Consider the following 72,089-nt stretch of genomic DNA (forward strand, 5'->3'; position numbering starts at 1 on the left):
ATTACTATAACTTTGTAGTATATCTTGAAATCCAAGAAACTGATACCTCCAGCTTTGTTCTCCTTTCTCAAGATTGTTTTGCATGCTACACTTCTTATAAAAGTATTCTGAGGTCATCCATTCTGCTTGGTTTGATGCTGGTAGGGTTTCTCTTTTTCTTTTTTCTTTTTTTTTCCTTATCTGAGATTTTCATATAATAACCAGTTTATTTTCTTTCTTTAAATGGTCCTCAAAAGGCCTGTGGCTTGGCATGCCAAGGGATGTAGATGATCAGTTGTGCCCTAGGAGCAATAACCACATGGCCCAGGGTCAAGCTGTGGTAACTTTATAGGGACTTCCACCTGCTCAGCCCCAACTATAAGACAATTCCTGACATTGGAGATGTGAAAGAAAATGGGAGGGGAGGGGCATCTTAAAATCCATAAAATATGGCATATTGTCTCCTGTTTGTACTTTTACAATTTCTGATTTTGCAAATGGCCAAGCTGCCGCAGGGAACAAAAATGAGGTCCTAAGGTGGCAGAGACTGACCTGGCCAGCCCTGTACTGCACAGGCTATGCGTTACTGGATCAGTATGAATGGAGAAAGCAGGGGTGAGTCAGGGAAGCTGCTGCTTCTCCCTACATTGCCTTCATCACCCACAGGGAGGGGGCCCAAAGCCAAGGAGGACCTCCTGGAACTGAGACAGGGGAGGGGAAAAGAAAGCTGAACGATGCCACAGCTGCTGAACCATGACCAAAATATGGGGGAGAAGGCTGGAGGCAAATGTGCATGGTACACCGTGACATTTGGAGTCCTAGGTGACATAGAAGCTTAAGGATCCAACCTTGCTCAAACTGATTTTACATGATGATTTTATCTACTAATCAACCCAGAGATGCAGAGAATGAAATAGGGCAATACTATAGAAAATGCTTGAGAGAAATCTCTCTTATGGTTGAGATAACCTGATATTTCCATTGATTCATTCATTCATTCATTCATTCGTTCAACAATTATGTACTGAGTATTATGTATCAAATCCTCTTCTGAACACAGAATAAATAAGGAAAAAAAACCCACAAATACCATTTTTATAGCACATGCATTCAAATAGAAGAGAGAGAACAGACAGTAAATAAATAAATATATAATATGTCAGCTGTTGATAAGAAGTCAAAAGTAGAGAGGGACAGAAACTATATTGATTGTGATGGTGCTGGTGCTGGCTGTGTGTGCAGTTAGGGGAGATTACTCTGATAAGACATTGGCAGATCCTTGAGTGGATTCAGAGAACAAGACGGGTACATTTAAGAAGAGGAAACAAGTACAACGCCCCAAGAAAGGCACGCACTTGCTGTACTCTGTTAAACACTAAGGAGGCTGGTGAGCGGAGGCAGAGACAGCTGAGTGAAGAGGTAGGAGATGCATTGAGAAGGAAGTTGAGTGTTAAATTTTGTAAGACTAAATTTTGTATTGAGTGAAGTGGGGAGCCATTGGAGATCTTAGAGCAGAGAAATAACAAGGTCTGACTTTTGTCTTAAACGGATTGCTTTAACTGCTGAGTGGAAAATAAACTAGAACAGAGCAAAGATGGAATCCAGAAGACCAGATAGAAGACTATTACAATAACTCATAGAAGACGGTGTTTTGGACCACAGTGGGAGTAACTGAAATGTGGAGAACTGGTCAGATTTAGAATATATTTTGAAGATAGAATCCACAGCTTCTACCAAAGAATTAAACGTGGGCAGTGAAAGAAAGAGATGAATCAAGAATGACTCTACAGTTTCCTGTTTGAGCTATTGCAAGACCAGCAGAGCTCGAGAAGAATAAGAGCTTGGTTTTGAACATGTTGGGTTTAACTCATCTAGGTAGATCTGGAAAGCAGGCAGTGGAAGAAAGCTCAAAATCCAGGTCTGGACTGGAGGTGGAGATGTGGAGTCATTAGGAGATAGATGGTAGAAGAGGGACAGTCACCAAGGACTCAGTGTAGACAGAGGAGAAGTCTGAGGTTGGGTCCTGGAGCACATTCATACTCAGAGATCAGGGAAATGAGAATAAACCCCAAGTGGAGGGGCTTGTCCTCACTCATAAGGGATTGGAGTAAGGGTTCCACCCAGGTAAACTTAGTGGGATTCTGTGGGTCTTCTTTCCTTACCGATTTTTCTTTTCAAGATTTATTTGAGAGAGAGAGAGAGAGAGCAGGAGCACACACATGCAGGGGGAAGAGACAGAAGGAGAGGGAGAGAATCTCAATCAGATTCCCCACTGAGCATGGAGCCTGACGTGGGGCTCGACTCCATAACCCTGAGCTCATGACCTGAGCCAAGATTCATACGCTTAACCACTTAGCCAACTAGACACACACCCAGTTTGTTTTTCATTCTTTTTTTAAAATATTTTATTCATTTATTTATTTGACACAGAGAGAAAAGAGAGAGAGAGATCACAAGTAGGCAGAGAGGCAGGCAGAGGAAGAGGGAGAAGCAGGTTTCCTGCTGAGCAGAGAGCCTGATGCGAGAGCCCGAGACCCTGAGACCATGATCTGAGCTGAAGCCACCCAGGTGCCCTCAATTTACTTTTCTCAGAGAAGTCATCAGAATGGTCGGTCATCAGCTGTATCTGATGGAAGGTGTTCAATTCTCACTCTGAACAAAATGGCTGTACATTAGAATCACTGGGAGAATTTTAAAAGCACACTTATATCCAGACCCCAATTGGATATTAATCTAATTGGTTCTACACCAATTAGATCAGGTCATTTGGAGGTGGGCACTCCTGTGTTTTAAAGTCTTCCAGGTGATTCAAAAGTGTGGCCAGTGCTGAGAAGCCCTGGCTTAAGGTTGGAGGAAAGAAGATGTGAAATAGTCAAAATATTTCACGAGAAGAATGGAGATTCTGTCGGTCAGAGAAACATACTTGGATTTGTGGCTGAGAATTTAATGTAAAAGGGGCGCCTGGTAGGCTCAGTGGGTTAAGCCGCTGCCTTCGGCTCAGGTCATGATCTCAGGGTCCTGGGATCCAGTCCCACATTGGGCTCTCTGCTCAGCAGGGCGCCTGCTTCCCTTCCACTTTCTGTGATCTCTTCCCTTCCTCTCTCCTACTGTGATCTCTCTCTGTCAAATAAATAAATAAAATCTTAAAAAAAAAAAGAATTTAATGTGAAAGCTTCCAGCATTGTTGCTTTTCTCACCAACCACCTTCAGCTGCCAGGGGCAGACATAGGGTGGACAGAAGGTTGGGTTTTTACCAGGGTGGGGTTTTATCAGGTATGTATGATGTATGATGGAGGTGAGAGTATGGTACAGGGATTATAGTTATGGGAGTGGACTCTGTGCCAGCTGCGGAGGCCTGTGAGAATTTGGGGTAAGGATCAAAAACCACAGAAAATGAAATAGGGGGACGCCTGGATGGCTCAGTTGGTTAAGCAGCTGCCTTCGGCTCAGGCCATGATCCCAGCGTCCTGGGATCAAGTCCCACATCAGGCTCCTTGCTCGGCAGGGAGCCTGCTTCTCCCTCAGTCTCTGCCTGCCACTCTGTCTGCCTGTGCTCGCTCTTGCTCCCTCTCTCTCTCTGACAAATAAATAAAATCTTTAAAAAAAAAAGATTCTCTTCAAAAAAAGAAAATGAAATAGGTAAATGGATTCTTCTGAGTGACTTAGATAATACTTCTTGAAATAATTTAGTGCAGCCAGACCCCTGCAAAGCAGCACAAACAACTCTGATGAGTGCTTCAATCTACCACTTCTTCCCAGGGCTTCAATCAATTGCTTTCAACAAGTGAACATTGAGATATTTAGAGCAAAGGAAAAAAAATAAATATTGGAAGTTCGCATTTTTTTTAAGATTTTATTTATTTATTTGACAGAGACACAATGAGATAGGGAATACAAGCAGTGGGAGAGGGAGAAGCTGGTTTTTCCTCTGAGAAGGGAGCCCGATGCAGGGCTGGATTCTCAGGCCCCTGGGATCATGACCTGAGCCAAAGAGCAGATGCTTAACAATTGAGCTACCCAGGCTCCCCTGGAAGTTAGCTTTTTACATTCTTGGAAAATGGGATTTTGTACATTTATGTCCTTTTTCTGTCCCCTTGTGGATATTTTCCCTCTTGAAACACACCCAACCCCTGCTCCACAGTTGTCCAGTAAAAGAAAGGGATCTGAGTGCCATCCCCAAAGTTCACTTGCGTTTAAAGGAGAAACAATCCTGGGAAGCTGTTTTACACAAAAGAGTAGATTGCTCAGTTGTAGAAACTCAGGTATTATAAGAAAACGGGAGAGATATTCGTTACTAGAATGGGGACTTGCTCAGCGTTTCTAAATTCACATTGGTAGATTGTTGAACTGTTGTAGGCTGAGTGTTAAAATCACATCTTTCCCTCCGTTTTCTTACAGAGACAATGATGGTTCTTCCAAGATTGTCTGTGAAAGGCTAGGCACCTGCAAAACCACACATTTGACCTGAGCCATCACCCAAGTAGAATGTAATCCGCTCTCAGATCATAGGAGAAAAAAGAGAGAGAGAGAATCCCAAGAAGAAACACTCACGTCAGGATTTTCATCAAATTTAGTGCACGTCTCACCATTTATCTTCATTTGCAGTAATTTTTAAAATAAACACTAATGTCGAATTGCCCTGCGTTACAACAAGCAACTCAATTATCAGAAAATCACGAGTCTCCAACGTTTGTTCTAATTACTAAAGCAGAAGAGTGGACAGAGTTTAGAAAAATTTCAACAAGGCTTAAACAAGAGAGATTTTCCACTTTTTTCTAATCAGGTCAACATAGATACCACTTTCCCTACAACCTTGTAGGCAGTTGGTATTTTTTAGAGATATCATTTGGTTCTTTATAGAAGGCTTAAAGTTGGAGGTCCATAAAAATGATAATCAACTTTTATGTGTGCCTTCTATAGGCCAGGAACTGTGCTAAATGAACAGTATCTAATTTAATCCTCCTAACAAGCCCTGTGAAGTCAATACTACTGACTATTCTCACTCCAAGGGGGGGCAAAGCAGATGCTTCGAGAGTTGAACTCAGTTTTCCAAGTTCATACAGCTCGTATATGATGGAATCAGGACTTGAGCTTAGTCTAATGCCAGGTTGGACCCTCAGTGGCAGCTACTGTAGTTTTTTTGACCTTCACCTGCTACCCTCCCCCACCCCCGCCCCCATCTCATTCCCATTTAGGGATAATCAGCCATACCTAAATGACAGTGGCCAGGCAGGAAGGGTGGCTACTGGGTTTAATTATTTATATCCAGGGGGAAGAGCCGCCTCGCCCCATACGTTCTGCTTCAGCTCTTGCCCTGCCAGGGGAGTAGCCATCCTTCAAACCATCAGTGTTAATTGCTGGTGAGGGATGAATTAGGCGGCAGGGGTCACACACAGTTTACTAGTCATGCATATTTCTTTCAGAATACCTAAGTACCATTCCCTTGGAGATGAGAAGAAATGATGGGAGGGATGTTAAAAGGGACTCCCAGAAATATTTCTGGACCAGTCATGATCACTAGCCCTTATGATACTCTTGGAGTCATTTTACTGGTTCTTGAAATGAGTGCACTTGCCCTAGGATGGCTTGGCCCCTCCCAGTAATCAGAAGCACCCAGGATGGGTCAAAGATTACTTTATTTGCTATAATTCTGCAAGTTGAATGTAGCTCTCAGCCATTTCCTGTGAATGCTATTATGGGGCAGGCACAGGGGGATGACTATGGGACAGAAACATATCAGGTGAGAGGGATCCTATGCTTTTGTATGAAGGAGAAGCCCATTCTCCTTGGTGATGGGAGTTTTCCTTCTGCTCTGACTCCTGCCCAGCCTGGATCAGTGGGGTGCCTCCTCCTTTGGGCGACAGGTCTCTTTCTTTCTAAATCTTCTTTTTTTGGGACAAAAAGCAAGACTACCCTTCTTTTCATCTTTCAGCTTTTTCATCCTGGCCAACGACACTCAAACACCCTCGCCCCCAATTTGGGCTGCTAGACTATGCCAAGAGGCCACATACTGGATATATTACCTCAGGCCCAGTGTTTGGACTTCACTGAACCTTAATTGTAACATCTGAGAAGGGTTGGGGACGCGGATGTTGTGAGGATTCATTAAGACAATGTTATATTTTTATCACGGAGTCAAGAAAGATCTCTTGTTAGGAATGTGTTCAATCTTACCAGGATAGAGGGCAAAATAGCATTTTACATATATTTTTTTAATAAAGTATTTCTTTTTAAAAAATTATTTATTTGACAGAGAGACAGAGCAGGAATACAAGCAGGGGAGTGGGAGAGGGAGAAGAAGTCTTCCTGCTGAGCAGGGAGCCCAATGTGGGCCTCCATCCCAAGACGCTAAGATTATGATCTGAGTGGAAAAACGACGCTTTAAGGACTGAGCCACCCAGGTTCCCTGCAACAGAGCATTTTTTTTAAAAGATTTTATTTATTAATTTGACCGACAGAGATCACAAGTAGGCAGAGAAGCAGGCAGAGAGAGAGGGAGAAGCAGGCTCCCCGCTGAGCAGAGAGCCCGATGAGGGGCTCCATCCCAGGACCCTGGGATCATGACCTGAGCTGAAGGCAGAGGCGTTAACCCACCGAGCCACCAGGCACCCCGGAAAACAGCCTTTTAAACAATATTTTTATTTTTATTTTATACATATATATGTAAACAGAGAATTGAATGTATACATATAAATATAACTTGTAAACACATTTGATATATATTTATGTTTATCCTAGGACGCAACACTGCCCTCCTGAGCAGCGCAAGAGGGTGGGTTTTTACAAAGAATCACCAAACAGCTTGACCCAACTGAACGGCCTGCCTTGCGCTGCTGCTTAAGAGAAAGCCTTGAGTTGGGAAAGGTTTGACAAATACTGAGAAAAAACAGTCAATTAATATGTTAAAAACACTACCCAACCACAGTATGAACCATTTAGACATATGGCTTTAATTTTGACTTTAGTCTCCAAAGCCTAGGGGTCCCTGGGGAAAGGGGGCAGAGGGAGAGAAAGGACCAGCTTCTCTGTGGGCCAGGTTTCTGGGGTTGCTCCCAGCCCTGCCCCCAGAGGGAATGCCCCCATCCAGGGCTTTGCTCCCAGAAGGGCCCCTCCCCCAGAAAGCCCCTTCCCAAATGGCCCTGACCTTTGGCCACACCCTCAGAGGTCCCATTATCCACCCCCAACCCCCTCACACCCCCCTACCCTGCCAAGCACCGCCCTCAGAAGGGTTCTAAGGTGAAGTCAGTGTGCTTCTCTCTCAATGTCTAGGAATTACTCAGTTTTATTTTTGACTTTGTGTTTTTTGAGCGAAGTGGGTGGTGTAAGGACCTACTTTATATTTTTATATTTTAGCCAGAGGCTTCCATTGAGGTTACACAATAACCTTGTTGTTTAACCCTTAAGCTGTCCCTGCTCCCCTTCTCCCAGGGGACTTACTTAAAAACAAGTCCCGGAAATCAACCTCAGGTAACAAAGCCCAAATACAAGGGTGGGTCAGGCCAGGTAAGACATCTGATCAGTGGAGGGCTGCATACTGTCTCCCTAGCTACCAAGGAGTATGGGTCCCGCCCTTTGTGAGTCTTTTGGGCGAAAATCCTAACCAAGGTGATAGGCTAGGTCAAATATCTACTAAAAGGTAAGTTGTAATTCAATTGGTCACCTAGCATCACTGTGCAGCTTTCTCTGTGTGTTACAATTTCATTGGCCACCTGTGCATGACCAGGCCCAACCACATGGCCTATGTCCTTAAAAGCTAGTCTGTAAAGGAGAGAGGGGTTGACTTCTCTGTAAGAAAAGCGGCCCTGGCTGGTCAGTTTGATTCTTGATGCTTGGTGCAAAATAAAGCTTTGTTTGACCTTCGCTTTGTATCAGTCTCACTCTTTTAATCATGGACCCATTATTGGGGCGTAACAGGTGGGATAGTGGAGCACGTACATAGTGGAGGGGACAGCCCACTGTGGGTATCCACCATTCCTTGCCTGTACTGCTCATTTGCATGTACTGCTCGCCCTGCCCGGTGAGCACAGCATGGAAATGGACTCCTCGTGAGTGGTGGTCAACGAGACTCGCTGACCACGTGATGTCTATGACCGAGTCAACCGGAGCTCACCTTCCCTACAGACCAGAGCTTGCTCTGAGCACCGGCAGGAGGCGGTGGCCTCTTGTGAGCAGCCCAGAACCCTGTCTTGTCCTTTCTCACTCATGTCACCTCCCTGTGTTAGCCAAGCCTTGGAAGTGGTGACTTAGGAGGGAAGGGAAAGAAAGGCAGCCCCTGGCTCCTGATCCTGTCAAGTTCCGTACTCATCAGGAAGCCGAGGGCAGCAGGGTTGGTGGAACAGGTGTGAGTCCCCAGGTGAGGTAAAGATGGCAGAGCTGGTCTTGTGCAGGATTTCTACGGTTCTGATAAGAAGAGGGCACGTGGGTGTGCCCCAGCTGTGGAATCCCTGCGTGAATTATTTAACACTGACATTGCACCCTGCGAAGATGAATGGCATAAATCATGCCCATAATCACATTATAAAATTTTTATTTGCTTGGAATGACATTAAATGCAAATAGAAAACAGCAGCCATGCCCCTTCAGAAGACAGATGATGGAGGAAATGAGCTTTCTATTTTAGTACCTTTAACAAACACTTCCTCCCTGTTTTTGCCCAAAGGGCCCTATATCTTCATTTTGCATGGGGCTTGTAAATTATGTAGCCAGCCCTGGGGACAGCTGTGCAGTGTCTCAATGACCCAGTGCAGGGAATGGCAGGAGCCTCCCTCCTTGATACAGTAGTATTACACAAGCCCCTGAAGCTGAAACAGAACTTCAGGATAAAGTCTGGGGGGGAGGTCCTCAAATTTCTGAGTCATGGGCTGTCGTAAACAAAATAACAGCCGGGTGGCTTAGGCAACATACAATTTATTTTCTCATGGTTCTGGGCGCTGGAAGTCCAAGATCAAGGTGGCAGTAGGGTTCGATTCTTCAAACGTCTCTCCTTGGCTTGCAGATAGCTGTGTTCTCCACTCTGTCTTCAAACGATTGTCCTTCAGTCTGTACTGTCTGTGTCCTAATCTCTTCTTCCTGTAAGCACACCAGTCCTGTTGGCTTGGTGCCCACCCCCAGTGAGCTCGTTTTCCCTTTATCACCTCTTTAAAAATCCTGTCTCTGAATATTGCCACATTCTGAGATGCTGGGTGTTAGGACGTCAACGTAGGAATCTGGGGGCATCCAACTAAGCCCATAACAATAGTCAAAACTGGATCCGAAACTGAAATTTAGACACATTTTAAAATGCTAAAAGTGGGGCGCCTGGGTGGCTCAGTGGGTTAAGCCGCTGCCTTCGGCTCAGGTCATGATCTCGGGGTCCCGGGATCGAGTCCCGCATCAGGCTCTCTGCTCAGCAGGGAGCCTGCTTCCCTCTCTCTCTCTCTCTGCCTGCCTCTCCATCTACTTGTGATTTCTCTCTGACAATAAATAAATAAAATCTTTAAAAAAAAATAAAATGCTAAAAGTGTATATATATAATTTTTGTGGTAGGCCTGAGATGGTTGGTAGGCTGAGATGTATTTGTAACCTTTGAGGGAAACATCCTTTGGAATGATCAAAGAGAGCTTCTATGTAATTCCATACATCCACAAGTAAACCCCAGAGCTTTTTAATTTGGAATTTGGCTGTTTTGTGCTTGGTGGTAACCAAAACCAGCCTAGGGCTTTTCTTTTGTTTTGGCAGAAAAGTAGGAGGCCGAGGACTTGAGCATTTAGACATCTTGCTGCTCTTTGGTTTAATCATACTCTACTGAGTTGCCCGAAACTAATTAAGCTCTTGGCTCTGTAGAGGAGAGATGATGTTCATTACATGTCATTGGCCACAATGTTCCTTTTTTAAATTGTTGTTAACATTTGTGTTATTTTTCAGTATAAGAGACAAGCTTTATCTTAGTTTGGGCTGATGTAACAAGAGCACCATAAACTAGGTGCTTTAAAGACATACTTATTTCTCTCAATTCTGGAAGCTGGGAAGTCTACGATCAAGACCCTGGAAGATTCCGTGTCTGTTCAAGTGCCCACTTCCTGGGTCACAGATGACCATCTTCTCCCTATAACCTCCAAGGTGGAGGAGGCGAGGGATCTCTTTGGGGTCTCTCTTATGGAGACACTAATCTCGCCCATGAGGACTCCACCCTCATGACCTAAACATCTCCCAAGGACCCCATCTCCTAGTTATGTCCCTTTGGACATTGAGTTTTCAACTTATGAATCCTGGAGGGATACACTGTCTACAGTGAGCTTCGTCAAATATCTTTTATGTTCAAGGCACTGTTTTTTGGCAAAATTAATCATTTCCTACACATCCTTTGAAGCAAGAGTATTTCTGCACTTTGCCTTCCTTTAGAACCTTTCTCTAGAGAGGATCCTAAAAAGTTCAGAAAAGATGCAGAAGAAACCTGCTGGTTAGCTCGTTTTTCACAGTAGAGCAGAATTCATTTTGAAGTAGGTTAATCTTAGAAATCCAGGCAAAGACACTTCGCTTGAAAATCATCTCAAATGATCAGTTAGTTTTGTTAGTATGAGTAATAGTAACTATAAGATCAATAGAACAACTTTTTGTTCTACTGTGGGCCTACTGTGTGCTGGGTACCTCGGAGCACCTGAGTCGAACCATCTCGTGATCTTTTCAACAGCCCACTGAGGGTCACACTGTCTTCTCCTCCACGTTATGGATGAGCCTTAAGTCGGGACCAGAAATGACACAACTTTCCCAAAGCCATATTGCTACTGAGGGGCCAGCTGGGATCTACGCCCACTCTGGTGCCAGAGCCTGTGATTGCAAACGTGGGCTGCACTAGCTGTTCAGAACAAAGGACTGTTCATGGAGGTGACACAGCTACCCGTGAGACCCACCACCCTTTTCCCTAAGGTCATCCCGGTACAGCCTGCAGTGATGGCCCGAGTTAAGCATTTGAACTTGGTGCTGCAGAGGGCGTGTTTTAGGGACAAGATTGGTGTTAAGAGGGTCTAATGAAGCCCAGAGGGAATGGAAGGAAACAGGACTTGGGGAAATATCTGGGTCCCTGGAGCAGTGATCTCCTTTTATTACTGTGCACCTCTCTTTCACAAAAATAAATAAATACATAAATACATACATACATACATACAAAAAATATTTGCGGACATAGCACAAATTTAAGCAAATTTTTGATAAATTATAAACTCTACTACTCTACTAAATTATTATAAAAGGCATGCAAAAGCTAAGCAGTTAAATGGATGACATGAAATATGAATAAAACTTATAATATTTTCTTCCAGCCCCTTACTGGACTATTTGTCAAACTCCCTTTGGAGAAGACTTTTTAAAGATTTGTTTATTTATTTATTGAGAGAGAGAGAGACAACACGTGTGTGCACATGTGAGTAGGGGGGTGGGGCAAAGGGAAAAGGAGAGAAGCAGACTCCCCATTGAGCACAGAGGCCTCACTAAGGGCTCAATCCCATGACCCTGAGATCATGACTTGAGCCAAAATTTTGAGTCAGACATTTAATCAACTGAGACACCCAGGTGCCCTGGAGAAGACTTTTTAAGAAAGAGATAGGACACTGGATTTATAGCAATAATTCCTTGAATTAATCTTTAAAAGTGGGAAGATAGAAATGGTTTTTTAAATTTTTTTTAAAGATTTTTTTTATTTATTCATAAGAGATGGGAGGCAGAGGCAGAAGCAGGTTTCCCGCAGAGCAGGAAGTCCAGAGTGGGACTTGATCCCAGGACCTGGGATCAGGACCCTAGCTGGAGATAGACGCTGGAGATACTGATAAACCAAACTTTAGGGAAAAATACTGAACTTTACTGGGAAGATGAAGCAGAACAACAGCATATGGCAGCAACATGAGTTTTAGATAGTTGTTGGTCACCCAGAAGGCTTAAGGTGGAGAGAAAAACAAAAGGCTGTAGTGACCCAAAATTGTCCGAGTTGTGTAATTTGACCCAGAAACTTCTGGGTGACATAAAGATTTGTTTATTTATTACACGGACAGCGCCATGTGGGGACAGAGCGAGGGGGAATGAGAATTCCATACAAACGTGTGAGTGGCTCTTCTCCCATCTCCAGGGGGGAAGAGATTGGGTTTACTCCAGTAAGCATGGTGATGAGTTGGTGAGGTAGGTTGACTAGATGTCTGGACACCTGAAAAAGCCAGCTAAGGGGGCTTCCTGGCCATCTTGTCAGTGTCTTATTGAAAGCTTGTCATGTGCAAGACTTCCTTTTAACAGGTTGCCAGGTGAATTGATGTACAAATCAGACTACCGGCCGCCATGTGTCATTGCTCAGGTGGTCCATGACACAGTGCCCTGCAACTAAGGGGATGCACTTAGCATTACAGACATCGTTCTGTCTTTGTTATTTTGAAATTTAGAAAATATCTTATTAATTTGTTCACCCCAAAGAGGCAATTTATTGCTTACTATGACAGTCTTTTGGTAGAGGACACAAAACTGCTTTCTTTGTTATGAAAATCAATGTGTTACACCAATTTTCTGAAAGATAGAAATGAATTGCCTCCTTCCAGCTGGGTCAGGACATAAGTGTACCCTATGTATTGGTTTTTCAATAGATTCCATTTACAGATTGTACATGTCTCTCAATACAGAAGACATTTGCTCACATTTATGTGTAGAACATTCCCGAACCTGGTCCAGATTGCGGATGAAACCGTCACTCTAACTGGCAAGGCATAACGAAGAAGAGTTTTCCTGTAAACAATATGTGGTCATGGAAGGAATCAGCACTGCAATTCGTGGCTGATTCCAAAGGCTCTAAGAGGTGGTAGATGCACAGGCAAAGTGGTGACTTTTGCAGAGGAAGCAGGCTGGGGAGAGATAGCAAAACAGAAGTTTGAGAGGGCCCTAAAATCTCCTCCTGTGGGATTATTGGCCATTGAGCTTGAGAAAGGCTATGGTGAAAACTTGAAAGAGCATCAGATCAAACCCTTGGCCACTGGAGGTTGAAACTGACATGAGCAGCACTATCTCTATTCTTGACCCAAGGCCACAGGATGACAAGCTTTGCTTTTTCAATGTGGTCTCAAGTCTCTATACTGCCCTACAAAGAAAATAATACAAATAAATGCTGAGAGTGTAAAGTGTAAGCAGAGCTCCCCTTGGCCATTTCCTAAGTTTTGTCCACTCCGAAGTGAGTATCACTTTGGTGAGTGCATTGCAGGAAATGGCCTTAATGATCAATGGCAGACCTCCACTCCAGAGTGACATAAAAAGCAATCTGCACCTCCTTCCTGATTTGTCTGTAATGAAACTTGCTTTCCTCAGGTCCCAGCATTCGAGGCAGATAAATATGTTCCCTTTCGTTGGCTCTTACTCATACTTCAGCAAGATTTCCCATGTGCTTTCCTTGGCTGGCTGGGAAACTGGACCACAATTTATGGGATCTTAGGGGACAGGCGCGTAGAATTCCAGTGGGATCCCGGAACAGAACCTAATTGGAGATTAGAGACCATTGCGGTGCAAAGCTTTTCTTTGAGATCGAAAGAGGTGCATGTTATGCAAATATTAGCAAGTGTAAGTTCACACTGTCTATTGAAAATTTATAGACTCATTATGGTCAAGAAGGCTGGAAGATAAGTAGATTTTGGGAAAGATTCAGGTAAATTCAGGGAGGTGGCAAATTACCCCAGGGAAAGTAGAATGGCTAAAGAGTATGGCCCAAACTTTTTAAAAAAAATTTATTCACTTATTTGACACAGAGAGAGCCAGAAAGCACAAGTGGGGGGAATGGCAGAGGGAGAAGGGGAAGCACGCTCCCCGCTGAGCAGGGAGGCAAATGTGTGGGACTCGATCCCAGGACCCTGGGATCATGACCTGAGCTGAAGGCAGACACTTAACTGACTGAGCCACCCAGGCACCCCCTGGCTCCAACTTCCAAAGATGGTGTATGAGATACCTTTGGTGGGAAGGAATGAAGATCAGCAACTGTCCTTGATTCTGCTTCTCAGAAAGGCATTGTGATGTGGTGCCCAGGACTTTGGAGACAGACACATGCTTGGTGCCCTCCGGCTCTGCCGCAAAAGCAACACCTTCCAGAGGGCAGCTGCAGGCACCGGGTGGCGTCACACAGGGTCAGACCCGGGAGGCACTCAGCCACGTACCCATTCCACCATCCTGCTGGGTTTGGAAGAGCGCTATCTAAGTCCATGCTGCCTAAGGACCATCCAGAGTGACATGTCCCATGGGGCATGCCGGCATTCCTTTACCCCTTCAGGTTATTGGCAGCAAGGCTGGAAATTTTTTTAATTGCCTGGGAAAATGATAGCAAACAGCTCGAAAAAGGAGTTTCAGAACGCAGACTTCATACTATGTTTTGAGTACATTTCATTCATTTGGCAGGTACTGACAGGGTGCTTAAGTGCCAGGTGCTGCTGCATTAGAAACAGACTTGAGAAGTTAACAGGAGGGGGCTCCAGCCCTCAACCAGCACAAAGTTGATCAATGATGCATGTGACAGACAGAGCACTGTGACGGGGAGTACTAGGTGCTGTCATAAGAAGGGTATGCCTGGAGTTAAAGGAATACTCAGGGGGAGCCAGCACCAACACTCGGGGAGAGCTGTGGGAAATATGATGGATGCAGATGGCTCCAGGGGAAACCAGAGAACTGCTCAGATCCCTGCTTCTTAACAGCTCCAAGTGCCCGCCGCTTCAGAGTGGGGGCTGGGCGAGCAGGGAGCTGGGGTGGGCACAGCGATGCCTAAGTTCCGACCTCAAGCCCCTGCGCTATTTCACCTGTCCCTTTAGGAGTACAATGACATAGGATGTCACCAACGGAGGATCTACCCCTGCATCCTGGTACTGGGAAAGCACGCGAGGGCTGCGGAGCTGAAAGCAAGAGTTGGTAGTTCCAGTAGTGTGTGCAGGGTTTTAAAAAACTATATACCGGAAAATATCCGGTCTTATTTGCATGTGTTTGTATCATGCACAATTTTTAACTGCAATCCTCCTTTTACCTTCTTCCCTGTTGTTAAGACTCTCCTCTCCTCACCGCTGCCTTTGTCCCTATAATACCTGTTGACAGCCTGGTGCTCATCTATGAGCTCATTCGCCTCTATCCACGCACGCATGGGGCTCTGTCACTGTTTAACAAATATGGGCTCATTTTATCTACCTCTTGATCTAGTGCTTCCCAGTTAATAATCCCTCCTGCATAGCGTCCTTCTGTTTTTATCTTCATTTTTATAAAGAATGGCTGCTCACCTTTTATCAGGTGCCTTTATTTTTTTATCAAATGCATTTATTGCTATGGTCTTAAGAGTTTTTTCACAGTTAATTTAGTGATGAGGTAAATCTTATTGATTTTCTGGTCTTGAGCTCCCTTTATTTTCCTGGAATGAATCCAAGTTGGTCTCAGGATATAGTCCTTTGATAGATGCCTGACTTCTGTTATTTGCTAACATTAGTTCAGTTTCTGTTAACTAATCTGTCCTAAGCCAGATTTGTTAATAGCTTCCCCGTTCCTCCCTCTCAGGTTTGGGTATTAAAATTGTGCTCAGCTTCATCAAGTGAATTGACTTATTATTGTTTAATTGCCTGTTGCCATTTAACAGTAGAATGACAGTTATCCAGCTGCAAACCTGTCTGATCTTGGAACTCATCTTCTTAATTTTCCATTCTTGAATCATTTGGATGATTTTGTTTTCCTAGGAAATCATCGTTTCTTCTAGGTTATCAAATTGATTAGTATAAAGTGCCTTGCAGTTTAGTGATTCTTTTATATTATGCATTTGCTTTTATATCTCTGTTCCCAATCCTTATCTGTTTTGCAACTCTCTCCCTCTCTCTGTCCCCTCCTCCCTGAAACCCCCCTTTCCCCATTCCTCTTCCCTCTCCCCACCTCTTCCCACACCCCATCTTCCCCCTCTCTTATCCTTAATAGGGCATGTGAAGTTTTTTTTATTATTATTATTTCATTAGTCTTTCATAGAAACAACTTTGAGTTTATTTGCCCCTGAAATTTTTTTTAGTTTAAAAATTTATCTTTATTATAACTACTTCCTTTCTTTGGATTGAGCTGCCCTTTTCTGATGGGTTTAAATGAGTACTTTCTTTTATTTAAAAAAATGTTTGAAATTGAAGACATTTGACACTAAAGTCTCCTTAGAGTATAACTTCTGGTGTCTTCTGTAAGTTTTGGTATGAAATTGTCTCCTTTCCATTGCTTTCAAGATTTTCTTCAGTCGTCTTATGATTTCTTCTTTGACTGAAGACTGTATTTCTTAACTTGTATGTAGTTTCAATTTTTTGTTACCAGGTTATCTAATTCTGATTCTACCGGATTGTGATCAAAGAACTGTTCTTTAAATCTTTAATTTGGAAGGCTTGTAAAGGTTTCCTTTGTTGCCTAGTATGCAATTAATCTTTACAAATATGGCTTTCCTTAGGTGTAAGAAAGAAATGTTTTCCGAGGGAAATAAGGATGTCTATTTTCTTTTTTTTTTTTAAAGATTTTATTTATTTATTTGACAGACAGAGATCACAAGTAGGCAGAGAGGCAGGCAGAGAGTGAGAGAGAGGAGAAAGCAGGCTCCCCACGGAGCAGAGAGACCGATGTGGGGCTCGATCCTAGGACCCTGGGATCATGACCTGAGCCGAAGGCAGAGGCTTTAACCCACTGAGCCACCCAGGCGCCCCAGGATGTCTATTTTCTGTGTGTCCTTGTTTTTCCCTCCTTCTAGTAGATACTCCCTTTTGAAAAGCTAAAATTTTACCTTGTTATTGCATTTTTAGAGTCTTCAGGTATTATGTTGTTAGATGTATACCTGCTTATACCTTTTACATCTTCTTTCCAAACACTGCCTTTAAAAATGTCCCTCTTCATCTTAGTACCTATAATTTTAGACCCAACTTGTCTGCGATAAATTTTGCCATTCCGGCTTTCTCTTTTGCATGGTATCTCCTCACCTGATACATTCTCAATCCCTTTTGCATTTTAAGTATGTTTCTTGAACAGCGTGGATCTGTAACCTCCTGATAGGCGCTTTAATAGAAAAAGTCAGTCTGTACACATTTAAATTAATGATAAACAGTTATAATTTTATTCCTCCCATCTTATTTTGTTTTTATTTTCCCCATTTTGATGTTTTTAATCAAGTTCATTCTTTTTGTACTTGATAAATAGAGAAGTTCTTTGCATTTTTCGATGACAGCTTAATTGAGATATAATTCACAGGCCATACCACTCACCATCTAATGTGGACAATTTAATGGCTTTCACTATATTTAACTATACTATACTGAACTACCTACACATTTTCATCATCCTCAAAAGAAAACTTTAGCCATCACCACCAGTCTTAGGCAACCGCTCATCTACTTTCGGTCTCTGTAGATTTAGCTATTCTGGAAATTCCATATAAATCAAATTATGCAATACGTGGTCTTCTGTGACTGACTTCTCTCAATCAGCAGAATGTTTTCAAGGCTCCTCTGTGTCGTGGCACATATCAACATTCTATTCCTTTTCAAGGCTGAATAATATTCCACAGGCTGGATGGATCACATTTTATTTATCTCTTCATCAGTTGATGAACATCAGGGTTGTTCTCACCTTTTCGCTATTACGAATAAACCCTAAACCTTCATGCACAAGTTTTTGTGTGGGCATAGTTTTTTTCTTGGCTCTATACACAGGAGTGATATTGGTGTGTCATATGGCAACTCTGTGTTCTGCATTTTGAGGAGCTACTAAACCATTTCTATTGTGGCTGCGCCATTTTCCAAGCCCACCAGCAATTTACAGGTTCCAGCTCTTCACATCCTTCCAACACCTGCTTTTGGGGTTTTTGATAGTAGCCATCCACGTGGGTGGGAGGTGTTATCTCACCATGGTTTTGATTTGCATTTCCCGAATGATTAGTGATGTTGAGCATATTTTCACGTGCTTATTGTCCCATATATTTTATATATACCTTATATGTATCTTTAAATATATATTATATATTTCATATTTTATTTATATTTAAATACATATTTAAGAATGTAAATATATTTACATAAATATGTTTATATAAATATATGATCATGTAAAATATATTTATATATACATTTATATATTAATGTATACATTTGAATATTAGAGAAATGTATATTCAAGTTCTTTGCTCATTTTTTAAGAGATTTTATTTATTTATTTGAGAGAGATTTATTGAGAGAGATCACAAGCAGGCAGAGAGGCAGGCAGAGAGAGAGGAAGAAGCAGGCTCCCTGCTGAGCAGAAAGCACGGGGCTCGATCCCAGGACTCTGAGTTCAAGACCTGAGTGGAAGGCAGCAGCTTAACCCGCTGAGCCACCCAGGCGCCCCTCTTTGCTCATTTCTTAACTTGGTTGTCTTTTTATTTGAGTTGTAAGAATTCTTCACACAGTCTGAATGCATGTTCCTTATATATGACCTGCAAATATTTTCTCCCATTTAGTGGCTTGTCTTTTGACTTTGTCAATGGGGTCCTTGGAAGCACAAAACTGGAATATTTTGGTTGAGTCCCATTTATTTGTTTATTATTTTTTTTAAGTTGCTTGTACTTTGGTGTTTGGCTGAGGAGCCGTTGTTAGATTCAAGACCATTAACATTTACCTTTGTGTTTTCTTCTGAAAACTTTATCATTTTACTTTATTTTTATTTTTTAAAAGATTTTATTTATTTGAGAAAGAGACAATGAGAGAGAGCATGAGCGAGGAGAAGGTCAGAGGGAGAAGCAAGCTCTGTGGAGCTTGGAGCCTGATGCAGGACTCAATCCGGGAACTCTGGGATCATGACCTGAGCAGAAGGCAGCCGTCCAACCAACTGAGCTACCGAGGCATCCCGAACTTTATCATTTTAATGCTTACACTTATGTCTTTGATGCATTTGGGGTTATTTTCTCTGTATGGTGTGAGGCAGGACTCCTGTTTCATTATTTGCATGTGGCTGCTTGGGAGTAAAATACTGTTCTTACCCCCATTGAATTGTTTGGCAGTCTTGTCAAACATTAGTTGACTGTAATTTATTTTCCTTTTTTTTTTTTCCCCATTGAGGCATTTCACGTGCCATGTATATTATATTTCTAGGAAAAAGGAATCCCAGGATTTTCCCTCCTGCCTGGATTCTTCCTTCTTCATGGTGCATGATGCCAGAAGAATTTTTCCATGCAGTGAAACCAAACTGAGGGGATGGAAATCTTCTGCCACTTTTCTAGATCTTTCAGTTATACAAGTCTAGGGCTGGTCATGCCACACTTGTTTAACTTGCCCGTGAGGTTCACAGCAGTTTTCCCAGCTCTGTGGTCATCAATAATTTCAAATTTGCCAATGTACTCATGCTTCGTCATCACAGTGAGGAAACGGGACGATGACTTTGGTGCAGAGCCTCCTAAGAACCTGGCCTTCGCCCCCCCTTTCAGCAGTGTTAATGTTCTTGAGGGCATCTGTGGGACATTTGTTCACACTGTTACTGCGGCACGGAAAGATGGCAGAAAAAGCTTTTTTCCCTTTTATTAATATTTGGTCTTGTTCTCCTTCCCTTTCTCATAACCAAATGCGTATTTCCCCTTCGTCATTTGAAAACTGCATACTGTTCTCCAGCTGTTTTCCCCAGACGAAACCTTGTGTATCAAGAATCCTTATTTCACGGTTATTATACACAATCTTAAAGATTTATGACTGTCCGCTTATTTTACACATGCATACACACGAAGCACTAAATACGGACTTTATCTGAATGGCTAAATGTTGGCCAAGACAGAAGCCAGTTGTAGTGGGAACTGATAGGATAAAGATATAGTCTGAAGTTTTGTTCTTTAAAAAAAGCCTTCATGGGGCGCCTGGGTGGCTCAGTGGGTTAAGCCGCTACCTTCGGCTCAGGTCATGATCTCAGGGTCCTGGGATCAAGTCCCATGTCGGGCTCTCTGCTCAGCGGGGAGCCTGCTTCCTCCTCTCTCTCTCTCTCTGCCTGCCTCTCTGCCTACTTGTGATCTCTCTGTCAAATAAATAGGTAAAATCTTTTAAAAAAAAACAAAAAAAGCCTTCATGGGGCGCCTGGGTGGCTCAGTGGGCTAAAGCCTATTGCCTTCAGCCCAGGTCATGATCCCAGGGTCCTGGGATCAAGTCCTGCATCGGATTCTCTGTTCAGTGGGGAGCCTGCTTCCCCCTCTCTGCCTGCCTCTCTGCATACTTGTGATCTCTGTCTTTCAAATAAATAAAATCTTTAAAAAAAAAGGCCTTCATATTTTATTAAAAATTTTAGGTCAGACAGGACAGCCAGGGATCAGCGGCACATGAGGAGGTGACAGGTGGTCACTAAACTGAGCTCAGGTGCATACACAGCATTTTACGTCACCTTGAGATGGCTCCTCTTGTGACCTCTCGAAGAAGGTGGCAGTGGTGAGGAACAAACTCCAGGAGCTTATTAGCATACATGATCTTCAGGCCGTCTGGATGAGACTCAACGATCTGCTCTACAATCACCTAGCAGAAGGAAGAGCGTTTTATTTTTATTTATTTATTTGTTTGTTTGTTTGTGTTTTTGTTTGTTTTTAAAGCACCTAAAAGAGAAGTATGAACTATACACTACAGAGAAAAGAATCGTGTAAACCTTAAAAATGCACTTCGTCCTTCCTCCTCCCCACTCAGTATGCTTTCTAAACAGGAGGTAAGTAACAATGGCATAAAAATCTAGGTCCCGGGATTTGGGAATACTACTCCAACCCTAGGGGACACAGAGGCTGAGGGACAGAGACTGGCCTGAAGCTAAAACATCACACACACTCATCTGCTTCCCTTCTGAGCTTAAAAGCAAAATACTGTATCTGCAGACAACAGCTCTGTATCATCTTCACCCTGGCCTTATCCTCTACCGTCTCCAGAACAGGGAAAGGGCTGAGATGGAAAGTGATGGAAGAAAACACATCTTATTTTGCTTTAGTATTTAATTTTTTTTGGTGAGGCTGAGTTGCAGGAGGTGAATGACAAGCATACAAACTTAAAATGCAAACGTGGCCACAGTTCATTTAATGACACGGAAACGTAAAGTACTTCCCTAATTTAGCATATTAGATTCAGTTCAATGAAAAGGGCATAAATTAAATAACTAAAATATTTTCATTTAGTGACAAAGAATAATGTGATCTTTTTCACCCCCACAGAGAGAGCTATGAACTATAATAGGATACATACAAAGAACTGACAGATCATTTACTTTTAGTAGTCTTAATGAAGCTGAGAAGGTTACTGAAATTAATCCTTCAATTTCACTTCTATCACTGGGATACTGTCTCGTTTTAAAACTGGAAGCCTTTCATCCTGAAATCATGGTGGGTAGCTTTATACTTACCAGACAGAAAGAACACTCGCACTGGCAGGTGACTGGAAGAAAGCCCTCAAATGCTGAGACTGGATTCATGACTTCTGTCAGCTTGAACTAGATGAAACCGACGCTCTCTAAGTTGGAAGCTGCTGATTGCTGGCGGCCTCACATGGTGCAGCCCATACTCCGGCCGCTCAGAGGCAGGATACACTGACTCCCTGTATTTTACTGTATCCTTATAGGTCAAGAACACTGGGTAACCAAGTTCTGGACTTAAGGTACTACCCCGCTAACTCGCCCTTCAAAGCCCTTTATCTTTGAATATTCCCTCCCTCCCACCTTCCTAGCCTGGCAAACTCCCCCATGGTCTTCAAGACTTAGGCCACATCAATTCTGCGAATACGCTGTCCCTCACAGAATTTCCCTGCGCACAGAGCTGTCTTCCAGCTCCTCCAGTGGGCACGGGCGCCTTGGTGGGGTCACGCTTTTCGGCAACTTCATTAACGTATAACTTATGGAAATGGAAATTGACCTGAAAATGTTCTGATCCGTACCTTCTTCCTAGGCAAGTCCCTCACCCCTACTAAATTAAGATGATCCCTGAGTTATGGCATCACTGGAAGAGACCAGAGCGCATGCCTGATTCCTGCCATGCTGATGGGCACCAAGCGGGACCAACCTTTTCTTACAACCAGAAGAGCAGGAACTAAGAGCATCTTCAAGGAAGAGCCCTGAGCTCTCTCGCACCCAGTCAAGAAACGAAGCCAGATTAGATGCTCTGTGTTTGTGGAATGAGGTGCATGGGGGCACAAACCTCATCCATGTATGGTTTCACCAGTACTTGACCGACTAACGCCTCTGCATCCCGTGTCTTGTCAATTGTAGCGTAAGTCTGGAGGCAGTGCCGTATGATGTCCACATTGGAAGTCTGAAGCCCTTCTAGCAGCAGGCCTCCCAGGGACTGCTGCAGCATGGCCGTAATGTGGGCTATACACTGCAAGAACAGAGAGACCAGGAAAGAAGGTCCAGGTACCACAGTTTCTAAAAGCTCAAATATATGTGTATAATTTATATACATATGTGTTATATATATAAAGCGAGCCTCTAATTCTACCAGAATATATGTAAGATTAAAATCCCAACATTTCCTAGAGAATAACAATGAATCTCTTCTCCCCATGATTGCTTTCTTTCTTTTTTTTTAAAGGTTTTTATTTATTTATTTGTCGAGAGAGAGCACAAGCACACAAGGAGACACAGGCAGAAAGAGAAGCAGGCTTCCTGCCAAGCAAGGAGCCCAAGGTGGGACTCAATCCCAGGACCCTGGGATCATGACCTAAGCCAGAGGCAGTGGCTTAACTGACTGAGCCACTGAGGTGTCCCCTCCCTATGATTTCTTTGAAAGTAAGTTGGCTTCATCAAAGTGAAGTTTAGACAATTACGGAATGACAAAAAGTTATTTGCCTCTTAAGCTACGGAGTAAATCTGACAAACGTGCATTTAAACCCAGTCAAGGGCTTTGGATAAATGAACTCTGACTACATCATATGATGTGTCAAGTTACATGAAATTCAGAATTAATTTTACTTGCATAGTTTGGAGACTACGCTTGTGTCTTTACACAAAATCTATCTAGTGTGACATAATGGAAGCAGGGTCCCAAGCAGGAGACACTGAAAAAAAAAAAAATTCAAAGCTAGCTTCAAAATCCTGTAGAGTAGCAATTATCAGGGGCAATGCTAGGTCAAACCAAAATCATTCAGGAAATTCGCAAACAGCAAATTGAAAATCGAAACCAACACTTGCTGGTCTTACTTTGTCCAGAAGAGGCATGCCTTTGCTCTGAACAGCATGAAAGTGTAACTGGTTAAATTCTGTGGCAATTCTCTCCAAAATCTGTCTAGTCCAGAGAGGGCTAGTAGAGACAATTAGAGAAATGTAATTCCCAAAGTTAAAAACCTGCCACCCCCACCGCCCCACATGCCTTACAGCGCTCAGGCACCTGCACCTGAACGCCATCAATTTTCATGACAAACTGTCTGTGCAGCAGGCCCCAGTGCAAGGGGTGAGGAGCGGGGAGGTTGTAGAAGCCACTGACGCAGCCTGGCCCAGGCCACAGGGCCCAGGCAAGGGGATGGAGCTATTTTAGGTCAGTGTGGGTACAACTGCATGATTCCTCCACGTTCCTCGGGCTCTCCCATTCGTGCCCTTCTTCTCCCTTCTTCTCCCATTCTCTAACCCCCTCCTCTCTCTTGCCCTGTCCTACCGTTCATACCCGAAGCCCCCTCTTCTTCTCTGCCTGCCTCATTCTCCCTCCCAAGTACCTCCCCACTACCAACTACTGCTGTCTCCTCAATCAGCTAAAACTGACCGCCTAGCAGCAACCTGGGAAATCGCTCAGAGCAGCGGACTCCAAGTTTAAATTTACCCAACGGCAGAAAGAGCAAGCTCGGTGCTCCGGGAGCTGGTGAGAAATCACTCACAGTGCATCTGCCATCAAGTGGACTGGATACACTTCCCTCTTGCCCCCCACATTAGAAAGCGTCAACCCCATTCAAAAGGAAGTCGAACAGTGAAAGAAAAAAAAAACACACAACAAAGGCCCCAAAGCCCCTGCTGGGCTCTATGAGGCATCCCACATCTGAGGATGGGCAGTCAGGTAGTGAGGAAACACACTGTAAGAAAACCCAAAATCTCTGGAGACCTGCCATGGTGTGCCCCGTCCCAGAGCATCAGAACTGGTGTGGAGGGAAGGCAAGCGCTTGGCAGGAACAGTGCCGAAGCCTAATCCCAACCTCTACTGACTGATCCCATGCGCATTTCCTATTTATCCTTTTCTCGGCATTTCTGGGCCTGGCAGAGCATGATGGATTTACTGTGCGCTGACGCTGCTCTGGCTTTCCTGACTCTAGAGCTCAGAGCTGCTCTTCTGGAGAAAAAAGTCCTCCAAGGTAATTCTGAGCAAGAAAGCGCACAATGTCTGTTTATCAAGGACAGTGTTGCAAAGGGACAGGATTGTAGACACAGAGCTCACTGAGGTGTTTCTATCCGATGAGCACAGCAGCAACAGCAAAGACGGGAAGAACACTGGAGGGCCAGTTCCCCAAGGGCCGAACTTGGACATGGCTGGAGGGGCTGCAGGCACTGCCAAGGGCCGCAGTGAAGCAGAGCCGCTGGAGACACACGGGCTGCAGAAGGGCCGTGTGCAGACTGTCTGCTAAGTGTGGACGAACGGGGCAGAAGCACGAGTGCAACGGGCTAGAGACACAAGCACAGTGGAGGCTGACCACTTAGTTGAATGCCTTGATGTGAAAGGGGACAGAGACCTAGGACCAGAGAATCGCTTCCTTTGGGATGTGTCCGTTCTTAATCTCCATCATGAGACATGTGGAGCATATGGTCTCTCAAGTTCCTTCCAAATCTAAAACCTTAATTCCTAAAATTTAGAAACCTAACTCCGCCTGCAAGGGGAGGGACTGTTAGCGTCACACAACAGAGCACTCAGGGCACCAGGCGACCTTGACGCAGGCAGCCCAGCTGGTATGTGTAGGACCAGCCCCGGCTACTCCCACTGCACCACTGTGCGTCTCACAGTGCTGACAGGACCTAACTACTCATTTTCTGAGTCACTCATCTACCCTGGCTGATTGAAAATTCACACCAGGAAGGGAACAAGACAATCACAGTATAACAAAGAGAGCCATCATCTTTTTTCCTATTTCATAAGTTTTTCCTTTCCTGTTTGTAAATTTCAACTGGATATGTCCTATACTGTTTCATAATAATATAATGCTGGTGCAAAATACATCAATGGTAATACTCTGGGCATGTCTAGGAAAAAAAATGAGATGGAGAAAAACCAAGATGAATGGTAGGTATGCCTTAAAGATCAACCGGACTTTGCTAGTCCTCAGGGAAGGTGATTCCAAATATACTTTTACACTGCAAGCATAATGACGTGTTGGAACTGTGGTCTATAACCAAAGCGTTTATAGGAACGTGTTATAGATTTCACCATTTCATGCTCTCCACTCTCTTGGAGCTACATTCTAGCCACAAACCTGGATTTTCTTCTTGTTCAGAAATGAATTCTAACTAAGCCATCCCCGCCTAATTAGATTGAATGTGAAGTATTAATTTATGTGCTACTTAGTTAAAAAAAATGCTTACCTGCTTGCTTCTAGTGCAGAGGTTTCTTTCGAACTTTGTGAATTTAAGATTTTTTCAATCTTTTCCACTGATCAAATAACTTGTATAAGCCTCAACACACACATCTATAAAAATAAAAATTAAGCAAACAAAAAACGTCACCATCTTTACTCTTAATCATCTTTATTTCCCATGCTAAATGCAGGAAAATATAAGACCAAAAGTTAACTTCAAATATATAGGGCATGCTATATTTTGAATATTTCTATGAAACTCAGAATTCTCAAGAATGCAAATCTTAGTTCTAGAATAAGCATACTTCCATATTCTATTGCAAGTTTATAGAGGAAAAAAAAACCCTAGACTTTGCTTTCTCATATTCTATACTCTTATTTCTTTTTTTTCCCATCCTGAATCTTTCTATGGGCATTTCTTTCCTATTTTTTTAAAAAAGATTTGTTTATTTGAGAGAGAGAGAGACTGCATGTGCGCGTGCAGGGGAGGGCAGAGGGAGAGAGAGAATCTCGAGCAGACATCCTGCTGAGCACAGAGCTCAATGCGGGGCTCAATCTCATGATCCTGAGATCATGACCTGAGCCAAAATCAAGAGTCGGACGTTTAACCAACTGAGCCACCAGGCGCCCCTCCATTTGTTTTCTTATGGCCCTTTATTCATGTTTTAACTTTGGCTTCTGATTGTACTGGCCCTCTCAGTTTACATGTGCATATACCTATATGCCCAAGCACCAAATCATTAAAGACCTTTTACACTACAAATATTATCAAAGAGGTTGAGGGACATTATGAAAACTCTCATCCTTAAAGAACAAAAAAATACAAAGTCATCCATTCAATAAATAATAATAATAATGAACACCCCTGGGAGCTCGATATTCATTCTGACGGGGGGTGGGGGGGGCACGAGAAAATAAAGCAAGAAATCCACCCTGCTCTCACAAAGCTTACTGTTTTGTCTGGAAGCGCACGACAAGCATTCTTTGGACAAAAGCTGTGAGGAGATCCAGAGGCGAATTAAACAGAAGCCTGTCCCTCAAACAGGCTTCTCCCCACTGAGATTTTAACAAATATGCTAATAATACACATAGAAAACATTGTACAGAGCAGCAGGCGAGAGTCAGAAGCCCAGACACCCAATGCCCGCTGTGCCCCTACATCGTTATGATCATGAATGATATCGGGGACACTTGGAACTAGAGATAGCACTAAGGGGCACACTCCCGGGGTGAGCCCTCAGATGTACAGAGCCGTTGCCTGTCTCACACACCTGAAACTAAGCCAACACCGCATGCTAACTACTGGGAATTGAAAAAATTAAAGTGAACACCAGAACATAAAGAACACAGGATCAGAAAATAACAGCAAACCTACGGCAGAATCCTGAGTTTGCTTTGGAAAGCCCACTTCTCCCCTAGTCTCTAATATAGGCCTATTTTCTTTACAGGGCCACTGACAATTTATACAGTCGTTAACTGTCAAGCGCTGCACCGACAACAGTTATCACTGTTTCTTGTTCTGGAAAAAGTGGGTGACTTGAGATCGTGTGGGTACCTCTGAAATTCTGTCTTCATATTTCAGGTAGATAACGTGACATAATGCATAAAATGCACATGCGTGAGAGCTTTGAAAAAAAGCTAAATTTAAAAAAAAAAAAGAAAAAAGCTGAATAGTGCTGACAAGTTCACGGAGACAAGAGGAGAGGGCTTCAACTGGCATGCAGCATAAGAAATCTACTGGAGGGGGCGCCTGAGTGGCTCAGTGGGTTAAGCCACTGCCTTCGGCTCAGGTCATGGTCTCAGGGTCCTGGGATCGAGTCCCACATCAAGCTCTCTGCTCAGCGGAGAGCCTGTTTCCCTCTCTCTCTCTCTCTGCCTGCCTCTCCATCTACTTGTGATTTCTCTCTGTCAAATAAATAAATAAAATCTTTAAAAAAAAAAAAAGAAATCTACTGGAGGGTACCTTTTTCTTCCTTATGTCCTCTTGTTTACACATTCGTTCATCTACTGCCCGAATTCCTTCACTGACTGATGACCTGAGACTCTTTAAAAGAATAATAAAGAAAATGTATTACAGACATTGTTTTGTCACATTATCAATTTCCTACATCTCATTCAATTCCACAGAAATTAATACCTGTGCACCTGTACTATGCAGATATTGACCAAAAAAAAAAAAAAAACATGATATACCAGATACAGTTACTGTTGAGGGGACTCATGACCTGGGGCATAATGACACGAAGGCAGAGTCGCATGGCCAAAAGAAGAATGACATATACAGTGAAAGTTATGGGGATGAGGGGGCTTAGAATGGAGAACAGATAATATGAAGCAAAGTACAGGAGAGTCTGGAAATGCGACGGGGCTCGAATCGGACTCTGAAAGCCATGTGTACACAGCTGCCGAGGTGGGGAGGGGATGGGGAGCAGATGTAAGTGCACACACACTCAGGGGCAGGGTCAGACAGGCACACAGCCATGTGCACTGCAGGCTTCCTTCTGGAGAGAAGCAGAAATAGGAATGGAGGGCCAACTTCACTGAGATGAAGTCTTTAGATTCTGCATATTTTGGAGAACGAAAGAATGTCAAAGCACTGATGCATGATGATGAAATGTGGGTATGGAAATACCAGGAATCAAGAATGAAGAACAGAAGACCAGAAAAAGGCAGAGCACAGAGGTAGAGAAACATGTCCAGAAGCTAATGAATAAAGAGATAATTAGGAATTAGGGCCAAAACAAAGGTTAACAGAAACAACTAGAATGAAGTAGGCATATCACAAAAATTCCACAGGAAGGTGAATTAATTCACTCCATCAACATTATGAAACACCTCCTGGACGTCAGTATTGTGGCAGCCTACAGGGATGCAATGAAGACAGATATAGTCGTATCCCTCAGTGGTCTGAGAATCTCACAGAACAGCTTCAGAGTTGGGACCAGAAAGGCAGTTCAGGCCTGTGGCTGAGCAGGACCAAAGTGGCCATAAAAACAGGCCATGGAAAAGGGAGGGGATACGGTGATGGCAGGGGGTGAGGTGGGACAGGAGCCTGTGTGAGTAGAGCAAATCTGCCTCCAGGGAGGGGGTTCGAGAGAAGAGTGGGAGGCCAAAGGAAGGCTAGGCTTGGGAAACAACACCACTATGAGGCCCTGGGAGGAAGAGGCACACCAAGGAGGCAGTGGGAGAGCCCCACAGCGGCTGGTGTGGAATCCAACAGCGGACCATGAAAATTCCTTCCATTCCAAGGAAAAGTATCTTTAACAAGATTTTGTAAAATTCAAATGAGACATAAACCATGGAAAGTATTGGCTACCTCAAGGCACAACTCAAGATTTTTACCTGTTTCACGAACTCTTTCCTGCCTGCCCCTCCCCTAGGCTTCTCAGTACTGATATTTCCATCACTCCGCATTTTTCTTGGTTCTAATCATGTGCTGTGTCTTCCCTTAAATTATGTTCTCCTTATATTCTCTCTAGGATGCAGGCACTGTCTTAGGGGAGGGACGTAAGAGGCCACTCAAGCTAGAGGAGACACACAAGGAAGGATGGTGTCGTTTATGACAAGTTTACAACAGGGCATCAAAATGGACAGAGGCCGTAAGTCAGGGCACCAGACACAGACGGGGGGGGGGGCGGGAGGGGAGACAGGGCAGCACAGTTTTCTGTAAGAAGTGATGCCACAACTGCCCCTCCACTGTTCACCCAGGTGGAGTTCCTATTCCCAATGGCTTAGAGGTGGGGAGTCCCATTCCCACAACAGAGATTTTTCTGAGAGAACATGCAAATGTAACATTTATTAAGTATTACATTTTATTTATATTATCCTTCAGTTCCATTAGGGATTACACAGTTTTTGTAGATCAGCCCAGGAACCTAACCACACGTAGATTACGTGGGGTGGGGGGGGATATTTACAAGATTACAAACTGTTAAAATACAAGTCATTCGTAAGTTAGAAACCACTTACATATGACCAAAGTGGCATTAATAAGTTGAATTTGGAAATATGCTTCCTCTCCCCTGACATTTTAAGGTTGTCTACTCTGAGAATATGTCTTCTTCAAATCGAACATGTTTTTTTAGGTTTTTAGCATATGCAAAAACAAAATCATTTACAACTCTTCTGAAGGTGAATATTATAATCATGAACCATTAAAATACAACCACCAGTACCACCAAACTAACAGATGAAAAGAATTCTTAGAGAAAAGCCAACGAGGACAACAGGCATCACAGCAGACTGTTTTCATTAATTGGGGACTTACCAGAACTTCTCGTAACTGTCCCAAAGGCACAGAAAGTTGATTGAGGGCTTTGTCCATGCCAACCTAAAGGCAAAACCAGGTTGGCACAAACACATCACGATAAGGAGTAATAGTGACGTATCTATTTAATGATCAAAGCAGTACCAGATTTAAGTTATTTTTTTGGCACAACCGTATTTTGCTACATAACTAGCTAAACAACAGAAGTGTTATTTGGCCATTAATGTTGTTCATAGAATATGAAAAAAATCTGTTGAAATACATGAAACTATAAAAATAAGGGAAGTCAGGAGAAACGAAAGCTTCCTTAAGAACAATTTGCCTTTAGATGACATTTTAAATGAATGTGAAAAATTTTCACAGAAGATGAACAGTTCTCTGTCTGTAATTGATGATACTCAGCCAGCTGATGTGAAAGTCTGACGGGCTACGTCTCTCTTAAACATTATTATAAGCCTTGAGAAAAATAGAAATTAAACAGAAGTAAAATTTTCTAGGTTTTTAATCCTATTGGGATATTTATCTTAGTGGTATATTTCCCAAAAGCAAATGTGCATCATTAATTTTAATGCTTCTTGAAATTCCCATGGAGCTGCAACTTTCTGTGCTTCTCTGGACAAACAGATTTAAAACAAAATGAAGCATCAACAAGGAGACTTTTCTGCCAAGTAACAAAATTCAACATTTCTAAATGGCTTTTACAAACAATTGATAAGCTCACTGCAAATCATTCTTATATTTTTATAAAACCAAACTTTTTAAATATCAATATTGGCCAATGTTCCCTCAACCTAGCTCTGGCTAACAGATATACCTGGGAGTAAATTAAACATTGTAAGAGTGGTGGACATTTGCTCCTACAAATTAGTCTAAATCAAGGAAGACTTCAGGGTAATCACTTAGCAACTAATAAAACAACCTCTTGGGTATTATTATCCTTTACTTTTCACTGTTGACTAATGAATTTGAAACAATCAAACTAGAGCAACCTTAAATGAATAAAAACTAAAACAAAAAAATGTATTCCAAAAAGTTTAGTTCTTTTATTAATGAAATTGGTAATTTCTTCTAGTTTCTGGTGGGGTTGGTGGGGTAATCAACTGAAAGGTTTCTAAAAACTCTGCCCTTTTAATAAATATGAAGGAGAGAGAAAGTGTGTGTGTGTGTGTGTGTGTGTGTGTGTGTGTGTGTGGGACTTGTGAATTTCAGGTTTACCAAGTTTGTGGAAAGGTTGACAAAATCTGCATAATCCTTGTTGATGATCTCGACCATGGCTATTTTAAGAAGTTTATAGTAGAGTTCCAGATCTCCTCTTAGTTCCTCCAGCTGGACACGCTTCCTACAGTCAGACACAAAGTGATCGACGTCGAAATCTTCCTGAAAATCAAACCAGAAAGAAAAAATGATTGCACTGATACCACATTTTACATAGAAAAATAAGATCAGAGAAAGAATAAGAGGCTGTATTACTGCAGGGGAACACACACAGGACATCAGGGGGTCTGCTCACTTCCTAAGATTATGGGAAAGGGGGCCCCTCACCAAGACCATTCTCTCCTGTTGCCTAACTCTACAGGCATTTTATTTCTTTTAATTATACATTTCAAAGAGGCTCTTCTCAAAATAGAAACAGCTTTTTCTTCTTAATTTTAACACAGCGATTCACATCCTTCCAGACTTTGTTTTGGTCTCTTTACTTTTTTTTTTTTAAGATTTTATTTATTTGAGAGAGAGAGACAGAGAGAACAAGTGGGAGGAGGGGCAGAGGGAGAAGCTGGCTCTCTGCTGAGCTGGGAGCCTGATGCCAGGGTTCATTCCAAGACCCTGAAATCAAGATCTCAACCGAAGGCAGACGCTTAACTGACTGAGCCTCCCAGGTGCCATAGTCTTTCTCTTTAAAATATAAATTACTTTTGGGGTGCCTGGCTGGTTCAGTGGTTATGGGTTCAAGCCCACATTGGGCTTTCTGCTCAGCAGGGAGCCTGCTTCCCTGTCTCTCTCTCTGCCTGCCTCTCTGCCTAATTGTGATCTCTGTCTAATAAATAAATAATTTTTAAAAAAACAAAATATCAATTACTTTTTAAAGAAACTGACATATAATGGACACATGTTAGTTTCAGGCGTACAACATGAAAATTCCATATTTTTATCTGTTGTGAAAGGATCACCCTAAGACTAGTTAAAATCCATCACCAAACATACACATTTTTTTCTTGTGCTAAGAACTATTAAGCTTTAGCAACTTTAAATATATAATAATATACGGCACCTGGGTAGCTCAGTGAGTTAAGGCCTCTGCCTTCGGCTCAGGTCATGATTCCAGGGACCTTGGATCGAGCCCCACATCAGGTCTCTCCTCAGCAGGGAGCCTGTTTCCTCCTCTCTCTCTGCCTGCCTCTCTTCCTACTTGTGATCTCTGTCAAATAAATAAATAAAATCTTAAAAAAAAATATATATATATATAATATACTATGCAGCCATCAAAAGAAATGAAATCTTGCCATGTGCAATGACGTGGATGGAACTAGAGGGTATGCTGAGTGAAATAATCAGAGAAAGACAATTATCATACAATCTCCCTGATATGAGGAATTTGAGAGGCAAAGTGGGGGGTGTGGGGGTAGGGAAGGAAAAATGAAACAAGATTGGATTCGGAGGGGGGCACCTGGGTAGCTCAGTGGGTTAAAGCCTCTGCCTTCAGCTCAGGTCATGATCACAGGGTCCTGGAATCGAGGCCACATCGGGCTCTCTGCTCAACGGGGATCCTGCTTCCTCCTCTCTCTCTGCCTACCTCTCTGCCTACTTTTGATTTCTGTCTGTCCAATAAATAAATTAAATCTTAAAAAAAAATATTGGATTGGGAGGGAGACAAACCATAAGAGACTCTTAATCTCACAAAACAAACTGAGGGTTGCTGGGGGGAGGGGTGCAGGGAGAGGGTTGTGGGGTTGTGGACATTGGGGAAGGTATGTACTACGGTGAGTGCTGGGAAGTGTGTAAGCCTGACAATTCACAGACCTGTAACCCTGGGGCTAATAATACATATTTCTAATAAAAAATAATAAAATTAATATACAATAATACACAGTATTATTTACTACAGTCACTATGATGTACATTACATCCCCAAGGCTTATCTTATTAACTGGAAGTTTATACCACTGGACCCCTTCATCTTTTTCCTCTACAACCTCGCCTCTGGCAACCACCAATCTGTTCTCTATGACTTCATTTTGTTTTGTTTTTTAGATTCCACATGTGAGGGAGATCATACAGTATTTCTCTTTCTCTGTCTGACTTATTTCACTCAGCACAATATCCTCAAGGTCCATCCATGTTGTTGCAAATGGCAAGACTTCCTTCTTTTTATGGTTAATATTCCATCGTATACACACACATTGTCTTTATCCATTCACCCCATTGGTGGACACTTTAGTTATTTCCAAGTCTTGGTTGTTGTAAATACTGTGATACTCACTACCGTGAGTGTGAGTCTTGCTAGCCGCTAGAGCCAGGTGATCTAGAGGTATACCTGGGTAGCAACTGCAAACCTCGGGGCATCATACGAGCATTCAAGCTCCTTTCCAGGAGATACCAGAAAGCAGAAGTGAGGTAGAGGGACAGCGCAAAGATGGTACCCATCAGCTCCATCTTTGGAGAATACCTTACTAGGCTCCCAGATCCACGTTAAATTAGATGCCTGCCCCTCAGGGCTTTAAGATAAGCAAATGAGCCTCTTTCACAGAAATCTGATCCCATTTCAGTCTGCTGCTTCTGTGCTGAGTTCCAGGGTGGGTCAGTCTACTCGCAGGACTGCTTTAAGAACTGTTTCTCAGTTTGCTATAGCCTTGTGGGTCTCATAGGTGCAAGCTCTGATGGCTTTCAAAGCTGGATGTTTTGGGGTCTTGTCTCTTAGATGTACGTCTTGGAAGTTGGGGTGCCAGAAGTGGGGCTCAAACCCTTTGCTCCTCAGGGAGAAGCCTGGGGTTTTGAGTACCCTCCCAATCCCAGGTCGCTGTACCAGGGGTGGGGTTTATGGCAAGACTGATTCTTACTTCAACATAGGTTTTTTTTCCTTACTCACCTAATGTGTAGGAGTCACTCAGCTAGTTGTAGGGTTTTTTCCACAGGAAAATTTTCCATATGGAGCTATAGATTCAGTGTGTATTTCATAGAAGAGATGAGTTCAAGATCCTCCTATGCCACCATCTTGAATGGAAACCCCAGACCTTCTCTATGTATGTGTGTACACACACATATGTGTACACACACACACACACACACACACACAAATATTCATGCTCTTCTAAACTATTTCCCATCTAGGGGCACCTGGGTGGCTCAGTGGGTTAAGCCTCTGCCTTCGGCTAAGGTCATATCTCAGGGTCCTGAGATCAAGCCTCACATCAGGCTCTCTGCTCAGCCGGGAGCCTACTTTCCCCCCTCTCTCTGCCTGTCTCTCTGCCTCCTTGTGACCTCTCTCTCTCTCTCTCTGTCAAATAAATAAATAAAATCTTAAAAAAAGAATAAAAAAATAAAAACTAAAAACCCATTCTATTAAAAAAAATTTCCCATCTAAAAATATAACTTGAATGTCTTTACATAAAACACATACATTTCTATTAATATTTTATGTGCATGCTGAGTGTCCCATTGAACAGATGTTCCAAATCTTTCATAACCTATTTCCAAGTATTGGTCTCACAGGATTAGCTATCCTGTGTTTCCCCTTTACAATACTGTGATACCCTGGTAGGCTTATATGCTTAGAGGCAATAAATTACTATCTAATTCCCCTGTGACTCTGCTACTCCATGACCTGTTTAGTCAGCAAGAATCAAATGTGATGATTCCCAAACTAGTTAAGGACACCTACACTTACTTTTCATTAAACAATATGTAAACCAACAAAATATGACTGCAAAAAAAATCACTGTTCTTTTGAAAACCAACACAGCTACTTTGGAAAGATTTGATACAAAGAAATCAATAAGAAAATTTTTGCTAAGTTAGGTATGGGTGATATGACCAAGTACCTGGCAGGGAGGGAGTGATCACAGGATTCTCACTCAATTCAGTTAAAGAAACTGAAACTGAATGCAAAAAAAGACAACATAGAAAGCTTTTTTTAAAGATTCTTTTTATTTATTTGAGACACAGACAGACAGTATGAGCAGGGAAAGGGGCAATGGGAGGAGATTCCCTGCTGAACAGGGAGCCCAATGTGGGACTCCATCCCAGGACCCCGAGGTCATGACCTGAACCGAAGGTAGGAATGGTATTGAGCGACCCAAGTGCTGTGATAACTCAGAAATCTAATCTGCAGGCCAGTTTCCAGAGAAAAGACCTGGCACTGTTTCAATGGAGAATAAATGTACATATTTTTTCCAAATAAAATGCTAAAAACTGTATGTACCATTCCCTAAGAGTACTTGTTTAAACTGACTTTTTTAGTTAATCAACCAAAGACTGACCCTGCTAGTGTCAGAGAGAAGGACTTCATTTAAAACCGTAATTTCACAGTCATCTACAGAAAGCCACCTGCTCCTTACACTGGTGACCAAATTAGCCTGGACCTTTCTCTCCGGAGACAATTTCAGACCTTACATCATAGTTATGTAGTACATCACGGGAGGGGGTCTCGGTTCATAATCCTGGCCATCCTACTCATCAACTGTATACCTTTAGGTCGATCACTTTCCCTGCCTCAGTTACACATTGTTGAAGTTCTTGAACTTCATGATGGCATTCTAAATTGTATAACTGGGGTGCCTATGTGGTTAAGCATCTGCCTTTGGCTCAGGTCATGATCCCAGTCTCTTGGGTTTGAGTTCCACATCAGGCGCTCTGCTGAGCAAGGAGCCTGCTTCTCCCTCTGTCCCTTCCTCCTGCTCCTGCACTCTCTCACTCTCAAATAAAATCTTAAATAAATAAATAAATAAGTAAATCATATAACTTAGCCTCAGTGAACAAATGCTATTAGGTAATATTAGTACTCAACTTACCATTTATGCATTTGTTCTCAGATAAACAAAAGTTGCATAACACATGACTAAATAACTCGGAACATCTGTGAATACTGGGTTAGGCAGCGTTTGCTGTGAAAAGCAAACCCAAACTCACAGTGCCATAATAGAGACCCATTTCACTTAACCAAGAATGGTTTTACTACTTTAGAAATGGTTTTACTTTATAGTGTAGATTCCCCAAGTATTCAAAAAGAAAGTATTTACAACCCATACATTTATGGTCAACTGATTTTTCACAAGGATGCCAAGACCATTTAATGGGGGGGGGAACAGTCTTTTCGAGTGCCTACTACTGGGACAAGTGAATATCTACATGCAAAGGAATGAACTTGGAACAGCAACGTCACACATACACAAAAATATAACTCAAAATGGATCAAAGATTTAAATGTAAGAGTCAAAACTGTAACACTCAGAGAAAACAGGTGAAAATCTGTATGACTTTGGATCGGGAAAAGCTTTCTTAGACATGATACACAAAGCAATAAGAAATATTAGATAAGCTGAACTTGATCAAAATAAAAACTTTCGTGTGTCAAAGGACACTACGGAGAATGTGAAAAGACAACCCACAGAATGGGAGAGAGTATCTGCAAATCATTTGTCTGACAAGGGTCTAATAACCAGTATATGCAAATATACTCTTAGAACTCAACAACAAAAAGACAAATAACCTAATTTAAAAACAAGCCAAAGACTTTTGAATAGACATTTATCCAAAGATGATACACAGACGGTCAAGAGCACATGTCGGGATGTTCGACATCCTTAGTCATTGGGGAAATGCGAATCAAAAGCACATGCAGATGCCACGTCACACCCACTAGGACAACTATGGTAAAATAAAAAAAAGAAAAAGAAAAAAAAAGAAGAAGAAAAGTGCTGGCAAGAAGGCGGAGAAGCTGGAACCCTCCTGTATTGTCGGTGAGAATGTAAAACAGTGTGGCTAAGGCAGTAAACAGCTCGGTAGCTCCTCAAGAAGTTACACACGTACAATTACCCAGCAGTTCTACGTCTAGGGGTATGACACCGACAGAACTGACAACAGATGTTCCTGCCACAACCTGTACATGAATGTGTACAGCAGCGCTGCTCGTAACAGCGAAAAGAGTATATACACAACGTCCATCAACTGATGAATGGATACATAAAATGTGGAAGAGCCTCTTACACAACCATAAAAAGGAATAAACTGTTACATGCTACAACACGAGTGAAGTCTGAAAACATTCTACTCTCAGGTTAAAGGAAGCCAGACACAAAAGGTCACGTGTTATACAATTCCACTGATATGAGATGTTCCAGAAAAGGCAAATCCATAAAAACAAAAAGTAGATTCATGATTGCCAGGGAATAAGGGGAGGGGAGAATTGGAAGTAAGAGGTTTATTTTTCGGGTGATTGAAGCATTCTGGAATTAGACAGAAGTGACGTATGTACCATATACACAGTAAATATACTAAAAACCAGAGAAGAGTACACTTTAAAATGGCAACTATTATGCTTTGTGAATTATATTTTGATGAAAAATGAAACAACTTAAATATCAACTAATGTAGCTAAATGCTAGGATACATTAAAAACAATCCAAAGTAACACTAATCACAGGAACAATGGCGTAGCTACATGAATTTCAGACAAAGCAGATTTCAGAGAAGGAAAATTATCAGGCATAAAGAGCAGCATTACATAATGATAAAGAAATCGACTGACCAAGAAGACACAATTATCCTTAAGGTATGTGTGCCTGATCAACACAGGTGAGACACAACCTAGCAGAACTGCAGGGAGAAATAAACAACTCCATTATCACAGCTGGTGACTTCAACACTTCTCCATCATTAATGGGCCGATCCAGCAGCAGGGCAACAAGGATTCAGTCCAGACATGGCACACTTAACACCACCATCAATTACCGTACAACAGATGTACACAGACTATTTCGCCCAGTAATAGTGCAACACACATTCTTCTTAAGCTCATATGGAACACTCATCAAGACAGAATAATTCTGGGCCACAAAACACAACACATTTTTAAAAATAAAAATTATACCAAGTATGTTCTCAGACCGCAATGGAATTAAAAATCAGTAACAGAAGATAGTTGAAGAAGTCCAAAATACATGGAGATTAAATGACACACTTCTAAATGACAGGAGACCAGTCTCAACAAAATACAATGTAGCAAAATGTGTGGAATGCTGCTTAAAGGGAAAATACAGTACTGAATGCAAATATTAGAAAAAAAAGGATTAAAGTCAATAATCTAAGCTTCCATTTTAGGCAACAACAACAAAATCAAATCTAAAGTAAGGAGGGGCTCCTGGGTGGTTCAGTTGGTTAATCATCTGCCTTTGGCTCAGGACATGGTCCTAGGGTCCTTCCTGCTCAGGGAGGCTGCTTCTCCATCTCCCATTCCTCCTGCCTGTATTCCCTCTCTCACTGACTCTCTCTGTGTCAAATAAAATCATTAAAAAAAACCCTAAAGGAAGTAGAAAAAGAATAAAAATTAGAGCAGAAATCAATGTAATTAAAACCAGGAATTTTTTTTTAAATCAATAAACCCCAAGTCTGTTTCTTTGAAAACATCAATAAAACAGACAGACCCTTAGCCAGTCAAACAAAGAAAAAAAGGTAGAAGACATAAATTACTAATATCAGATGAAAGAAGGGAGGGCTACTGCTAACAATCCCAATCACTGTAAATTCAACCAAACATTTATGGAATACTACACAATTCTCTAAAATCTCTTCCAGAAAGTAAAACTAGAAGGAGTACTTCCTAAATCATTCCTAAATCATTCTAGGAGATCATTATTACCCTGACACCAAAACCAATACTACAAGAAAAGAAACTACAAACTAGTATCTCTCATGAACACAGACACAAAAATCTTCAACAAAAATTAGCAAATAAAAGCAAACACTATATTAAAAAATTATACACCAGGGTCATGTAGGATTTATTCCAGGTATGCAACATTAGAAAATGTTCAACATTAGAAAATCAATGTGATTCATCATATCAACAGAAAGAAAATCACATGATCATATCAATGAAGGGAGGAAAAAAAACATTTAACAAAATCCACACCTCTTCATTATTAACCCTCAGGAAACTAAGAATAGGAGGACTTCCTCAACTTGATAAAGAATGTTTCCAAAAATTCACAGCTAACATGATATTAATACTGAGAAAATAGAAGACAGGGAATCAAGGCAAGGATGTCCCTTCTACTACTACTATTCAATACTATACTGGAAGGCCAAACTAATGAAATAAGGTAAGAAAAGGAAACAAAAGGTATACAACCTGGGAAAGAATAAAACTTTGTTCACAGATGACATGACTGTCTACAGAATATACAAAGACTTCACACCCCACACCCTCCTGAAACTAGTCAAGTGATTATAGCAAGTCTGCACAATACACAGTTAAAATACAGAAGTCAATTGCTTTCCAATGATGTATCAGACAAAGGGCCAGTATTCAAAATTTATAAAGAATTTATCAAACTCAACATCCAAAAAACAAAAAAATCCAGTCAAGAAATGGACAGAAGACATGAACAGACCAAAGAAGATATCCAAATGGCCAACAGACACATGAAAAAGGGCTCCACATCACTCAGCATCAGGGAAATACAAATCAAAACCACAATGAGACACCACCTTATATCAGTCAAAATGGCTAAAATTAACAAGTCAGGAAACAACAGATGTTGGCGAAGATGTGGAGAAAGGGGAATCCTCCTACACTGTTGGTGGGAATGCAACTCTGGAAAACAGTATGGAGGCTCCTCAAAAAGTTAAAAATGTAACAACCCAATGACTTAGCAATTGCCCTATTAGATGTTTATCCAAAGTACACAAAGTGATTTGAAGGGGCAAAAGCACCCCGATGTTTATAGTCAAACCATTGAAAGAGCCCAGATGTCCATCAACAGATGAATGGATAAAGATGTGGTATACATACACACACACACACACACACACACACACATTACTCAGCCATCAAAAAGAACAAAATCTTGCCATTTGCAAGGACATGGATGGAACTAGAGGAAGACAAATACCATATAGTTTCAGTCACATGTGGAACTTAAGAAACAACAGATGAATATAGGAGAAGGGAAGGAAAAATAGAAACAGACAGGGAGGCAAATCACAAGAGACTTAACTACAGGAAACAAACTGAGGGTTACTGGAGAGGGGAAAGTTGGGGTAACTGGGTGAGGGGTATTAAGGAGGGCACTTGTTGGGATGAGCTCTGGGTGTTGTATGCAACCAATGAATCACGAAATTCTAACCATGAAACTAAAAGTACACTGTATGTTAACGAGATTGAATTTTAATTAAAAAATTTAAAAAGTCAATTGCTTTCATATATACCAGCAATGTACAAGTGGAATTTGAAGTTAAAAACACAAGACCATTTACATTAGCATACCAAAAAAATTAATACTTAGGTGCAAATCTAACGAAATATGCACAAGATCTATATGAGAAAAAGTATAAAATTCTGATGAAAGATAACAAGCAAGGTAAGATGTGAAGTGGAAAGAAAGTCCATAATCTTGGGTAAGAACACTCAATACTGTTAAGAGGTCAGTTCTTCCCAAACTGATCGACAGACTCAATGCAATCCCAATCAAAATGCCAGGAAGTTATTCTGTGGATACCAACATGTTGACTCTAAAATTTGGATGGAAAACTGGAAAACCAAGAGTCCCAGAGTAGTCAACAAAATATTAAAGAGCGGGGAAAAAAAGGAAATTGAGGATTGCCACCACCCAATCTCAAGACTTACTACTAAAGCTATAGTGATTAAGACAGAAGGTGCCTGGCAAAAGAGACAGGTGCTTGGAACAGAGTGGAGAGCCCAGAACAACATCCACACACACAGGCAAAGGCAACTCAATGGCAAGGACAGTCTTCAACAAATGGAACCGAACAATGGGACATTGATAAGAAAAAACAAACAAATGAAAAGAATAAAAACAAACTTTTCACACCTTTCACAAAACCTAAACGTAAAATGCAAAACTTCTTAAAGATGACATAAGAAAAAATGTAGGGATCCTTGGATTTGGCAATGACTTTTCAGATATAAAACCAAAAGCATGATCTACGAAAGAAAAAAATTGATGAGAGGGATTTTGTTAAAATTAAACTTCTCTGTAAAAGACACTGTTAAGAGAATGAAAAGACAGGACAACTGGGTGGCTCAGTTGGTTAAGCAGCTGCCTTTGGCTCAGGTCATGATCCCAGCGTCCTGGGATCGAGTCCCACATTGGGATCCTTGCTCCGCAGGGAGCCTTCTTCACCCTCTGACTCTGCCTTCCACTCTGTCTGCCTGTGCTCACTCTCGCTCGCTCTTTCTCTGACAAATAAATAAATAAAATCTTAAAAAAAAAAAGAGAGAGAGAGAATGAAAAGACCAGTCACAGAGTAGAGAAAATATCTGCAAAACACAGCCATGGTAAAGGACTTAAAATAAGAAATATAATATAAAGATGTCTTAGTAGCAACAAGAAATCAAACCTAATTTAAAAATGTGAAAAGAGCGGTGGCTGGGAAACCCAGTCAGTTAAGCATCTGCCTTTAGCTCAGGTCCTGGGACTGAAATCCACACTGGGCCCCCGGCTCAGCGAGGAGCCTGCTTTTTTCCCTCTCCTGCTGCCTGCTGCTACCTCTCCGTATGCTTGTGCTGTTAATAAATAAATAGAATCTTTAAAAACGAAAAAAAAAAGGATCTGAAAAGATGCTCAACTTTGTATGTCATTAAGAAATTGCAAATTTAAACAAGGTACTATTACATATCACGTAGAATATAAAAAATCCAAAGCACTAGTAATACCAAATGCTAGCAAGGATGTGGGACAACTGAACTCTCATTCACTGTTTGGTCAGAATGCAAAATGGGAGGCACTGTGTGAGACAGCTTGGCAGTTTCTCACAGAACTAAACACATTCTCACTATAAGATCAGTAATTGTGCTCCTTTGTATTTACCCAAAAGAGCTTAAAACTAGTGTCCACACAAAAACCTGCACACGGATATTTACAGCAGCTTTATTCTCTGAAGTGCCAAAACTTTGAAGCAATCCAATCTCCTTCAGTAGGTGAACAGGTACACTGTGCCACACCCACACAACGGATTATTCGACAATTAAAAGATGAATTATTAAGCCACAAGACTTCGAAGAACCTTAAATGCATATTGCTAAGTGAAGGACCAGTCTCAAAGGCTAAATACTATATGATTCCAACTCTATGGCATTCTGGAAAAGGTAAAAATTAACCAACATTTTAATTTTTATTTATTTTTTAGGTCATCTCTATACCCAATGTGGTGGCTAGAACTCACAACCCTGAGATCAAGAGTCAGATTCCCTAGCAACTAAGCCAGCCAGGTGCCTCTAAAAAGGTAAAACTCTAGACAGTAAAAAGATCCCGGGCTGAGGGGTGAGCAAGGAGGGTGCAGAGAGAGGAGAAGAAACAAATAGATGAGGTACAGGGTTTTTCAAGGCAATGAAACTAGGCTGAAAGATACCAACAGTAGGTAAATAACATTATACATTTGTCAAGACCCACAGAACTATAGAAAGAGGAGTGAACCCTAATGTAAACCATGGATTTTAATTAATACTGTATCAATGCTGGTTCATCAGTTGTAACACATGTACCACAACAATGTAATACATTAATAATAGGAGATAGTGAAGTTAGAAGAAAAATATCTGTACTCAGGGGTATTTCCTATCTGAACCCAGTTAAAGTACAAATCCCCCAAAAGGCCAGAAGTTGGGAGATCACAAGAGGTGTTGGAACACAGAAAAATAAATGAGCAAACCAGACAAGCTGCAGGTAATTAAGAACCATTAACCATGAGAGAAGCAGTGACATCACTCAAAATTAAAACCAAGTAGAGTTTAAAAGTTTAGCTACTTTACTAACTAGCTGCAATCAGGGATGGCAAACAAAGACTAATTCAAAGTAACCTGGGAATTAATCATTTAAAACTTACCAATAATCTGAAATTAGTAGCTTTAATGCTATGAAAATTACATAGAATTTGGAAAGATTGAAGTTCTCTAAGCTGCCAAGAAGTAAAACACTCCTTCCCAGATACATGGACTTATAAAATCACTATATACTATCTCCACGAGAAGCAGAATCCCCAAGAACCATCACTCTGTAATGATGAGAAGTACTAAGAGGGCATATGAAATTTATGAAACATGTCCCATTTCATCGAGACAAAAAACCAAAATAGTTAAGCACTAATCTGCACACTACATAGGGGTTGAAAGACATAGAAAGTTTGTGTGAGCTCACGTATGTGTGTGTTTCCAACCATTCTTGAAAACAATGGACAACAGAGATGAATAAATGTCCCTGTATATCCCATAAATATTCCTCAAATATTTATCATGCAACTCCAGCTCTGCTCTAAGACCTGGGGACACAGTCATGAAAAGAAAAGACAAGGTCTCTGCTTTTAAGGAGCAGATATTCTAATGCAGAAATGAGAAAATATATATGTAAACAAACATTATATTAATGAACAGTGATCAAATAGTGATTAATGAATAGTGATCACAGCTAAAAAGAAAACAGGACACAGTAAAGGTTGAGTGACAAATGGGATGTATTTTAACTTGGATGAACCAGGAAATATAGAACAATGAGTTGAGATCCAAATGACACAAAAGAGCTAGCCACCGGAAGTGTGGGAAGAGTGTTCCCACCCAAGGTATCAGCATGTATACAAAAGTGTCCTTGAAGCTCTTCCCTCCTTCCCCTGCTCTCAAATCTCTGACACAGCTAGGTGGGGACATAATCTAGGACTTGTGTCTCCCAAAACTCATTCTAAATCTTTGTTCGGTGACTAAATTATTCAAGATTGAGAAATTAAAAACATATGCTAACAAGATCTTCCCACCATCTACAGAGAGATCATCTTAAAAGCATCATGAAATAGTAACACTAAAATTCTAAAAAACTTCTGTTCTAACATTTTAATCAATTTTATATCAAACTCCTTTCTTGAATTTATAGACCCATTTGACATATTTATGAAGAGACAAAAAAAAAACAACAAACCCTACATTCCGTAATGTATTTATCCATCTAACAAATATTTGAGTACCTAATTACACTCTGTTCCAGCTGATTTCTTCTCTTTATCTCTTTTTTCCCCTCAATTTAACACCAATCATAATCTATGTAGGCTTTTAGTTCGCTTTTCAAAATTAATTTCTTGAGCTATTTAAAGGAACTATCCAGTGCTAGAGTTCTCAACACTGGTCACACATTAGAATCACTTAAGGAACTTTTTTTTTTAAGATTTTATTTATTTATTTGACACAGAGAGAGAGATCACAAGTAGGCAGAGAGGGAGGGAATCATGCTCCATGCTGAGCAGAGTGTCCCATGCAGGGCTCGACCCCAGGACCCTGAGACCATGACCTGAGCTGAAGGCAGAAGCTTAAACCTCTGAGCCACTAAGGCACCCCCTCACCTGAGGAACTTAAAAACAAAAAGCCCAAAGGGCACCTGGCTTGTTCAGTCACTGGAGCATGCAGGTCTTGATCTCAGGGTTGTGAGTTCAAGTCCCATGTTGGGTATAGAGATTACTTAAAAAAAAAAAAAAGAAAGAAAGAGCCCAAGCCCCAGTTTGTGATTAATTTGTTTAAATGTTTCAAGAAATTTGATGCTAAATGTTGTAAGACTAGTTAAATAACAAAAAGATATATTTACATAATACTTCTTGCTCTCAAATTTTGAACAAAGAACTTACTAATAATCAATGACTTAGTAGGCCAACATTTTATTTAAATAAGTTTTATGGTACTACAAAGAGTGAATTAGAAAATCAAAAGCAAGGAGAAATGGGCATGATGTAAACATGGGGAAGCAAGAGAAAGCAAGAAAGTATGTGACCGGGAAGCGAATGCTTAGCTCTGAGATCCTTCTCTGAGAGAAGGACAGATTAAAACCTAAAAAGAAAGAAAAGAAGGATCCCATGCACTCAAGGAAAGAGAAGTCCCCCAACATCCCTCCTGCTTTTTCCAATATAAACACACAGCTGGGCCGACTTACCACATCCTGGTTGGTACCAACTTTATCAACTTTTCTATTTAAGCCAAACTTGACCGGTCAATGATGGATGGGCTGTGTGCCAAGTTTACCAGTTGTACAGCTGACGGTGTAATGGCTGAACCTGAGAAACCGGGGTGAAAGTATCAAGAGGCTCTAAAGATTGCGAAAGAGCCAAGATTCAAATGATTACCACGTACACACAAGACAAACTATGCAGATGACTGCTCAGTATGGAAGTACTTCAGAGTGTTACACTGTGGCATCAGCTGACCCAGACCCAGAAGATTGCTGGAGTTCCCATCATGGACATCTCTAACCATATAGACGACACTGAGCAAATGCCAGATGATGATGGAGCCCCTCACTCCTATGTCTTAATAGAGTTCCTCAGCTCTCCTTTACCAACTTTTCCTGTTGCCAGTTCATACAAGCAATTCTCCTTACCCAGTTCCTCTGTTCTGAGCTATGGCTAAAGACACTCACTTTTTTATGTTTTGAAACTGATTATCTTGTACCATTTTACTTTTTGTTGCATCTTTTTATAAATCAGATGACCACTCACAAGACAAAAAAAAAAAAAGTAATGGAAAGGAAAGATCAAAAGGGAGGACAACAACAAAAAAAAAACAGTTCTTTTTTGCCGGGAACCCTTCTTACAAGTGCCAATCAGATAAACTTTATCTGATGTTACATCGTCACAACTCCTCTATCATCAGGGAAAGTAGTTCACATAAGAAAATTTCTCTATAAAATGAGTCCCAGGCTTACATTCCATATTTGGCTAATTAGAATTTCATTACGATGTCTGTCTCACACTGATGCGGAAGAGAATGGAATCTTGTCATCAAGACGTGACATCGAACTAAGAACCCACAGGGTAAGCACTCAGATCCTGTGATACGAAGTCGGCTCCTGGGGATGGGCAACCCTGGGCAACAGTGGCTGACCTGCGGGCCTGCGGCTATCTGCCGTCTGTCACTCTTCCTTGTTCCTCCTCTGTCAGCTGCTATCTCCAGCTGCTGTCAACAAAGTCCCCCTCAAACAGCCATCACTTCCCTCTGGTCCCATTTACCATAGCTAAGCTCCAGGCCAGGCATCCGGATCACCAGCTCTGTGGGAACTTCTTCTAAGGTAAGAGGTGGCCCTATTGGTGAAATGCAGGTGCCAAGGCATGCGGACATTGTGCCATCTTCTGCGCTATTCTTAATGTTCTGATTGTCCCACTTCCCTCAGTTCCCACCTGTGGCCTCTGGAAAGGAACATATTACAGTAGGATTTCCAAGGACTGATGCGTGGGGGTCAGGAGATCTGGCCTGTGATTGGCCCCAACTAGCTGTGTGGCTTTAAAGGAAGTCATCACACCTCAGGCCTCAGTTTCCTTATCTGCAAGCCAGGATGGACTAGAGTCTTTTCAGAGGAGCCGGCAAAGATCACATAGATAAGCACCACCTCATTATACTAACAAGCAAACAGAAGGCCGGAGGCGAGTGATTTGCCCCAAGTCAGACATAAGCAGGCAGAGAGCAGAGCCGAGGATGGGACCCACATCTGCAGGTCACAGCTAATCAGCCAGCACAGTACAAACAGATCTGAGCAGCTGCTCATTCTTCCCCTTTTCCGTTTTGTCCATCAGAATGCATGCTCCCTGCAAACAAGGACACACAGGACCTGCTTCCTGCCTCAAAATTCCCAGTTCACCCAATTAGAACAGGGAGGAGCCTCAAGGACTTACCTCCCCACCCCCACACACGGTTCTTTTACCTATGGAACATGAGGGTACATACATTCACCGTCCAGAGGGCTCCTGCCTTCACTTCTCATGGAAAAGGTCATCATGTGCCTACCCAGGGTGCCAACGAAGCCACAGGTTCCAGAGAGGAACTGACACAGAGAAGTTCGAAGGAGGCAGATGGCTAATTGCAGAAAAAAACTGTCTACCAAGGAAAACTACCCCATGGGGGACTGATTCTCTTTGAAATACGTTCGAGTGTGTGGGAAAATGGTTTTTCAAGAGCTGGTGGACTGACCAGTCACCTGGTACATACAAGATCACATCCGCATTCTGACAAGAGTGGCTTGCCTGCAGTGTAGACCAGGGGCCAGAAAGACAAGGAAGGCACATGGAGACTGGGTGAGAAGCTTCTACAGTGTGATGGCAAGGGCGCACTGCAAAGGTACGAGAAGAGATGGAAAGAAGTATATGGACTCAAAAGGTTTAGTAAGCAAAATCCACAGGACATGGTGTAACAGACTAGATTTTGGAAAGGTGACAGAGTAGGAGTTGACTTCTGGTTTCCCGACTCCAGGCTAAACGGATGAAGTGTTTACCGAGAGAGGCAATAGAATAAGAAAGGTGGTTTTCCGTGGAGGAGGTGCTCATGAATTCCGTCTTGAACCTGATGAGTCTGAGGGGCCACAGACACATCCGAGAAGAAAGGTCAGCAAGTCCGATACACAGAACTGGTGCTCAGGAGGCGTGTGGACCAGAGACAGGAATCTGCCTTACCTGCTGATAGGTGGTCATGAAGCTGCACAAAAGGTCATCTAGGGAAAGAAAGGAACACGGGGCTGAGCCCATAATCAGCATTCAGTGGCTACCAGGAGCATGAATTTGCACAGGAGACACATCAGAGAGGTAGAAGAAAGACAGGAAGCAATGCAGAGCATTTGGTCTACTGCGATGTCGAGTAAGGAGACAGAGAAAGGTCAGGTGCGCTGACTTAGAAACAGTTTTGGTAAGAACTCTTTAGTGGAATGACAGGGCCTGAAGGGTGGAAGGTGGGAAAGTCAAGTCAACCCCTGAGCACTGGCTGTGATGCACGACAGTGACAGGGCAATACCTAGAGGTGGGGCAGTCGCGACAGTGACAGGGCAATACCTAGAGGTGGGGCAGTCAAGTGGGAGAGGATCAAACAGGAGCGCGTGATGGGAAGGAGTGCAGGGGAGAGGATCCTTGCAGGCTCCTGGAAGGGCGGGAGGGCATGGACTTCGCCAGAGTGGAGACTGAACCCGAGGAGGAAGGAGAGCCCCTCCCCGTACCAGGCGAAGAGGAGAAGGGGACAAATACAAGAATGGGATCATGATCAGCAGGATGGAAGAGGTCCCGTGGGATGGCTGCTAATTTTTCTGTATGACTGGAGATGAAAGAGGAAGGCTACTTGTGGTGTCAATAGCACACCCATGTAAATGGTCTAATTTATCTGTTATGCCACTTTCTCCCCCTACTACCAATACCTTATGTCCTGCTCATCTATTAGTTGGATGTCAACCCAAAGGATTTTCGGATTTCTAAGCCGACAAAGTATGATGTTGCCAGTGCCTCTGCCCCAGGTGACCCTTCCCCATCTGCCATTCCTGCACTTTGATCACCTACCTCTTTTGCATACCTTTCCCCTTCTATTTCTTATTAGATCTCATAAACATGACTTTTTAAGTAGTCTCCTGCCACCAGTCAGCTCGAACTCAACAGATATGACCATGCAACTTCCTGCTGTAAACCTGACTGCAGCTCTACCATGAAGACTGCATCAACGTGGACCCCTCAATGTATGCAGTGTCCAAGGTGCAACCCGCAGCCCCACCCCATCTCCCTTTCTACCATCCCAGTCTCATTCCAAAATGTGCCAAACAAGACACCTATGTAGAAATACAACCCCGACAGCAAGCTCTCCGCTCATTTCTGCCTCGGAACTGTAACTTAACAAAACATCTCTCTGATGGAAACAGAAATTGCAAATAACCTTTATCTCCAGCTCCCACATAGAAGATCAATACCACTTTACACAGAACAGCTGTTCCATGTATTTTCCTTCTATGTATGAAGGGGTCATGTTCATTAACACTACAAATTGTACATTATATTCAGAAATTTCAGAGCTTTGAAAGAATATGGAATTGCTGGCATTCTAGCCACTTTCCCAGTTTGCTCTCTTCCTACCTCTAAGTCCTACTTTAGAACTGCTATTTTGAGATTTCTGTTTTCCGAAGCTGCTTTGACCAAAGGCATTCTGTCAGCTCAGAGTGAGAAAGACGGCAGGGCTAGGAAGTGTTAGAAAATGCTAGTGTTAGGCCCAAAGAAAGCCTGACGAAGTCCAAAGACAGACAAGCTAAAGAGACTTCCGTGCTTTGAGATTCTTTAAGTCTATGTGTGTGCCTTTTCTTCTTCCAATGACCTCTCTCCTCATCACGTGTCCTTCATTAACAAAAGGTTTCTGGATCAGAGAATTCACTCTGTGCTCTCCTTCAGACACTCCATTCACTTTAACACCTTTTATTACAGTGGCTTAACATCACCATACAAGAACAAGAGTACAATATACCTTCGTCTAGACATCCCTACATATTAAAAATGATATGGCCACACCGCAGAGGATCCAGACATAAGCACTTTTAAAGCCAGAGTTTGGAAGATGTGATCTGAATGCAAGTATCAAAAAGGAACTAGCTGGTTAACCCAAAAAAGAAAAAAACATATTATGACTTGAAGCCATAAAAAAGTAAGAAATTCAAACTCTTCAGAATTTTAGGTACCTACAGAGCCAAAACTTTTTAACACTGAAACCAGCTACTAAATCCCAATCCTTAGAAATTAAACATATACGTTTTGATAGTTTAAGTACAGACCCAGAGGGATACAGAAAACAGATAAAGCTCCTCCTGGCTCTGATTCAAACCTTGGGACATTTTCAAGGCTATGTCTGATGAACCTTTCCTGTCAGTAAAGTCTTTTCAGTTTAAATTTCTATTCTGTAAGTTTATGTCCTACAGTTATCTGCTGCCAGCTTGAGGCTGACTTCACCAAGAGAAGTAGGGCAACATTAGAAAAGGAGCTTGGTATGCTTTGTAGTACTGGACCAGAACCAGTAAGGACAGTACAGTCTTTCAGATTTCTCATTCTGAGCTTAAGACGAAAGTCAGGCATAAACGTTAGCTTAAGTGCCTTTTTGACCCGATTCCTGGTAAGTACGTGTGTTCAGAGATGTGTTCAACTCACAGTCGCTGAGCTTCTAGGCACAAGGCACTGGGAGGCTTCTGTCAGGCTGGGGGAGCGGCGGTCTTACTGTGCCGCACGGTACCAGAGGCGGGTCCTAGGGGTCCGGGGCTTTTACGTTTAGCTCAAAACCACTTGCCCTGAACTTTCAGGCTTTTTCATTCAATGTGCATGATTTCACAGGAGTGCTTTCTCCAGGTTGCACCTAGCCCACCCGAGGCCAAGAGACTCACTGCGAAGTGCAGTGAGGTCCCTGCCGAGGACCCGTCCGGGGCGGGGACGGCCCAGGAAGCCCGCAGGAGAAGCCTGAGGAGAGGCCCCGGAGGGCCAAGGAGGGCAGGCCACCCACAGCCCAGCTCCGGGGAGGAGAGCCCAGGCGCGCACCTTCATGAACACGTCCTTGTTGAAGCAGAGCCTGTCCAGCCCCTTGGGCAGGTTCATCCTACTTCTCTCCATTCCGCCGGCCGCGGCCTCTCAGCACCGACACTCGAGCGAGGAGGAAAGGTAGGAGGCTGCGCTCCTACCAACGCTACCGGTGAAGCCACAGCGTTTCCACCGAACAGAAGGCACTGCTTCCTCCAACATGGCAGTGTCTGTGCCCCGGCCAATGAAAGAGGACTCCGCAGGCCCGCCTCCGCCTGCCTCCGCCAAGAGAGGGGTGCGGACCGCTAACGCCGAGCCAGCAGGTGATGCGGCCCCCATGCGGCGGAGGGCGACACTACAACCTCGAGTAAGTTTCTGCGGAGCAGCCCCGCCGCTGGTGATGCGGGGTGAGCGGGAGAGGGGAGGGCGGGTAGGGTCAGGGGCACTCCCTCCCCACCTCGCCGTTTCCCTCGGAAAATCGGCCTGCGAGCCTCTTCCAGGACCTTCTCCCGAGATTGTCCCGTGGGAAGCATAGCTGTGGCGGGATGCTGGCCCTTTACTTCTGCAGCCGGGTGTCCAGAGTGGGGGGCGCGTCCCGGTGTCAGGCCTCCAGTCCCCTTGCGCCGCCGCTGCAGCCGCCTGGGCGCGGAGTCCTCTGTGGGAACCCGGCTTCCGCCCTTAGCCCCCGCACCCACCCGCGAGCGTGGCTTCTCCCCCGCCAAGCTTGGCTCCAGCGATCAGTAGGGAGGAAGGTGGTCAGCTGGCAGCCTCGGGTCGTCTGGGCAGCTCCCAGCTCCACTTCGGCTCAGCTGCTGGGAGGCCACAAGTCTGGGTTCTCAGAGCTCTTAAAGAATCACCTCGCTACTGGCTGACAAAACGCAGCCGACAATTAGATGTGGGAGCATGTTTATGTCCAGTCCGCTCTAGAATGGGCGGAATCGTGTGTTTGGCTAGCGTTGGTTCAATCGCCACACCTGCCCCCCCTCCTCCTGCCGTCCACCCCACATTTATTTTGAGATTTTTCTTTCCTCTTCCCTTGCTCTTTCTCCCACTGTCCTCCCCTTTAGTGGGAATGTCATGGTCAAATGATGATTCATTTCTCTTTTTTTTCTCCGTAAGACTCTGACAGCTCAAACCACAGATCTCACGCGTGCCCTTCAGGCTGCAGCTTTGCTGTAATAGCCCAGGCCTGGGCTGCCCCTCCCAATGCTGTGATCTCCCAGAGATAGCACAAGCAGTCCTTAGAAAGGGATGGGACACAGCAAGACAATGGCTTACAGTGAGTCTTGCATTCGAGTCACTCCAAACGGGAAACTGGTCACTTTTTTTAAAACGTGAGTACAGGGACGCCTGGGTTGCTCAGTTGGTTAAGCAGCTGCCTTTGGCTCAGGTCATGATCCCAGCGTCCTCGGATGGAGTCCCACAAGGGCTCCTTGCTCGGCAGGGAGCCTGCTTCTCCCTCTGCCTCTGCCTGCCATTCTATCTGCCTGTGCTCGCTCTCCCCCTCCTCTGATAAATAAATAAAAAAAAATCTTTAAAACCTGAGTACAGAATCTGAAACAATACATTCCCTAGCAGTGGGCCTGGCAAGGCCTTGTTGAGGAAAACGTTCCCAGTCAATATACAGAGACTATGACAGGTAGAATGAGAGCTGGAATCTTATTTGGAGAATCAGAATAAATTGCCAGGGGAACAACTATGAAATTGCATTCTATGCCCTGTTGTGGTCATTTGGATATAGGGAATGAAAGCCTCATTATTTGGTCTTTGTTTGTTTACTCTTATTATGAAAATTCTCAAGCATACACCAAAATGTGTAGAGCAGAAGGATCCCGCCCCTTCCGAGTACTTATCACTCTGCTTCCCCAACTGTTTCATAGGCCCTCCTCCTTCTACTGCCCCCGAAGTACCTGTATTTTTGTTTTTGGGGAGGGGGGAGGTCTGGAATATATTTTAAAGTAAATCCCAAACATCACATCATTCCCTGCTCCCCAAATACCTTGGTTTACACATCAAAGAAGGAGGAGGAAGAGGTGGAGTAGGGGAAGACTGAGAAGGAGGAGGGATGAAGAAGAGAGATTTCCGCACAGGCCCACTATGCCAGAATCAATAGGTGTAATAAGCTATTCCGATTGGCTCTGAGAGGCATGACTTTTAGCCCAGGGCCACAGTACTAATAAGCGACAAGGGCAAATTCAGGCAGCACAAACAGCAAGGCCCACACTCATCACCAAGGCACCGAGACGGGGGGGCAAGGGTGCCAGACCGATGGAATAAAGTTGTCTGGGAACCCCACCTGCCCTAGAAGTCCAGATGAGCGAGTAGTTGAACTGTTTTTTACCTTCATTGTCATTCCTTTCTGAAATTATTGCCGGCCTTTGGTAAAGACATGAACCTGAGCTTGTGCAGCCTGGGGTACTGATCTTGGGGTTGCTGAAGAGAGTAGGTGCCAACAAAGAATGAAAATCCCTGCTGCCTGTTCTCCTTCCAAGAGTAAGGAGGGAACAGTCAAGAGCCCATACAGTGCACTGCCACTTGGAGCCCTGGCTGTGGCAGTGGCGTGGCCCACCAAAGCCAGGAGCAACAGGCAAGACCCCAGACCCCAAATGCTAATGGAACACCCTGGGGAGGATGAAGGAAAGGCAGAGAGTCAGCGGAAACCTTCCCAAAGTACATTTCCCTCAGTTTCATCTGGGAGCTGACATTCAGCTGGTACACACCCCTTCAGCCACACAAAGTTTGGTGACTAGCCTCTGGCCAGAACCTGCTGTGTGTCTCCCTACCCTAAACCCTTCCCAAGATCCCTACCATGGCCTCGTGATCCAGGCACTGGGCGTGTAACACTTGACTCTGCAGGGGTCCCCGGGCCAGCTTTTGGTTGGTTAGTTGTCCGAGCTGTTAAAGATTTGACTACTGGTACATGTTTGACTCTTGTCTTTGGTGATTGTACCTATTTCATAGGAAATAGAAGCTGGAATCCAGGAAACAGGCTGGAAGATTAAATTAAAAAGTGGATACAAAGCTTCTAATCAGAGCCAGACACAATCGGCGATCAACTATATCCCAGTCTCTCCCCTCTTCTTTGATACGTACTTTCCTTAATGAGGAATGAGACTTTAAGTTGACTTTTTTTTATCTTCAAGTCTCTCTCTCTCTCTCGATTCCCTAACTTTCCTCTCTTGCCTTCATTTCATCCTAGAACTTGTGCCCACGACTTCTTTTCTAAGTAAATATTAACCCCCTTTGACTCTGAATCTCTGGAAGATTCTCAGTTCCCTATTTTCGCTGGCACTGTGACAGGTCCTCATTTCTCCTTCCCACTCCTCTCTATTTATAGTTTTCACATTTTTTTGGCAGGTTGGCTACAGAACACTCAAAAATTGCAAAGAGAAATATTGTGTTCTGGAAATTCGTCCGAGCATTTTTTTCCAATATCGTCCTTATGCTCTTCTGATCCTCTCTTGAACTGTTGGACTAAAGCAGCTGACGCTTCCACCAGCAACCAGAGTCATCCTGTCCACTACTGTGGGAACAGAGGGTTTCCATTTGGAACTGCAGACTGAGCCTAAAGTCTGATGGCCCTTTGGTGCCAGGATAGCAGGTATGGGACGGGTGGGACATGGAGGACAAGCATCATGGTAGAGGTCTCCATTCGACCAGGAAAGCTCACAATGAGCCAACAGGTCCATTTCAACATCTTCTGTATTTTCCTTATAACCTGTTTCATTCCAGAGTGGATTTGAGATCATTTAATTTGATTCTTAAATATTTTCCATTCCAACCGGAAACAGACTCATTCTAGGGGCTCCCAAATTCTGCCTCATCTTCCTAATCAGTTAGTACCCCAAATTGCGTATGATAGTGCCAGAACATTCTTCCATGTGTATTTTATAACAGACTAGTATTTTATTAGTTTTTTTTCAAACTAATAAGAATAAGGGTAACTTTTTTTTTTTTTAAAGCATAGGCAAAATCACGAAAGACATTGAAATGAACCTAAAAGATTATAGTGTCTTCCAAGGGAAAACACGTGTTGTCTCATGTAACCTTCTGGGATGACCAATTCTATGGGATATTCTGTGCCTTTCTTGTCTTTGAGCTATTTTGCAACTCTATAGATTGTACATAATTGATGTGGATGTAGATGATCTTGTCTAGCTATATGTAAATGAATTTTGTCCACTGGAAGTAGAGTTGACCCCTTTTCCTTTGGTAGAAGGCAGTTTTGCATTCATTTGCATTCTATTTGCATATCTATTTGCAAATATCAAAGCAAATTCGTTTAAGTATTACTGATTGTATATGTGTCTGCCTGGAGATTTTTGCTTGAAATGGTGGTAACATCTTAGTGGTTCCCGAGCTAATGAATGAATTAAACAAAATCCCTTCACGCATTCATCTCATATTTGTAAAATGGTCCTTATTTAATCTTTTCGAGAAAATGATACACTAGCAAACCATGACAAGATTCTAGTAAATGAGAAGTGCAATGAAATCAAATCGGAATGAATTTTAGAATTACCTTTAATGTGGCCCATGCTATGCCAGAGGCAGAGAATGAATGAGTCTCAAAGCCATGGCTTCTGGCCTCCAGAAGTTACAATAATATGTGTCAACATTGACATGCCTGAGAAATGCATGTGACTTTCCCATCAGGGTTTCCCCGGGGGTTCAGTTAACCTTTCTCTTCCAAGCTACCCTCTCTTGTAGTGCTATCAACTGTGCCCTTGGTTTCAGCTCCCATTCCCTAGCCAACATCTCTCCCACTGATACATGACCATCTGTTTCTTTCCTACCCACCAGGCCCGTGTAACTGACTACCTACTCATGCTATTTCACTGATATCCCACCTGTGCCTCAAAACCCAGCATGTTCAAAACTTGATTCATCGTCATTTCTGAAAGAATGGCTTATCCTCTTTTGTTTTGTTTCTTTAGAAATGATTCTACCAATGCCAGCGGCATGCACCAGAAACCAGGAAGGAATCATACAGCTGAGCCAACCTGCTGTACTTTAAAACACTTGACCACAATTCTATAGTGGATACTCAACTCTGGCTTCAAACTCCCTTGTCTCTCTGGTGAGTTTGCTTTCCCTCTAATGGATGACCGTTTCACACCTTCAAGACTTGCCTCAACAATCCCTACCCCTACCTCTTCTGAACTATGTCACCTCACTCCCAGCTCCTGTCCTAAGGATGAGGGAGCAGAAGGCAAGCTGAGGACAAAGCAGAAGCTGGCGCCCTACACCCTCTCCCCATGCCATATGTGTAACATTCCTCATGCACTCCCGGCTGCCCTAAAGGAAAAACGATTCTTAACTGATAGAGATCCCAGTCTTGCAGGACAGGAGTTTCCCTCCATCTACAAATGTCCTAGCGACTTACAAGGAAGGAAGAAGCTTTCTCATCAATAGCCTGACTTCCAGACACCCATACCTCAGTTTCCGGAAGCCCTAACATCACCCTCCCCTCCATAAAATTGAGGGAGGCTAAGGGGGAGGGAAGTGTAATAAAACTGCATTTCTTCTAAGCCCAAAGCCCACTGACAAGGATGTGTGATAGGAGGAATGTAACATATCTCCAGGAAACTCCCAGCTGTCTTCATGCTTTCCCTCATTAGAGGCAAAAACAGCCTTGACTTGACAATAACCAGGTCTCCCTTATCCTGAAATTCTTCTTTAGCATATGACAGTCCTTCTGGACACCCCCTTTGTCCTCACCTTCCTCAGCTCCCAGTCAACCATGCCTCTGTCTGAGCAGCTCTTTCTGACCCTGGGTCCTGTCCCTGTGTTTTAATAAAACCACCATTTGCACCTAAGACGTCTCAAGAATCCTTTCTTGGTCATCGGCTCTGGACCTCACCCCACCAAACCTCACCTGTGTTCCAAAACTTCATCACTAGTGTCACACTTCAAGAAAATAAAAGCCCCTTGTGCAGGAATTCCCTTATCTTACCACCACCCAATCAAATCTATACCTACATTTGTATCCATTTTTAATTTGTTTTTAGACATTTACTCAACAAATATTTAGTCGGTACCTACTGTGTGCTACACACTGCCCTGAGTGTTTGTAAATCTGTGGTGAACGACACAGAAAAGTCCCTGGCATCATGGAATTTACATGGTAATTGGAGAAATGTACAAGAAACACAGAAAGAGTTGAAGACAGAGCAGGTTTATTGAGAAGAGCAGACATCCCCAGCTGGGGTTTGTTCTTCCTTGTGCCTGAGATTTGTTCCCTCCAACCCTCTCCAGGACTCCACTCCCAGGGTCAATATCAAGTTCTTGTCCCAATGGATCCTTCCAGTCAGAATACAAATGACCTTTTTCTTAAAAACAAAAGGTAAAAGCCCAAAACAAAGACTTCCTTTAACCTTCGACCTTCCTATAACAACCTCCATATTTCTCTCCCCACCTCATTCCCAGCATAGCTTGTAAAATATTTGTCTACACCTGTGGGTGTAGGGTACCGTGTCCCCAAGGGTAGTTGAAAAATCTCTATAAAGAATCCTTATGTGCAGATCATTTTAAGGGAGTCCATTTCCAGATCCAAACTCCATGTGTGCTCTGTAGGATAGGTCATATGCCCATTCTTGGGTCTGATATCAGGATACTCCTCTACTTCCTGGAAGATCAAGACACTCCTCTCAGATCTTATTAGAGTGTAGGACTTGGGCTGATACCAAAGTTGAAATACCAGTTTTGTTTCAAATAATGCCCTTCTGTGGGCAGTCCTGGGGCTCTGCCTTTAGAGCTTCCTCTCCTTATTAAGGGTAAAGGTTAACATCGGAAAGGGGATTAGGGCAGATGTTGGAAGTGCTCTGACATCAGAATAACAATCAGTTTTGGTTAGTGACACTCATTCCTTCATATTTAAATTAAACTACATATTTTTAGGGACATAATAGGAAAAAGCACAAGTAAGGATTTTAATGGTTTCATTCCATTCCAGTGTGGTTTGGGAAATAAAATAACAGGAAATGAGACTGTTCTGCTTTAAAAAAAAAAAAAACAACTTGTAGCAGGCAAATGTTATTCCAATGAAGTCGATCCTTTCTTATCTCATTTTCTTTTTAAAGATTTATTTATTTATTTAGTAGACACACACACACACACACACACACACACACACACAGAGAACACAAGTAGGGAGAGCGGGGGAGGGAGAAGCAGGCTTCCTGCTGATCAGGAATGTGGGCCTTCATCCCAGGCCCCTGGGATCATGACCTGAGCCAAAGGCAGCTGCTTAGTGACTGAGCCACCCAGGTGCCCTCTATCTCATTTTTTAAATGTTTAATATTTTCAAGACCTAGTTAATAAAATATACATATATTGTGATGAAAAGTTTATGATTAAAAAGTTTCAGATGTCAACTTAAAAATGTGCAATGTGTGAATTCTCATAGGTGGTCCATGCACCGAATACGCCTATCACTAGCAAACGTGGATGTACTCGGTGTCTCTAGGTTCCCGCTTCCTTAGTGCCCTCTTCCCAGCTCCCACCTACCGTTGGCAGTCTTTTATCTCCCTGTGGTAAAGCCTGTCACACTGCATCATGGACATGCCCGTTTTCCACCTCAGAAGAGAAAAGGGACAATGAGGGCCCCCAGCATTTGCAGCTCTAGTGCAGAGCCCCATGCCTGGCTTGCAGGAAATGCCAGATCATGGAGACAAACGGAGATCATCCTCTGGCTAAAACCAGCTCTTCTTTGCCTATCGCAGGATCTGGATCAATAAAGAGCAGCCAGTTATTATTGCTGTTTTTCTAGGGATTTTTACCCCATATATTTCCTAGGTCTTTACTCTTTTTGTAGCACTTTAATTCAGGCTTCAACCACTTCCTAGTCAGATCAGGTGAAATCATTTTCCTTCCCATACCCTCGATGTATTTCACATCTAGTAATTCTTTTTTTAAGATCTTATTTACCCATTTGACAGACAGATCACAAGTAGGTAGAGAGGGAGGCAGAGAGAGAGGGGGAAGCAGGCTCCCCGCTTAGCAGAGATCCCAATGTCGTGTTCCATCCCAGGACCCTGAATTCATGACCTGAGCCGAAGGCAGAGGCCTAAACCACTGATCCACCCAGGAGCCCCCATATCTGGTAATTTTTAACCAAAGTGTATTTGCTGCATCAAATAGTTCCTTCTTCTTCAAATATAAATATATAAATAAAGTGATCAAGTCACTCGCATGTCATAGGAGAATGTCATACCTTTAGTAGCAAACTTGAAATCTTGGCCATTGGTTTTGATTTTTGTTTTGGTTAGATTTGGTTCGGTTTTTGTCATTTTAAAAATCCCTCCAGCCCTTGGCTCTGTCTGACCTGATTGCTTTCAGCTGTTTCTGCCACAAAATTGTCCGGGCAGCAAAAACTCTCATTGTTTACAGTGGCGCCCCCTTCTGAACACTTTGTTAATAAAAAGTTTTTTTTTTTTTGTTTGTTTTTTTGTTTTTTTGTTTTTCCGCTACGGAAAATGTGGAACAACCATGAGGTATTTCAAAGAGGTGAACCACAGATAAATTTCTCTAAGGGTGGGTGAAGGTTACCCAAAAAGGAACTTGACAAGGCTCTTAAAGATATTGACAATCATTATAACATAACGTGACTGATTCTTACCGTGCAATTAACTGGGCAAACACTTGTTGGCTTCCAAGAAAGACTAACATAGTTGAGATTGTTCTAACGACCTTCTAGCACAGGGTCTCATGAGGCAGGGATTCTAGCCACAGGCTGTGCAAGGCATGAGGCCTGTTAGTGATTCTATTTTTTCCTCTGCAGAATGGGTCTTTCTACATTCCAGGTCCTTTCTACCCCAATAAATAATGCGGCGATTCTCACAGTGAGTTGTACTATTGGTTTAAACAGGCAACTGTCTCTTTAAAAGGACTTTTGTTTAAATTCCTTTAAACAAAAGTCCTTTCAAAAAAATCTTTTTTTTAATTTTTTATTTTTTAATCCCATACTTTTACTCCGATCATGGAACTTTGTCATTTTGACCTTCTCTGCTGATTAAAATATTCTTCATCATCAGCACCTACTGCTCTCCTCTCCTGGTGGTCTCTCTGGAAGGGGTCTTCTCTAGCTTTTCTAGCAGGAGATGGGCGCTTCCCCTCTACCCCTGTTTCCAGACCAGCCTTACCTATCCTGCAGGGTCAGGTCGCCCTGGCCTGTTATCTGTTGTTCTCTTCTGAGTGGTTAGTTTTCATAGATACCTTGCTTTGCTTTTGTCAGGATTTACCCTGGACTATCAAAGCCCTTTTCTTGTGCCAGTGAAGCTTAAGAAACATTCCGGATGAGAGAACCAGGAATTCGAACAGATCATATTTATCCTGAATGTTCTGTCCAAAATGAAAAATACATTTCTGAGGAGCCTCAAGATCTCTGAGAAGGGAAGTTTCACCAACTCTGTCATGTAGGGGCATCAATTCCGATTCTGTGTCAATTGTTCTACTTTCCCAGCTAGTAATTCTCTACCTCTCAAAGCACACTCTCAACCATTCCCTCTTTCAAAGGCAGTTGCTCTTAAAGTCTGCACATGGCACTTGGGGCCTGCTGGTCGTTGGCTACTCCCCTCTGTACCTTGGGTCTAACAGCTGCGGGGCATCAAGATGAGAACGTCTCTTGTTCTAGGACTTAATATAGTTTGGGGCACATGGTAAGCAATAATCACTTCTTTAGTTGATCCAAGTGTTGGATCTTTCTTAATTATTCTACTACCACAATTTACTTGTTCTAAGATTTGTCCCCCCCATTTTAATATCTCTTAAGGTGGCACTCACCTTGCACTTGATGACATATCCTAGTTTAACTGACAGCATTTCTCTTTCTTAGTCGAACATAAACTATAGTGCATCTTACCCTTGATGAAAGCTAGGATGCAATTAAATACTCTATTATGGTTACGATCCTAGTCCATTCCATTACTCTAACACTGACTACTACATAACCCTGTCGTTGACACTAATGTGGACTTTAATCCAATACCTGATCCTGACCGTAAACCTGACACTGGCTCTAGACTTCACCTGACCCTACTCAGGCAAACACCAGAAACCTAACCCTGAACTTAAAAGTGACCCTGACCCTGACCCTAACACTAACCCTGAAACTGATGTGAGCCTGACCCTAACTCTAACCCTAAACCTAAGCCTCCCTGACACTTACACGGGCCCTGACCCGAAACCTAACGCTGAACCTAACCCTAAAACTAACCCCTAACATTATCCCTGACACTGACCCTAACCCGGTCTAACCCTAACCCTCAACCTACCTCTACCCTAACACTAACCACACTTTAACAATAATCCCGAACCTCTCCCAGACCATGATCATAACCATAACTCTGAAATTTGCCTTTGTCAGATCTTAAACTTAAACCTGACCCTGGCCTTGACCTTAACACTGACCCTATCCCAGACTGTAAACCTAACTCTGATGCAAACCGTTATCCTGAACAGAATCGTAACCCTAAAGCTAACCCTGATCCTGAACCTACTCATAAAACAGAACCTAAACATAAAGCTGACCTTACCATAACCATGAACCTAACCCTGACCCTGACCTTACCGTGACACTCAACCTGTCCTAAACCTAACCCTGAACTGACATGACCTTGCCCCCAAACAAAAACTTGAACCTGACCCTAAATCTGACCATCATCCTGAACCTGACACTAAACCTAACAGTCACCCTAACACTGACACTGACCCTGACTCTGACCATAACCCTAACCCTGACCCTACTGTGAGCATGACCCTAAACCTAACCATGAACCTAACCCTAACCCTGACCCCTACCCTAAGCCTCGCTAACCCTGACTCCAACGAGGTGTAAACCTAAACCTGACCCTAAGTCTTTCTTCTCCCTAACCCTAACACTAACCTGGTCTAAACCCAGTTCTGTTCCCTCCAGTGGGGACAAGAGCTGCACCCAGGCCTCCCAAGGGCTGGGGGAAGGCTGTATGGGTATCACTGGATGGGCACTGCATTGAGTGAAGTGTGAGCCTTGAGCAGCTTGGGGACCAGCGGCTCAGGGAGCTCTGGTGGAGCAGAAAGGTTGGTAAGGAGCCCCCAGGCAGTGGTGACCTCACTTCCCTGATGACAGAGCCCAACAGAATTCGAACCCACGTATCCAGGCACCCCATAAAGAGAAAACCCTCCTGCCCAGCTCATTTCTAGGCACATCCTAAAGGAAGCGACATGTTCTTCTGCTGTACTGAAGCCGAGAGGATGCAGGGAGAAGAGAGCTCGCCGCTTCACACATCCCCTCCCTGGCAGGTCATATCAGGTTTCACGAACGCCTCAGGCCCTTTGGCTAATAAAATCAAAAGGTGACACCAGGCTGCTCAGAGTCAGAGAGTCCCACACCTTCTGATCCACTGGTGTAGCCCTAGGTCTCTTCGCAGTCTCTCTCTCACTGTGTGTGTGTGTGTGTGTTTGTGTGTGTGTGTGTGTGTGTGTGTGTGCCTCTGAGTGTCTGTGTCTTTGTGTGTATAGAGGACCTGGCCATGCCATCATGGGTGGAGATGACCCAAGCAGGATCAGGCTGATGAGGGGTTAGATGTCTGGTGGGCAAGTCATGTTCACACCCCAGTTTAAGGCTGGTTAAGTGGGATCGGGTGGAGGGTCTACACCCTTCTGCCCAGGGATTATCCTGAGACCTTGAAGAGATGGGTCCATAGCCAGGAGCGGGGCTAACCCCAACAGTAACCACTAACCCTGACCCTGACACTGACTGTGAGCCTACGCCAAACCCTAACCCAAGCCCTGACCCTGACACTGACTGTGATCCTGACCTGAACCCTAAACCTAAACCTTAGCCTGACACTCACCCTGATGTGGACCCTGAACTTAAACTTAAATCTGACCTTACCGTAACCATGACTCAAACCTAATCATGACACAGACCCTGACCCTAATCCTAACCCTGATGCTGACCTAACCCTGACACTAACCCTAACACAGACCGTGACTGTGAGCCAGACCCTTACCCTAAACCTAAAGGTAACTCTAACCATGACCCTAATACGGACCCTGAACCTAAACCTAACGCTGACCCTGACCCTAACACTAACCCCTACCCTAAACCAAACTCTAACACTGACCTTACGCTGTCTAACCCTAACCCTAACCATAACCCTACTTCTAACTCTAACCCTAACCCCAATCCCAAACCCTACCGCCAAAACCTAACTGTGACACTGAACCGAACATTGACCCTAAACCAAATCTTGACCCTAAACCTGACCCTGTCCCTGACCTTCACCTGATCCAGACCCTGACCCTAATCCTAACCATGACACTAACACTGACCACTACATAATCCTGTCCCTGACCCGAATGTGGACTTTAAACCAATACCTATACCTGACCCTAAACCTGACACTGGCGCTAAACTTCACCCTGACCCTTGACCCAGACCATGACCATAAACATAGCCCTGACCCTTGCAGTGACCCCGACCCTGACCTGAACAACAAACTGACCCTGACTGTGAGCCTGACCCTAACACTAACCCTAAATGTAATCCTGACCCTGACACTAACACGGGCCCTCCCCAGAATCCTATCGCTGAACCCAACCCTAACACTAACCACTAAACCTACCACGGACCCTGATCTTAACAAGCTCTAACGCTAAACGTCAACCAAACGCTAACCCTAACACTAACCCTAACTTTAACAATAACCCTGACCCTATACCTGACTATGATCATAACCCTAACCCTGAACATTGCCTATACCAGAACCTGACACTATATGTGACCCTGGCCCTGAGCCTAAACCTAACCATGACCCTAACACTGACCACTACATAACCCTGTCGCTGACCCGAATGTGGACTTTAAACAAATACCAGATCCTGACCGTAACCCTGACACTGGCCCAAGACTTCACCCTGACCCTGAACCAGACCATGACCATAAATCTTACACTGACCCAAACAGTGACCTGACACTGACATGAACACTGAACCTGACCCTGACTGTGAGCCTGACCCTAACTCTAACCCTAAACGTAACCCTGACCCTGACACTAACACGGGCCCTAACCCGAAACCTAACGCTGAACCTAACCCTAAAACTAACCCCTAACATTATCACTGACCCTGACCCTAACCCGGTCTAACCCTAACCCTCAACCTACCTCTAACCCTAACCCTAACCCCACTTTAACAATAATCCTGACCCTCTACCTGACCCTGATCATATCATACCCCTATCTCTGAACTTTGCCTATGTCAGAGCTTAACCTTAAACCTGACCCTGGCCTTGACCTTAACACTGACCCTAACCCTGAATGTACACCTAACTCTGACCCAATCCAAGATCCTGAACATAATCGTAACCCTAAAGCTAACCCTGATTCTGAACCTACTCATAAAACAGATCCTAAACATAAAGCTGACCTTACCATAACCATGAACCTAACCCTGACCCTGACCCTAACCCTGACACTAAACCTGTCCCAAACCTAACCCTAACCCTGACATGAACCTTGCCCCCAAACCAAAACTTGAACCTGACCCTAAATCTGACCATGACCCTGAACCTGACTCTAAACCTAACCGTCACCCTAACACTGACCCTGACCCTGACTCTGACCGTTACGCTAACCGTGACCCTACTGTGAGCCTGACCCTAAACCTAATCATGAACCTAACCCTAACCCTGACCCCTACCCTAAGCCTTATGCTAACCCTGACCCCAACGACGTCTAAACCTAACCCTGACCCTAAGTCTTTCTAAAACCTAACCCTAACACTAACCTAGTCTAAACCCAGCTCTGTTGCCTCCAGCGAGGACAACAGCTGCACCCAGGCCTCCCAAGGGCTGGGTGGAGTCTGAATGGGAGTCACTGGATGGGCACTGCATTGAGTGGAGTGTGAGCCTGAGCAGCTTGCGCACCGGTGGCTCAGGGAGGTCTGGTACAGCAGGAAGTTCGGTAAGGAGCCCCCAGGCAGTGGTGACCTCACTACCCTGACGACAGAGCCCAACGGAATTGCAACCCATGTATCCAGGCAACCCATTACAGAGAAAAACCCCCTGCCCAGCTCATTTCTAGGCACATCCTAAAGGAAGCGACATGTTCTTCTGCTGTACTGAAGCCGAGAGGATGCAGGGAGAAGAGAGCTCGCCCGCCAGACACGTCGCCTCCCTTCAGATCATATCAGGTTTCCCCAATGCCTCAGACCCTTTGGCTAATAAAATCAAAAGGTGACACCAGGGGGCTCAGAGTCAGAGAGTCCCACACCTTCTGATCCACGGGTGTAGCCCTAGGTCTCTTCCCCGTTTTTGTGTGTGTGTGTGTGTGCCTCTGGGTGTCTGTGTGTCTGTGTGTAAAGAGGACCTACCATGCCATCGTGGGAGGAGATGCCCCAAGCAGGATCAGGCTGATGAGGGTTTAGATGTCTGGTGGGCAAGTTATGTTCACACACCAGTTTAAGGCTGGTTAAGTGGGATCGGGTGGAGGGTCTACACCCTTCTGCACAGGGTTTATCCTGAGAGCCTGAACGGATGGGTCCATGACCCAGGAGCGGGGCTAACCCTAACAGTAACCACTAATCCTGACCCTGACACTGACTGTGAGCCTGCCCCAAACCCTAACCCAAACGCTGACACTGACCCTGACCCTGACACATTATGCACCGCGATTGCTTAAGTACGAAGAGGGCACAAACACGCATTGTGACCTTCAGCGTGAGTCCTGTCCTCTAGTAAGTCCTCTCAGTGGCTGGACCATTAGACGTCATAATGGGCTTGCCATGCCCCTAGGACCCAAGTTTTAACCACCTTTCTGGTTGTCCCCTCACCCCTCCCCAGGGCTCTGCTCTGGAAACTCTGTTTTGGTGGGACACCTGAGGTAAAAACAAAACAAAACCAACTCCTCCCATCTCAAAGAATAACCCCAAACTCTTCGGATCGGGCCAAATGCCCAGAGAGGAAGACTCGTCCATGGCCCATGAGGCCACCCGGACATTCCACGGCCATCAGTGACACAATATCCAGAGACAAAATCTTGAGCAAGCGTCTTACACTTGCCCCCTTGTTCATATCCTGAAGAGTTCTCCTCACTGTCTGTAGATCAGTCCTGCAATACCTACGACCCGAAACCTAAGCCGAGTTTGTGTTTTCAGACAACTGTCCCCACAGCCCTGGCCCACAAAACCTACAGGCACAGGTTCTTGGAGCCAAACCTGAGGACTGTACCTGGGAATTCTGCCCATTCCATTGGCCACAAACCTAGAAATAGGATGATAAACCTCCAAAGTGCCCGGGGCCACCCCAATAGTGTTGACTGCCCAGGAAAAACAAGGGCGGTCTGACACCAGCTGAGCATCTACCTGCACTTAGACCCGTGGACAGATGTCCCCAGAGGTAAATTGCAGTGAGCAGGCCCCTAGATCCTAATCGGATCCATTGCTTTGTTGTCCAGGCATCTCTCCTCAGAGGCCTGGATTCCAATAGCAGCATATGGCTGTTTCTTGAGGCACCCATCAGAAGAAATCTCGTCTCCACGTGGGAATCTTGCACGTTGGAGCTGAGTCAAAGCCTCTGGTTAGGAGAACCCTTCAGGGACCCTGTGCCACTGCCTCATTCCAAGTTCTCCATGGACACAAACCCACATTAGGACCCATCCACAAGAGAGTCCATTTCAACTCAACCCTCTCAGTTTCTCCCCCAGATCCAGCAGATCTAACCTGTCTTGTCACTAGGACACAAGAGGAATAAGAGTCGGGTTTCCCAGCCATCCATCCTTAGAACCCTACTCGGAATCGATCCGTATGGGAAGTCCTGGAGCCAACCAACAGGTCTCAATCGCCCTGCAGAAGAATCTTTACGGTTTGGAGAATCTCACAACTCCCATCGTGGGAAAAATTCCATGGCCTCGTGATCCACCACCTCTTCATGAAGAGGGCCATAAGGGACAAAAACTCCAACCTGAGCGTTTGTCAGATCCTCACCTGATTTCAGATATACGAGATCTTGTTTCATCTGCAGAGCGTACCTGCCATGCCCTTGCCCAGACCATAAGGTTGCTTGGGTTCTCAGACTTCTATTCTCAACTCCTGGCCCACAAGCCCTCCAGTTTGGCAATTCCAGAACTACAATGCAGCCCTCTGCCTGCCCTCCAGAAGAAAAAACATTGCCCTCTGGGGCTAACCAGAAACCCCTGAAATATATGGGGGAAATATCCCTAGAAAAACAGCTATAATAACTGGCTGCTCTTTATAGATCTAGATCCTGTGGTAGGCAAAGAAGAGCTGGTTTTAGCCAGAGGATGATCTCCGTTTGTCTTCATGATCTGGCATTTCCTGCAAGCCAGGCATGGGGCTCTGCACTATAGCTGCAAATGCTGGGGGGCCCTCAATGTCCCTTTTCTCTTCTCAGGGGGACAACGGGCATGTCCATGGTGCAGTGTGACAGGCTTTACCACAGGGAGATAAAAGACTGCCAAGGGTAGGTTGGAGCTAGGAAAAACCACTTAGGAACAGATTTTCAGGGGAGGTGATAGACAAGGGCAAAGCGAAGAATGAGGATGAGTGTGTCAAGTTTCAAAGTGCCAGGAGGCAGCACAGTGCATTCGGGAAACTACAGCAAGTTCATGACAACCGACAGCTGATCTGGCAGCATCACCTGGGGATGGAGGCAGAGCCCCGGGGTTAACAATGGGGGTGAGATGGTTTGTATACTATGGCGAGGAGGTGAGGTACTACACTGTGGGGGCACAGGGAGCTACGGGAGGATTTCAAATATCAGAATCGTAACCATAATAGTGTATTTAATTGCATCCTAGCTTTCATCAAGGGTAAGATGCCCTATAGTTTATATTCGACGAAGAAAGAGAAATGCTGTTAGTTAAAATAGGATATGTCATCAAGTGCAAGGTGAGTGCCATCTTAAGAGATATTAAAATGGGGGGGTGGAAAAATCTTAGAACTGTAAATTGTGGTACTAGAATAATTAAGAAAAGTTCGATCACTTGGATCAACTAAAAAAGTGATTATTACTTACCATGTGCCCCAAACTATATTAAGTCTTAGAACAAGAGACGTTCTCATCTTGATGCCCCGCAGCTGTTAGACCCAAAGTACAGAGCGCATTAGCCAATGACCAGCAGGCCCCAAGTGCCATGTGAAGACTCTAAGAGTAACTGCCTTTGAGAGAGGAAACGGTTGAGATTGGGCTTTATGAGGTAGAGAATTATTAGCTGGGAAAGTAGGAAAATTGACAAAGAATCGGAATTGATGCCCCTACATGACAGAGTTGGTGAAACTTCCCTTCTCAGAGATCTTGAGGCTCCTCAGAAATGTATTTTTCATTTTGGACAGAACATTAAGGATAAATATGATCTGTTCGAGTTCCTGGTTCTCTCATTAGGACTGTTTCTTATGATTCACTGGCACAAGAAAAGGGTTTTGATAATCCAGGTAAATCCTGACAAAAGCAAAGCACGGGATCTATGAAAATCTAACCACTCAGAGTAGAACAACAGATAAAGGGCCAGGCCGACCTGACCCTGCAGGATAGGTAAGGCTGGTCTGGCAACAGGGGTAGAGGGGAAGTGCCCATCTCCTGCTAGAAGAGCTAGAGAAGTCCCCTTCTGGAGAGACCACCAGGAGAGGAGAGCAGTAGCTGATAATGGTGAATATTTTAATCAGCCAAGAAGGTCATAATGACAAAGTTCCACGATCAGAGTAAACCTATGGGATTAAAAAATAAAAAATAAGAAAAAGATTTTTTTAAAAAAGACCTTTTTTTTTTAAGGAATTTAAACAAAAGTCCTTTTTAAGAGGACTTGGCTGTTTAAACCAAAAGTACAACTCACTGAGAGAATTGCCGCATTATTTATTGGGGTAGTAAGGACCTGGAGTGTAGAAAGACCCATTCTGCAGAGGAAAAAATAGAATCACTAACAGGCCTCATGCCTTGCACAGCCAGAGGCTAGAATCCTTGCCTCATGAGACCCTGTGCTAGAAGGCCGCTAGAACCATCTCAACTATGTTAGTCTTTCTTGGAAGCCAACAAGTGTTTGCCCAGTTAAGAGCACGGTAACAATCAGTCACATTATGTTATAATGATTGTCGATATCTTTAAAAGCCTTGTCAAGTTACTTTTTGAGTAACCCTCACTACTCCCTTAGAGAAATTTATCTGTGGTTCACCTCTTTGAAATACCTCATTGTTGTTCCATATTTATCATAGCCAAAAAAAAAAAAAAAAAGCTTTTTATTAACAAAGTGTTCAGAAGGGGGCGCCATTGTAAACAATGAGAGTTTTCGCTGCCGGGACGATTTTGTTGCAGAAATAGCTGAAAGCAATCAGGTCAGACAGAGCCAATGGCTGGAGGCATTTTTAAAATTACAAAAACCGAACCAAATCTAACCAAAACAAAAATCAAAAATCAAAACCAATTGCCAAGATTTCAAGCTTGCTACTAAAGGCATGACATTCTCCTAAGACATGCGAGTGACTTGATCAATATATTTATATATTTATATTTGAAGAAGAAGGAACTATTTGATGCAGCAAATGCACGTTGGTTAAAAATTACCAGATATGGGGTCCCCTGCGTGGCTCAGTGGTTTAGGCCTCTGCCTTCGGCTCAGGTCATGAATTCAGGGTCCTGGGATGGAGCCCCACATCGGGCTCTCTGCTCAGCGGGGAGCCTGCTTCCCGCCTCTCTCTCTGCCTCCCTCTCTACCTACTTGTGATCTGTCTGTCAAATGGGTAAATAAGATCTTTAAAAAAAGAATTACTAGATGTGAAATACATCGAGGGTATGGGAAGGAAAATGATTTCACCTGATCTGACTAGGAAGTGGTTGAAGCCTGAATTAAAGTGCTATAAAAAGAGTAAAGACCTGGGAAATATATGGGGAAAAATCTTTGGACAAACAGCAATAATAACTGGCTGCCCTTTATTGGTCCAGATCCTACGGTAGGCAAAGAAGAGCTGGTTTTAGCCAGAGGATGATCTCCGTTTGTCTTCATGATCTGGCATTTCCTACAAGCAAGGCATGGGGCTCTGCACTAGAGCTGCAATTGCTGGGGGGCCCTCATTGTCCCTTTTCTCTTCTCAGGGGGACAACGGGCATGTCCATGGTGCAGTGTGACAGGCTTTACCACAGGGAGATAAAAGACTGCCAAGGGTAGGTTGGAGCTAGGAAAAACCACTTAGGAACAGATTTTCAGGGGAGGTGATAGACAAGGGCAAAGCGAAGATTGATGATGAGTGTGTCAAGTTTCAAAGTGCCAGGAGGCAGCACAGTGCATTCGGGAAACTACAGCAAGTTCATGACAACCGACAGCTGATCTGGCAGCATCACCTGGGGATGGAGGCTGAGCCCCGGGGTTAACACTGGGGGTGAGATGGTTTGTATACTATGGCGAGGAGGTGAGGTACTACACTGTGGGGGCACAGGGAGCTACCGGAGGTTTTCAACTATCAGAATTGTAACCATAATAGAGTATTTAATTGCATCCTAGCTTTCATCAAGGGTAAGATGCACTATAGTTTATGTTCGACTAAGAAAGAGAAATGCTGTCAGTTAAACTAGGATATGTCATCAAGTGCAAGGTGAGTGCCACCTTAAGAGATATTAAAATGGGGGGGATGGAAAAATTTTAGAACTATAAATTGTGGTACTAGAATAATTAAGAAAAATAATACAAGAACACTTGGATCAACAAAAAAATTGATTATTGCTTACCATGTGCCCCAAACTATATTGTCTCCAAAATTTTATATTATTTGATAGGTCAGATATATATAAAATTACATTTAAAGTTTTAAAAATATCAGCAAGGGACGCCTGGGTGGCTCAGTTGGTTAAGCAGCTGGCTTCGGCTCAGGTCATGATCCCAGCGTCCTGGGATCGAGTCCCGCATCCGGCTCCTTGCTCGGCACGGAGCCTGCTTCTCCCTGTGCCTCTGCCTGCCATTCTGTCCGCCTGTACTCACTCTCTCTCCCTCTCTCTCTGATAAATAAATAAAATCTTTAAAAAAAAAAATAAATAAATAAATATATCGGCAAATATTTTCATTTAAATGCAAATTTCAAAGAAAATCTACTTTTCCAAACACGACTTTTTATCCTATTGTTTTTTAATTTTGTCGACAACTGATAAAAAGTTTAGCGAGACGATAAATGTTTGATCGAAAATAATGATTAATAGATGTAGGTTCAAATTATTATGTTCCATTAAAAATGATTTATTCTTTGATGAACATCTGTTTGGTAATATGTTGTATCCAGATATAGTAAATTAATGACATATATAAAATTATAGGGAAATGACACCTTCCATTCCATTATGAGTAGAGCTTTTAAATGCTATTTGTCACAACCTGTCATCTTGTCATTATGTAGCATTATGTAACATTTAAAAAATGTATACTCTTTACTTTGAAGTCTTTTAGAAATCTAAAATATGACTTTCTATGGTTTGTGTTTCCATATTCCTTTATTGCCAGTTTGAACAAATCCACATGCTTTGATTCAAAGGTAATAAATTCCTCTTATTTGGAAAAATGATGTTTATTTTTGTTCTCTCATCCTTAGCAGGTGGTTTCATTTTAGCACACTTCAGAGTTATAATTTCATGCTTATTAAAAACATTTATTATGATCTACGTAGATGAATGAAACTTTTATTTATTAAATTATTTGCCAAAAAAAGTCTGTTATTTTTAAAAATGTATTTCCTTTGAAGGGCTATTTTAGAGCATTCAGAGAGGATCTAGGAGTGTGGTATTATGCAATTTTTAAGTAGGTATGAAATGGTTATTTATATGATTGTTTCTTTAAGGCTTATGTATATTGTCCATTATATGCTATAAAATATTTTGAAAGTAAATTTAAGGCATGTTTTACCTAGTTTCTATTTTGGAAAAAAATATTGAAATGACTTATGAAATTCAGTATACTCTCAACATTATTTTTTTCTGAAATTTACAAATTGTCTACTGAACCTATTATATGGCAGATATTTTCCAAAGTGGTGGTATCATGATATATGCCAACAACAGTTTAGATTTTTTGTTGCTTCTCAATCTAGCTCCGACGAAGTACAATTAGCCTTTATAATTTTAGCCATTCTAATAGATATGTAAGCATGTCTCATTATGATTTTAATTTGTATTTCTTTAATGTCTAAATGTTGAGAAATTTGTCATGTACTTATAAGCCATCCATATCCTTTTGGTGACATGTCTCTGCAATAATTTTCTTCACATGTAAAATTGGATACTCTGTTTGGTTATTAGTAAGGTTTTTTATTTTTATTCATTTTTTTAATAATCAGAATAGATGTCCATTATCAGATATATAATTTGCAAATCCCTTCTCCATCTTTACGGTTTCTCATTGGAGCTTTGATAGCTGTGTCTTTCAAGAAAGTGCTACTTGTTTCCTGGTACACGGAGGAATGACTAGAACATTATCAATGTTGACCTTTGCAAAGAAAATCATGGCTTAAGATATATGTAGTCTGCGGTTGTTGGGAGTGTTCTGTAATATCAAGCATATCTAGTTAGTTGATAATTTTGTTCAAGTCTTACATATCTTACCAATTTGATGACCATTTGTCTATATAATCGTAAAATAAAGGTGTTGAAATTTTTTCCATTTCTCTTCTAAGGTAGAAGTTATTATTTTTGTTCTTAGTTTTTCCCTATATATCCCCAAATCTGTTATTAAGTATTAAAAGTCAAGAATTATTATACTCCCTGAGGAATTCATCCTTTTACTATTCTGTAATTTTGACTTGATCTTTATGTCTGATAATGAAATTTGCTTTAAAATCACTTTTCATTATCTTGATATAACCACCAAAGTTATAGTGTGATTAGAGTTAATATA

The 72,089-nt window shown here is 43.1% G+C and overlaps 1 protein-coding gene across 1 annotated transcript; it reads right to left on the reverse strand.

Annotated features, from left to right (window-relative positions):
- Positions 1–27,432: 27,432 nt before the first annotated feature.
- LOC309857736 (conserved oligomeric Golgi complex subunit 2-like) lies at positions 27,433–50,501 on the reverse strand (the record flags this gene model as incomplete). The annotated part of the gene is made up of 4 exons (XM_082750496.1): positions 27,433–27,513; positions 29,737–29,799; positions 30,952–31,113; positions 50,310–50,501. Coding segments are annotated over 4 exons (498 nt in total), but the record flags the coding sequence as incomplete, so codon positions are not given.
- Between the last annotated feature and the right edge of the window lie 21,588 nt (positions 50,502–72,089).

Source organism: Mustela nivalis, assembly GCF_964662115.1.
Source record: "Mustela nivalis genome assembly, contig: HAP1_SCAFFOLD_1157, whole genome shotgun sequence".
Classification (NCBI taxonomy): domain Eukaryota; kingdom Metazoa; phylum Chordata; class Mammalia; order Carnivora; family Mustelidae; genus Mustela; species Mustela nivalis.